The 72,089-nt window shown below is 36.2% G+C and overlaps 1 protein-coding gene across 1 annotated transcript; it reads right to left on the minus strand.

Annotated features, from left to right (window-relative positions):
* Nucleotides 1-48,710: 48,710 nt before the first annotated feature.
* Nucleotides 48,711-56,188, minus strand: LOC145129017 (phospholipid-transporting ATPase 3-like). Its single transcript, XM_079063773.1, has 26 exons — nt 55,715-56,188; nt 54,577-54,642; nt 54,377-54,438; nt 54,174-54,255; nt 53,955-54,065; nt 53,771-53,848; nt 53,574-53,670; nt 53,374-53,480; nt 53,186-53,251; nt 52,975-53,096; nt 52,805-52,892; nt 52,634-52,711; nt 52,430-52,546; nt 52,193-52,342; nt 52,012-52,116; nt 51,717-51,859; nt 51,547-51,648; nt 51,408-51,471; nt 51,098-51,310; nt 50,853-51,018; nt 50,711-50,790; nt 50,387-50,626; nt 49,915-50,304; nt 49,453-49,806; nt 49,261-49,364; nt 48,711-49,185 (listed from the first exon to the last, which is right to left on the minus strand). The coding sequence occupies exons 1-26, from the start codon at nt 55,901-55,903 to the stop codon at nt 48,879-48,881; spliced, it is 3,681 nt and encodes a 1,226-aa protein (XP_078919899.1). The 5' UTR covers nt 55,904-56,188; the 3' UTR covers nt 48,711-48,878.
* Nucleotides 56,189-72,089: the final 15,901 nt, after the last annotated feature.

Genomic DNA, 72,089 nt, shown 5'->3' on the forward strand with positions numbered 1-72,089 from the left:
TACATGGTTAAAAATGAAAAATAAAATAAAATAAAAAATACTTTGCTATAAAAACTGAAAAATATAAAGTACATTGTTATAAAAAAAGTGAACGAACAAGTGTTTATAACCTTCTTAATATGATAAAAGATTAGGTATCCAACTAATTTCAAGTAATTACCTTTTAAATTTTTAATTTCAAATATAATTACATACCATGTATTTAATATTGTTAGAAATTTGGGGTAATAAAGGCATTTGGATATTTTGAGAATTATGATTTCACTTTCAAAACAAAGTATTTGGGTGGTACTCTCTAATCTTTGATTGGATAAGACTCGGAAGATAAAAGAACAGAGAATGAGATGTATTAATTTCGTGAGTACCAGAAAACTGACCAAAAATTGGTTAAAAACCTCATTTGTCTGAAAACTATCAAAACTGTCATAAAACAGTTTTTTCAACAGTCAAAACTGTCATAAATCCGGGTTTTCTATAAGGATTAATGCAAAGCCAAAAACGGGTCAGCTCGACCCCAGCCAGGGGCTCTGCCCCTTGGACCCCGCTCCCAGGGGTGCTGCCCCCGGGCCCCCGTTCGTTCAGGGGCTTCGCCCCTAGATGACAGTCTACTTATCTTGAATAAACTTAAACAAGTGTGCACTCCGCACTTTCCTTACTTGTTTAATATTCATCAAGATTGATTTTTGGTCAACAAGTCAACCCATTACACTTAAATACAATTAGCGAACCAAATCACCAACAAATATTATATTATATTAAAAACATTTATTAATATTATTGGTTTGGTTCAGTTTTTAGTGGTTCGGTTTTGGATGAAAATCATAACTGAACCATATGTATTTGGTTAATCAAAAATAGAAACCACACCACCTTTTTTAGTAATGTTTCAGTTGAAATGGTTCGGTTATTTCGTTTAATGTGGTTTTGGTTCGATTTTTCGGTTAATATGTTCACCCCTAATTGTGAAGTTAAAATTCTTTGTGTCGAAGTTTCTACTTGATAAGGCTATATCGTGCTATATGGTAGGGGTGAACATGGTACGATTATTGGCCAAAACTGAACCACAAACCGCAAATGTTGTTATTATATTTTCATGTGTTGAGCGGTTATTTTTGCGGTACGGTTATACGGTTTTATGCGGTTCGATTTTTTGCGGTTATAATTCAGTTGTGAACCGCATGTATTTAACGGGAGTTTTCTATGTGATTTTTCCATGCGGTGTTTAACCGACTCAGTACAACTTAACATATAAAGGCGATGACTCAAATTGTTTTACTAAAAAACAACTTAAACTAAATTTAATGTAGAGTTTAAACCAAAAAAAAAAAAGTTAAACTTGAATAATAAATAAAATGAGCTTTATAAGCCAAATAAGGCTTTCACCCAAAAATATTTCCAAGACAAATAAGGCTTTCACCCAAAAATATTGCAAAAACTCATCGGCCCACAAAAAGAGAGCACCAAGCAATTATTAAAGTTTCCCCATCGCCTCTGAAACCCTTTAATAGAAGAGAGACTCGTCTATTTTCTTTTTACAAGTTGATGTGGGACAAATTACATATCAAACAATGAAGCAAATGACAAATTTTTATTTCTGTATAATATTTTGTGGAGGAGAGACTTCTTTTTGCGGTTTGTTAGTGAATATTTTCAAATAAATAATACGAATACCTAACATAACAATCATGTTTCCATAAAAACAAAAGTTAAACTATGAAAACTTTTGAGATATATATATATATATATATATATATATATATATATATATATATATATATATATATATATATATATATATATATATATATATATATATATAAAGGTTCAAGAACCACAAAAGATTAAGAACTAATTAAGAACCATTTCATTAAAAGTATTTTTGTCAACATACATTCATAACATTACATTCATTAAACACTAGATCTGATACATTCAAACTTCAAAAAGACTTTCAAACTCTCTCAAACTTTTTTAAGACTCTCTCATGAATTTTCAAGAAATCATGAACTCCAACACCACCTCTACCACCGACTGCCACCACCTACCTCCGCCACACACCACCGCAACCGTCTAGAACCGTCACCTCCTTCAAATGTTGCCGCTCTACCACCACCTCAGATCGTCGACCAAACTCACCACCACCACCTCCAAGCTCTCAAATATGAAGCTAGACGTCATCCGCTACCTACCACCGTCGTCGTCTTCTCTTTCTGATGACTTCTCCGACTGAACAGTAGCGCCGCTACAAACAACCTCCGATCGTCGCCTCCAGAACCTTACACAATCGGCGCTGCTCATCGTCAACCACCAGATCTGACATTCCATCCTCCAGATTTGCAATCTTCGTTTCAGATCTATGAATTCTGCCACCACCGACCTTCAGATCTGAGAGCTCTAGTACAAATCTATGATCTCTGTAACACCAGCAAAATTTAGGTCAAAAATAAATTGTGCAATAACCTTGATTGGGATAAATAAAGTGATAGAGATTGTAACTAGGTTTCCAAAAATATAAAGAACACTACAATCGAGTTATAACGAAGAAGTTATGACCGATCGAAGATACGCGACGATACCGGTAAAACACTGTTAAGCACAAAACGAGAAATTTCAATAAAATACTTTTCAACCTTAGGTGTCTAAATGAAAGTTGTAGATATCCCAAAACCGTAAACATACATAAAAAGAACGCCCAAATCTGACTTCATATGAGGAAGTTATGATTTTTCGAAGTTTCGGACATAGCAGTAGACAGCTAAAAACTCGAAATCGAGATCGAGCGACTTTTTGCCAACATGACCTAAACGAGAATAGAAGATCTCATCAATGGTATTTCAACGGTAAAAAGTCTGACGAAAACGAACATCGGATGAAGAAGTTATGGATTTTTAACGGACTTTTCCTGTCCCGGCCTGTTAAAAATGTAATATTAAAAATAAACTCAAATTTAGCCAACGAAGTCTAAACGAGATTTGTAGAGAATAATCTCACCTACGCGTGGATATAAAAAACGTCGAAAACGGAGCTCGTATGCGAAAGATATGAATTTCTGAAGTTCGAGGCACGAGTTTCGACGCTGTGTCAGAATTGTCAGAGTTCACGACGTGAACACTAAAGTTCACGACGTGAACAGTATGACTGGCCATTTCAGAGCCACTTGACAGATGACGCATCCCATGAGCGAATCGGGACAAACTCACGACGTGAATTGGTAAAACTCACGACGTGAACTTCGATTTTTAGCCTATATATAGAAATTGAAGCCTTTCGAGTTTGGCTGCTCATTCCTATCCTCTCTCCCACTTCTACTCTGTGTTAAGCATCCCGAGACCACCCCGAAGCCCTGATAACAACCCTAGCACACGACGCAAGGCTCGAAGTCCCGAAGTTCCCGAGGAACTTGCTTTTTTCCAGTCGAAGTATTGCCCGAGTTTAGTCTCGCCTTCTTCAACTCACCACTTCTATCAGGTGAGTTCATATCCCTACACTTTTCTAAACTTTGTATATGTTTTATAGGGGAGTACAAGTAAACACCCGGTTAATCCCGAGTGAAAACATCAATCTTTTGCTATACCTTTCATGTCGTTTTTATAACTATTTTATAAAATTGTTAACATGCAAAACACCTCCCAATACAACTTTACCCTTATGGGATACAATATGTTTTATAAATGAAATAAATTTTATTTATACGTTTGCATACCACATTATATCAAGGCTAACCATTTCAACTATAACACCATGTAGTTACAAGTAAATATAACTCATCATTATGTTGTTATTAACACCGTCGAAAGGATAATCTTTTCATACAAAATCATATAAATTATATTGATTATACTTTACAAATCAATCCATTTTTTCTATCGTACAAGGTTATAAATAAAAATCATTATTTTTATTTACTAAAAGGTTTATCATATATTTCTCATGAACTTATTGTTAGCGAATCATTTGTGAGACAGCGACTTTGTTTAGTATTAAACGAGAGTGTTTCCTTTATAACCAGAGTCTCCCGTTCGGAGAGCGTGAGTTTGTGTATAGATCTATACGGGACAGACAATCCCATGCCCTGACTGCTAGCTACAGTTGGAACGAAAGTTCAAGGGTTACAAATGTCATTTACAGTAAGGATATCTGTCATATTAGCAAGGTTATAGGAACTCGCAACGCGGAAACAATGACTCATTTACATAGTAATACTCAACTCAATCAAGCTAGGGGGATAATAACTATATGATCACTTAGTATTTACATCAGGGTTATATATGGTTTTCATTCGATAAACAGTGGGATGTATGATTTCAGCTTCATTTCCTGTTCCTTGTTTGGTTGTGGATTTAGGGCAGAATCACCCAATCGACTGTTGGTTCCAGTCTTAGTCATATATAACTTGTAGGGACTAAGTAATCATGATAGGGTATTATCAGCACATTCAGAATTCAGTAAATGCAACTTTAACTAGTTTTACTTAATAATAAAACTACCAAGTTATAAAGCTAAGTATGTCATAGTTACTTACATATCACGGTCTTGGTCATTTAAGACTGCCTCTCATCTATTAGGGAAAATATGGGATTTTCTGGATCTAATACATTCATTTTCAACACAACGAATCATAATTCTTTTCATTTGAAAATATCGGATTTTCTGGAGACATATACAAGTATCTTCATATTGATGTGATCACTTAGTGGGTATGTTTGGGTTATATAAAATGAAGATTCGATAGATAGTGGAATGTGTGGTTTCCGCCTCATTTCCTGTTCCTTGTTTGGTTGTGGGCTTAGGGCAGATCTACTTATCCGACTGTCAGTTCGATCCTTGATTTTATATAACTTATATGCACTAAGTAATCATTGTAGGAACCAACATTGGTCACTTTTCATATACAAATTCAAAGTATCATATATCACTCTTTAAACATAAGAATCAAATATATTTTGTCATCAATGCTAAGGGCTACACTTCAAGCTATTAAGAAAATATAGGATTTTCTGTAATATCATACGAACATTTTCAAGAAACAATAAACTTACCTTCTAAATCAAATACTTATGAACTCACCAACTTAAATGTTGATACACTTTCCAAATCACTTGTATTCTCAGGAAACTAATAAGCAGGTACTCGTAAAAGTGTCAAGAAGATGGAGCATAGTAGCTTCAAGTCTTTGTTTTGGTCATCTACTTTTGGAATCACACTATCTACTTTATGTATTCAATGTAAACACTTTATTATCAATACAATGGTTGTTGTTGCTTTGATTACTATTTTACATTTGTTATGATACTGTACATGACGTCCTCCGCCCCCGAATGTTTCCGCCGTTTAACACCGTCGAAAGGATAATCTTTTCATAAAAAATCATATAAATTATATTGATTATACTTTACAAATCAATCCACTTTTTCTATCGTACAAGGTTATAAATAAAAATCCTTATTTTTATTTACTAAAAGGTTTATCATATATTTCTCATGAACTTATTGTTAGCGAATCATTTGTGAGACAGCGGCTTTGTTTAGTATTAAACGAGAGTCTTTCCCTTATAACCAGAGTCTCCCGTTCGGAGAGCGTGAGTTTGTGTATAGATCTATACGAGACAGATAATCCCATGCCCTGACTGCTAGCTACAGTTGGAACGAAAGTTCAGGGGTTACAAATGTCATTTACAGTAAGGATATCTGTCATATTAGCATGGTTATAGGAACTCGCAACGCGGAAACAATGACTCATTTACGTAGTAATACTCAACTCAATCAAGCTAAGGGGATAATAACTATATGATCACTTAGTATTTACATCAGGGTTATATATGGTTTTCATTCGATAAACAGTGGGATGTATGATTTCAGCTTCATTTCCTGTTCCTTGTTTGGTTGTGGATTTAGGGCAGAATCACCCAATGTTCTGTTGGTTCCAGTCTTAGTCATATATAACTTGTAGGGACTAAGTAATCATGATAGGGTATTATCAGCACATTCAGAATTCAGTAAACGCAACTTTAACTAGTTTTACTTAATAATAAAACTACCAAGTTATCAAGCTAAGTATGTCATAGTTACTTACATATCACGGTCTTGATCATTTAAGACTGCCTCTCGTCTATTAGAGAAAATATGGGATTTTCTGGATCTAATACATTCATTTTCAACACAACGAATCATAACTCTTTTCATTTGAAAATATCGGATTTTCTGGAGACATATACAAGTATCTTCATATTGATGTGATCACTTAGTGGGTATGTTTGGGTTATATAAAATGAAGATTCGATAGATAGTGGAATGTGTGGTTTCCTCCTCATTTCCTATTCCTTATTTGGTTGTGGGCTTATGACAGATCTACTCATCCGACTGTCAGTTCGATCCTTGATTTTATATAACTTTTATACACTAAGTTATCATGGTAGGAACCAACATTGGTCACTTTTCATATACAAATTCAAAGTATCATATATCACTCTTTAAACGTAAGAATCAAATATATTTTGTCATCAATGCTAAGGGCTACACTTCAAGCTATTAAGAAAATATAGGATTTTCTGTAATATCATACGAACATTTTCAAGAAACAATAAACTTACCTTCTAAATCAAATACTTATGAACTCACCAACTTAAATGTTGATACACTTTCCAAATCACTTGTATTCTCAGGAAACTAATAAGCAGGTACTCGTAAAAGTGTCAAGAAGATGGAGCATAGTAGCTTCAAGTCTTTGTTTTGGTCATCAACTTTTGGAATCACACTATCTACTTTATGTATTCAATGTAAACACTTTATTATCAATACAATGGTTGTTGTTGCTTTGATTACTATTTTACATTTGTTATGATACTGTACATGACGTCCTCCGCCCCCGAATGTTTCCGCCGTTTAACACCGTCGAAAGGATAATCTTTTCATAAAAAATCATATAAATTATATTGATTATACTTTACAAATCAATCCACTTTTTCTATCGTACAAGGTTATAAATAAAAATCGTTATTTTTATTTACTAAAAGGTTTATCATATATTTCTCATGAACTTATTGTTAGCGAATCATTTGAACAACAGCGGCTTTGTTTAGTATTAAACGAGAGTCTCTCCCTTATAACCAGAGTCTCCCGTTCGGAGAGCGTGAGTTTGTGTATAGATCTATACGGGACAGACAATCCCATGCCCTGACTGCTAGCTACAGTTGGAACGAAAGTTCAGGGGTTACAAATGTCATTTACAGTAAGGATATCCGTCATATTAGCATGGTTATAGGAACTCGCAACGCGGAAACAATGACTCATTTACGTAGTAATACTCAACTCAATCAAGCTAGGGGGGATAATAACTATATGATCACTTAGTATTTACATCAGGGTTATATATGGGATTGTCAATCTCGTATAGATCTATACACACAATGCCCGCTCTCCCTCCAGGAGACTCTGGTTACAAGAATGTAACCTAGCAAGTATTGCTATGTCCTGAATACGTACCATCACATTTTAGTTTGAGTAAAGATCGAATTATATCCTTTTCTTGACAAAGTAGTTTAGACCTCGTATACTTATCTAGAAAATAGATTTCGCGTTTCTTTCATAAATTATACCTATTATAATTTATACGTTCTATCTGTTTAGCATGATCCATCCTGAAAGTACCCCTTTACTCAACATGATACAAAGGTGATGATACCGACTGAAGTAACCTTTTATATTCCCATATGTATAATGTATATAATTAAGAAGGAAACGGCCTTCGGACAAATAATCCCACTTTAAGCCCACATCCAAACAAGGAAAAGGAAATAAGGCAACTCATTAGTCCTAAGCCCTTTAAGTCTTATTTATATACATATACATATATGAACATGATTTTTGACAATTATAAGATAAGAGAGTTTATAAAACCTTTTTCAAAGAGTTTAACAGTATAAAAAGAGTTTTAACAATGTTTTAAAAAAAAGAGTTCTCATGACTCTAAGTCATTATGGAAGTATTGGGTAATCCTTTATTGTAAAAATAAAGATTCAAAGTGTCACACCCCCGAACCGGGACGGCGGAAACGTCCGGGGGCGGATGAGTTCATGTACAGTATCATAACAATTGAATATGAATGAAACATAGCAACCAAACATCATACATTGGAAATACACACTTACATAGTTTACATATTGAACTTGTTCATCAGTTACACAAAAGTAAGAAAAGTAAAATTTCTTGAAGTCGCACCACTTGATCTCCTAGTCGAGCTTATTACCTGCTACTGGATCCCTGAGAATACAAGTCGTTTTGAAAAGCGTCAACTAAAAAGTTGGTGAGTTCATAAGCATTTTGGTATAGAAGTGGTTTTGCACTTGTTTAGAATAGTTCTCTTAGTTCTTTTAGAAAATCTGATATTTCTTATGAAAAATGATTTGTAAGTCTCGTTCCAAAACTGTGAATATATGCATGCATGTCCTTTGTTATCTTTTGTTTGTAAAAGTAAAGCGAACGTTCCAGAAAATCTGATATTTTCTAAAAAGAAATGGTTTAAATTGTTTGTGTCCGATCTCATATTAATACATATGTGTTAATGTTTGCGAAAATAAAAAGAGGATGATCCCAGACAACCCGATGTTGTCTGCGTAAGAGAATGCTGGAATCTCAACCCCCGTGGTTGAGTACCAGCGCGTATATGTTATCGTTTTATCCAAAAAGAAGGTTTCCCCGTAAATTTTATAACGTTAATTCCTCTCAATGAGCCGCTATAACCATACTTGATAATGACAATTTCGCCTGTCATGAAGTCTTTGTGACGCCGACAGAATAAAGTACGGTTTGTCACCCTAGACTGGCATAGTCTAACTGTAGCGAACAGCTCAGGTGTGGGCGTCACCCCCGTATAGATCTATACACAAACTCACGCTCTCCCTCCAAGAGACTCTGGTTATAACTACAAGCTACGATCGTACATTCAATAGGTGTCAACCGACACGTCTCACTAGATCCTTAATCGAATTTACGCGAAAAGAAACATATAAAGTATATTTCAGGCCCAATAAACATGTAAGTGTACAACTAAGGCCCACTAAGCATGTAAAGTATTTCTAGGCTCAAAAGGAATGAGATTATATATATCCCGGGCCCAATATACATGAAAAATGACAACTAAGGCCCACTAAACACGTAAAAGGACGTTAAGGCCCACTAAACGTGTAAAAGGACAATAAGACCCACTAAACATGCAAAAGGACACTAAGGCCCACTAAGCATGTAAAAGGACAATAAAGCCAACTAAACATGTATATTATTTCCAGACCCAATAAGGACGTAAATATATATATATATATATATATATATATATATATATATATATATATATATATATATATATATATATATATATATATATATATATATATATATATATAGGGTTAGGTTATATTGTTTCTAGTAACTATTGTGTGCCAGAATGCACAGATCTGGACCACCAGATGAATAGAATCAACAATCATGATCTGGGGATCTATGATATTACAATAGGGTAGCATGTATCATATAATCACACAAATTTCAGCAAAAGGGTATTTTGGTCAATTAACCTATTTTAAAAAAGGAAATTTTCGGATTTTAAGGAATCATTAATTCCTTTATTTTTAAAAAATCTGAATTTTTTAAATTAATTCTATTTAAATTTTAATATTATTTTTAATAATAACCGATTTTATTCTGTCAGAATGACAAAAAAGTCAACAATAAACTAGTCAATATATTTGCGGTTTTATCCTTGCAGAATATTGTTTCATTCAAGATATTTTTTATATTAAACATGCTTAAAGAATTATACAACATATTACCAAGAATAACATTTTCTAAAGAATACAAATTTTATTCTTTAAGAATCACTATTTACATTCATCGGTAAAGAAAAAGACTATAAACAATTATTACAATCATTCTAAACAAATTATGACTAATAATGGTTTAACGATTACATTTACTCTTAAAGATTAAAACTAAAAATGGTTAAAAAAGAAAAAAAAAACATCAAAATCTAACAAAAACACTACTCTATTCCGAAAGAATATTCTTGTTAAGAAACAATTTATAAATTCTGACAGAATACATTCTGTTAGAATACAAATATCGTTCTCCATGTTTTCTTCATTTTCCACATTAATGGCAACTTCTTCAAAACCTAAATTCACAAGTAAAACATAATCAACTTTCAAAATATTAAAAATTTTAGTGCATTAAATAGAATAAAACAATTAATTCTAATAGAATGTGATATACATTCAAATATAATATAACTATAATTTCTACAAACCAACATTAACAATCATCCGTAAACTTGCAATGTATATTATTCTGAAAGAATATAATGTTTCATTATTTAGGATGTCATTCTGTAAGAATCAAGACCAATAACAAGAATATAAACCAATTTTATTCTGACAGAATTGGTTACGGTAATTCACTGCTTAAGGTGATCGACATTAAGATGCATTAAGAAAACCTAACAATCTAAATAGAAAAAAAAACTATGAAATTGAAATAGCAGGATACATAGAATGATCAACATATATACTTATTTGTTGGTTAAAAAACTGATGATTGTGTTCCAAAATCAAAATCAAAAAGCAATTGGATTAAAATTTCATAGATGAGGGTTCATTTTAATTAATAAAGTTTGCAAAGTAAATGAGTTACACGGGAGGGTATACCTCCTGTGTTCGGTTTCTAATAGAATAAAAAACTATAAAAAATATTCATATTCCATTCCAACATAATTGGAATTCGTGATTCCATTCTGATAGAATTGGAATTCAAGATTCAGTTACCGTATGCATTCTATTGGAAAAATATCCAAGTAAAAAATGCATAAATCAGTAGAACAATGGAGATGATATGCAAAATCGATAAACATTCGATAAAAATTCCATCACTAACCATGAATACAATTTGAGGCCATGACATCTTGAGCGATCAATACGGTAATATTTCTCTTTGGCATTTCATCAAACACTTTTAGGGCGCTCCCTAAATCACCACATTTTGTATAAATCGTGAATGAATAAAATTCCAATTCAGAACCATAAACATAAAATTCATATGAACATCAACATAAAATTCATATGAACAATCAATACGGTAATTTACTCTATTTACTTATCACGAAAACAAATGTTATTATGTCGACGGGATTTGGGAAAAAGGAAAAGTAAATTGAGTTTCACACTTAACCAGAAAAATCCACAAAAAAATAGTTGGTGGCACACTAACAGCAAAAAGACATTGTTTCCCATTAACGCCACCCACCTGCTTGTCTAAATCCTTCATAAATTCTCAATATTCATTATATTAAATCCAAGTATTATTAAATTAAACCATTTATCGACTCTTTTTTCTCAATGTTGAATGAAAAAAAGTTTAATGGGAAAAATCGAGCAAACAAATGCCCTGGATAGATGAAAAAGAATCGTAAATAGTAGCATCCATTGGAAGAATCGCTAGCAAACAAGAAGTAAAAGAAATGAAAATCAAATATTTACAGGGGAAAAATCACAAACCTTTCGAACGGGAAAATAGAGACGTAGTAGATGAATGAATCGGTGAATATGAATTGATCGATGAATTGGTATCAATCCGCTACCGACGGTGTTGCACAGTGGCGAAATCGAAGAAACGCCGGTGTGGAGGCGAGATAATTTTGTGAGCGACGACTGATTGATAAAATGGATGTTGGTTTTCTAGGGTTTAACTAATTAAGGAGAGATTAATTGAATGATTTTTTTTACCATAATTAGATATACTAAGTTTACTATTATACCCTTTTTTAATTTAATTAATGATTTATTGTTTCCTGAATTCTCATTGGTGCATTTAGGCACACACTATTTGCTAGAAACATTTGAACCTAGCTCTCTCTCTCTCTCTCTCTCTCTATATATATATATATATATATATATATATATATATATATATATATATATATATATATATATATATATATATGTTAAGTACATATAAGTTAACATGTCTAGATGTTTTAAAAGTATATATAAGTTATACAAACTTGCATCTAAAACATGTAATAGAGCTTTTAGCATGATAACAATAATTTCTTGTTTTTGACCTTTCTGTCCTTGTTTTTAGAAAAATTATAGAAATATCATCGTAAGTCGAAATTCGGATCCGTAAACTCTGAGGGTTTGGAAAATGAGTCTACTTTACTCATAATTTTTATTAAGATTTTTAATAGCCTCAAACCAGTGTGAAAATGTTCATCTTCACAGACGTGTCCGAAATCATTCCTGAAATGATAGGCAGTTTTGTAAAAATCGCCAAAAATTGTGGAAAAATCGTACGAATGCGTGAGAGTAGTCATTTTAAAAGTATAAACCTAAACGTTTTTCATGTAAAACAGTTTTGAAAAATATTATCATCAAGGTGGCCAAAACAGTCCGTAATTAGACCAAAACATTCCTGTTAAAAGCTGGTTTTTGAGTTTAGGTTATAGATGTTTGAACACGACACTTGTTTTTGCTATTTAGAGTGTATAATCTCAGATTTACAAGTTTTCATGTAATATATAAGACAAATCATACTTTTCTCATGGTTTTTATGAAGATCTAAGTGATAAACTTCATGTTCAAGTAAAGATCCAAAAGTTAAACACTTAACACAATGGTACATGCAAATATCCAACGGTTAAACGAGAGTTGACTTGTATTCTCCCCCGAAAACATGAAAAATACGAAAGATATGGAGGTATGAAGCTCACCTTGGGGTTTTCAAGATGTAGATGAAGAAGGAGAAGGATCTTTGAACCTAGCTTGAGTTATTGATGAGATTTGTGTTGTTTTAGTGTTCTAAGAGCATAAACTCGAAAATAAGGTGGTTTTAAGGAAAGATCTTAGCATAAATATGAAGTTAGACAACTTAAGTGTGAAGTATCTTACCTAGTATGTGAGTTTGAAGAACCTTCTTGAATACACACATACACTCACGAAAATTGAAGAAATAAGATGAGAGAATCCTTGAGTGTTGAGAGGAAAATGTGTTGAAGATAAGGTTGTGAATGAAGGTGGGGTGAGAGAGATGGGACGAGAGGTAGAGAAGGAGAGAGGAGAGTGTAGGAGTTGACTTTCTAAAGATGATGTGAAGTGTATTGATACATGGGGGTAAAGGGCTTGGAGATATGGTGGTTAATTATGTGGTGGCAACTCTATTATCACTTACTCCCTTTTTTTTTAATAATAACCCAACCGGCCCAAGAGGGGTTCTTGGCCCAAGGTTGGTCCAACATGGTGGGTTTCGATTTGGCTTGGCCCATTGATACTTAATAAGGGGTTTTCGGCCCAATATAATGTCCAATAGAAGTTTTCGGAATTTAAATGAGAACTTTTGGTTTCACAAGACCCATTGAAGAGGTATCGGCCCAATAAGGAAGTATTGGTCCAATAAGGGTTTTGGGTCGAAAATTCTTGGGCTAAGTCCCAAAAATGATTGGTTTTGGCTTATTGGATCGAGTTTTGGGCTTATACAATGAGATTATATTGTTCAGGAATTCACATCTTAACCTAATTTTGCCAGTTGTGACACAAAGCATAAGGAAATCCTTTATGTGATTAATATCACATGTATTTACTAACACAATTAGATTGTGTTCAACTTGTATTCCCCCCTTAAAAAGCATTTAAAATCATTTAAAAGGTAGATTATAGGGGTATGAACTCACCTTATGTTGGAGATTTGATTGAAGATATGATATAGGATGATTGATATTCCAAGTGAAGTCCCGAGCACAAATAGATCCTATTTAGCATATTATTACACAAATATGTGTAAAGTTAATGAATATAACTACAAAGGTGTTTAGGAAACAACCTAGGATGCAAGAGTAACTCACCAAAAGAGTGTTAGAAGCAAGTTATGAGGTTGAAATGGAGTTCACGACCAAGAGTGAAGGGTTCACAGCCCTATGAGTGGTTCACGGACCAAGAACATGAAGAACACTTGAAGTGTTCATGGCCAAGATGATGTGTTCACGACTCTGGGATGGTTCACGGCCCAAGAACACCTGATAATCTTGAAGAAAAGGTGATATATCAAAGATGGAATCAAAGGGTTTCACGTGAACAACAAAAAAAGGGAAGTGTTTCTTACACTTTTGAGGAGAAAGGAGGGTTCATGGTTGATGATACTTGAGAGAGAATAGGGTGGTTCACGGCTGGAAGATGAGAAAATGAAGAGAGAATGGCAACACCCTATTATATGTACGAGGGTTCACGGCCGTTAACCTCGTTTACGGTCCGAAGGCGGTGCTGGCCGAGAAGCATTCACAGTCCGAGGTGTTCACGGTCCGAAGGTTTTGGCCTCGCATGGGTTTCTCGGTCCAACTTGTTTCACTTCATTAAGCATACAACACCTTGAATACAAGGTGTAAACACTTATATAAAACATTAATCTAACCCCTCCAAGACAAAATAAGATTTAAGTTGATTTTAGTTGACCCAAGTTTGACTTTGACTGACTCGGGTTGACTTTTCAAGAAGAAAAACGGGTTGTTACAGATTCACACTATGAATCTAAACTGTATATATTTCAATTTGTAACATTCACAATGTGAATTTGATTTACTATTTCAACTATTTGATCATTCGCAAATTAACTTAGTGAAATTTACATATGAATCGAAATATATTCCATGTAGTTTTATAATTTTTTTAACGTTTTCATTACTCATAAATTAATTTTATAAAATCAACAAATTGATTTATTCACATTGTGAATCTGAGCAGGTTCACAATGTGAATCTGAACAGGTTCACAATGTGAATTTGAACTTAAATTTCGATTTTTTTTAAACATCAATATGAATCTATGTTTAAAGAGTACCAAAAAATATGAATTTTGATATATTTATTAATTTTTTTCTACAAAAAAATAGACTTTAACTTTTCAACAAACAAATAAAATTGAAGTGGGTTTTTTGAAAGAAAAAAAAGTTCATTTTTTATATATCAATATAGATCTCTATGGAAAGAGGACAAAAAATCACGAACAATGGTATATTCGGTTTTTTTTCGATAAAAAACATGGACTAAAAAAAATTAAACTAAAAAAGGAAGTGGATTTTGTTATAATCCGGTGCATGTGTGTCTATTGTACAACCCTTCATTTTGTCATTGATCGCTTTAAATTCCGACGCTTTGGATTGGTTCCTTGGTTCCTTGATTAATAATGGTTCTCTATTGAACTTTTCCATATATATATATATATATATATATATATATATATATATATATATATATATATATATATATATAGAGAGAGAGAGAGAGAGAGAGAGAGAGCTAAGTTAAAATGTTTCTAGCAACTATTGTGTTCCTAAATGCACCAATGAGAATTCAAGAAATAATAAATAATTAAATAAATTATTTAAGGGTATTTTGGACATTTTGTACTTTTAATTAAGGGATCATTTAATTGATTTTCTGCAATTAAGGAAATAAAATAAATATATTTGACCTAGTCTCTCTTATATCCTCACTTATATTATTCTTTTTCACCTACAGGTAGATCGACAAAAGGACTCACGTCGCCTGCCTTCTTATTCTCTCTGTCGGTTATCGTTGTTATTGATCTAGGGCGGCTGAACATGGAGGATTTTCAGCCAAAGAACGCTAGGGTTTATCAATCATTGATTTTCAGTTGGCGGCTGCTATTAGGGTTTATCAATCATCGATTTTCACCATCATCATCACCAATCTCCATCTTTAGCCTCCTGTCACCGCAAACGCCTTATCATCGAATTCAAACTTAATTGTTGTTGGTGATATTTTTTATTAGCGATTCAATGTATAAGAAAACCTAACGGGGGATGAATACAATCATACACGCATAACAGATAATTAATGAATCTCGTTTATATTTTTTTTGCTCGTTACATCTCTATTATTCATCTTCCTATCTTCATCACCATTTTCTGCCACTATTCTATTTGATCAGGTAAACATATTCTTAAAGCATCATACACTCATCCTCTCTACTTCTAATCATAGGAATGCATATTCTTATATCCTTTTTAGCGAAATTTTGATATGTAATTAGGTAATGGTGTTCAAGGCATCTTTATTTTTAAATATATTTGATGTTGGTGCATTTAGTTGTTCATTTCATTAGTAATATTCTACAAAGCATGATGATTTGTGTGCGCCCTAAAGGTGTTTGACGAAATGTTTAGTAGAAAAGATGTGGGTGAATTTCATTTTTTGTTACAATATTTTTGGTTTAAAAAAGATGTAATGACATAGAAATCTTGATATAAATGGTTGGTTAATATTTTTTTCTTAGGAAATACATTCATTATTCCTTTTTTATTACGTGATGCATCTTTAGTGGTAATACAGAAATGCAATATAAAATAGCAAATTCAAAAGGTTTTTAAATGACGCCATGAATACCTTATGCTTGAAGATCTTTTCATGCTTAGAATATTTTTGATGTCTTTCTAACACCTTCCAGGTTGGTGATAATGTTTATATAACTAAAATAGAGAAGAGGATGATTAAAACATTGATATTTCATCCCTTGTGAGAAATACTCAAATTGCTCCTGGATCTTCACACACAAATATACTCATCTAGGTAATTTTATTTATTTTATTAATTTATGCTGCAACTTGATTATAGATGATAAGTTGTCATGGTTTCATTACATATACTACTAAGAAGAAACTATTATACAATGTATTCTAACAGAATACTGGTTTTTTAGGAAAATCAAATACACAATATAGTAGATTCTGTAAGAATACATTATGCTTTGTATAGTGTATTATGTTAGAATACACTCGGTTAGAATTTAAAATGATAATTACACTTTAGGTTTAATGATTCTTTAAGAATGTTTGTTAAAAAATTTATAATATATTTTGGTTACACAATAGTAATGGGTAATTGTATGATGCTATGAATGGTAATTGCATATATATTCTATCAGAATTAAATGGCAACTACACTTTATTCTTTTTTAATAGATGTTTCTCTTGGATGGCCTATTATTCTTTTTTTTTGTAATAGATATTTCTCTTGGATTGCCTATTATTCTTTTTTTCTGTAATAGATATTTCTCTTGGATTGCCTATTATTCTTTTTCTATGTATTCTATCATATTCTATGTATTCTACCAGAATATATAAAGTGATAGTTAATTGCAAGTAACATGTTTTTAACCATTATTATTTTTTGTTGTATTTGTGATAGGAATGGCTGGAAGAATGCGTTGAAGACCTAATAGGAATAACTTGAAGAATGAATAAAGTTTGATCATACTCACAATTTTGGAATGTTGTTATTTTTTAAGCATTTTATTCATTTTTGTTGATATTCTTTTAGAATATGTATAATTATATTAAAATGTATAAGGCTTTTAATCTGTAAGAATATGTAAGAATTTGTATTTATGTTCGGATGTATAAGAATATATTAGAATGTTGTTATTTTTCAACCTCGGATTCAAGAATGTTGTTATTCTTCAATAATATTCTAATAGAATAAAATTCTGAATGAACATCATTCTAACAAAAAAAATATTCTGACAAAATAAAATCGGTTATGTATACAAATTACGTTAGAATTAAAATTAAATTAATTAAAAACAATTCAGATTTTTAAAATTAGGAGAATTAAGTATCCCTAAAAATCCGAAAATTTCCTTTTATAAATGTAGTTAATTGTCCAAAATACCTTTTTGCTAAAATTTGTGTGATTATATGGTACATGTTATTGTTGGATTAGTGTCTAAGCCTGCAACTATATGTGGTAAGTACTTGACCTGGTTGTGCATGGTCTTTTTGGGTTGCCTTCACCAGAGCATCTTGACAGGGTGATTTATGAAGAGAGAGGTTATTATGGTTTATTAATATATTATATGAATAATATATTAAAGGAGAAATCATATAGTTTAATTAATATTAGACAAGAAGTAATTAAGAATTAATTCTGTGGCTAAAAGAAATTAATTAAATATCGGGGACTTAAACTGTCAAATGTGTGATAGTTGAATATTGGGCTGAGAAACCTTATGGACTAGGCATGGAAGAAATTAGGGATGTGCCCATCCTAATTTCGGCCATAAGGGCCATATTCCAGAAGCTTCCTTGGATTGCTTAAGGCCTAAGCTGTCCATTAGGGTTTTGACTAAAACCCTAGCAGCACCAGTATAAGTAAGACCCCAGGGCATCCAATTTTCGGCCACTTGAACCCTAAGAGTCTTCATAGCCGAAATTGTGCCTCTCCCCTCTCTCCAATATCATCCTCTTGCTTGTGTGGTGTTTGTAAGCCATTAGAGGAGTGACATTTGTGACTCTAAGCTTCAAGACAAGAAGATCCAAGCCATTGTTGAAGAGGTAATCATCTAGATCTATTTTTCTTATGATAATTTCGAAATATGTATGCTAGATCTAGGGTTTATAAGTCTTGGATGAATTGCATGTACAATAGAGAAACCTAGATCCAAGCTTTAGCGTTTGCATGTGCACATAAGATGTTCTTTTGTGTAAAACCCATCAGTGGTATCAGAACCTTGATTGGTTTCTATTGTATTGATGCCTTGTATGTTCATCTTGCTGAAAATCATTTTTTTGCCCTCTGCCCGACCTAACCCGGCGAGTCACTTGTTGAACTCTGCGAGTCGGCCCAACTCGGCGAGTCCAGTGAGTGACTCGGCGATTCGGGGAGTCAGACAGAGGGATTTTCGGGATTTCTTGCTGTTTTGCTGAAGGATAATTACCAAAATCGTTTTTGACTAATAAAATCCTAATTTTATTGTTATTATATGATTATCCTTACCAAAACAAAAGATAATTACCAATTATTTGAATAATAAATTCCTTATATGATAATATTTGATTATTTAAATTATTTGATGAATTATCTTGTGAATAAAATGGAATAGGTCAAATTTAGATAATCATTAAATTAAATGTTTAAATTTAAATTATTTGCTATTTGATCCTATGTGTTTTGAAAAGTTCAAAACTTGCCCTCAAGTTTTGAAATTTAAATTTTTGATTAAAAGTTTAATTTGAATTATTAAATTTCAAACCCTAGAATTTTACAAGTTTAAAATTCAACCTTATACTTTATTTATTATAAGATTAATATATATGTATAACTTAAACTGCTAGTCTTACCGTTAGTAGGCCTCATTTACGAAGCCGATCTATAAGGGGGGTATAAGGTTATGGCCTATAAAATGGTCGTTTAATGGGTGTCCACTCTCACCCACCGCTTCCTTGATTGGTGGAGGGTCGTTATCCGAACGGGTAGGATAGGGCAAACTCTTTCCTCATTAAAAGTATAATGAATTTATAAAGTAACTGAATGTTTTTACAAAATTCCCAATCTTAGTTACTTTAGGCAAAAGTGAATTGATGCAATTCCATGAAATTACACTTTGCACCCTTGCTAAGATGTTAGTGGAGCGTGTGTGGTTAACCGGCATACTAATTGGGCTCTAAGCAAAGGTGGCAAAGGGTGACTCAATGTTTGTCATAGTTTGATGGAGCGTGTGTGGTTAACCGGCACGTCGAATAGGTGACTGTAACAATGAGGGCACCATGTACATTTGCATGGTTATTCACACCTGCTTTGTGATCCTCGGCATCCCAGTCACAAACTTGAGGGGCATATCAAGATTTAAACATGCCATTGAAAAGTTCAATGAATCTCAAAAGATCTAGAAATTTTCAATACATTCAAAACTTAGCTTTAATTTGTTTTTCATGGTGGAAATTAGTGAATCGTCATTCACTTACCTTCAAATTATTTGCTTGTTAGATTACGGCATCCCTCTTCTAATTTGTAAATAATGTTGTTAGATCCTAGCCTTAATTTCTCATTTGGGTGTTTAATTGGGGATTCATTTCTAATCAAACATGTCTTTATTCTATTTCAGATGTCGAACGTCAACAAAAACGCTTCAGGCTCAAATTCCTCTGGCTCGTTCTTACTCATGAACTTGTGTGGGAGAGTGATCTTTGACGGGTCCAATTTCAATGATTGGATCTGCAACATCTGAATGGTCACTCGTTACGAGGACAAAGAGTATGTCCTCGATGAGAAGCTGAAGGAAATCAACATCAACACTGCCTCTGCTGAAGAGATCGCGGCCTTTGAGGCCCATGAGCGTGATGCTACGAAAGTCCATTGCATCATGCTGGCGACTATGACTGCAGAACTCCAGAAGTCCTATGAGGACATGTACCCCTATGAGATGCATCAAGATCTGCTGGACCGGTACCACCAAAGCGCTAGGCAAGAAAGGTACGAGATCATCACTTCGATGATCACTGCCAAAATGGGTAATGGAGAGTCCCTTACTGCTCATCTGCAAAAGATGCAGAGATATGTCGATCGCCTGCTAAAGTTGAATGTGAACTTTGATGAAGAGCTGGCAATTGACATCATCCTTCACTCCTTGCCTCCCTGCTACAACCAGTTCCGCATGACCTACCACATGAACAAGGAGGAGGTCACTTTGAGCAAGCTTCAAGGCTTGCTGAGGACTGCTGAGAGCAACCTCAAAGACAAATCTGTTGCATCAACTCCTACTCCTACTACTGCCCCAGTCTTGGCAATTGGGCAGGGGAAGGGTAAGAAGAGGAAGGCTCCCTCAAAGAGCCACCATAAGGGAAAGTCCCATGATGGTACCTCTTCTAGTGGAACCAAGGTTGGTTCTGCTAAACCCAACTCCAACCCCAAGGAGGCAGAGTGTCACCACTGCCACAAGATAGGGCATTGGAAACGAAGCTGCCCAGAGTATCTGCAAGCAATCAAGGATGGGAAGATCAAGCCATCTTACGCAGGTATATACACTATTAAATCTAATGATTCATCACATGCATATTTCTTGGGTACTTGATACAGGATGTGGTTTTCACATTTGTTCTGATTTTCAGGGCCTAAGAAGAAATAGGGATGTGGAGCATGGGAAGATAAACTTGATCATGGGAAACAGAAGATTGTCGCCCGTCACCAAGATTGGAGTTTACTCTTTAGTGCTTAGTAATGGATTAGGATTAGATTTAAATAATTGTTTCTATTCACCAGATATGGCAAGAAACATCATTTCTTTTCATGGTTTGTATAGACAAGGGTTTAGATATTCATTTGATAATGAAAAGGGTTCTATTAATGCTTATATTAATGGTGTTTTCTATTTTGAAGCATTGCCTTGTAATGGAATATATGAAACTGTGATGGTTGTAGATAACTTAGGAAATGATGTGTTGTGTATCGATTCTTCAAATAGTTTGGACAAAGCATGCTTGTGGCATTGTCGTCTTGGACATGTCAACAAGAAGCGCATAGCCCAACTCCAAAAGGATGGAGTATTGGAGTCATTCGACCTTAGGGACGATGACGTGTGCGAGTCTTGTTTGCTTGGAAAGATGACCAAGTCACCCTTCACTGGTTCTTGTGAAAGGGGAGAGGGTTTATTGGATCTCATACATACAGATGTATGTGGACCTTTTAGATCCACCACAAGGGATGCGTGCCGCTTCTACGTGACTTTTACCGATGACTATAGCAGATATGGCTATATCTACTTAATAGTCATAAGTCAGAAACCTTTGAAAAGTTCAAAGAGTTCAAACAAGAAGTGGAGAATCAATTGGGCAGGAAAATCAAAATGCTTCGATCCGATCGAGGTGGAGAGTACCTAAGTCTTGAATTCCACGACTACCTCACAGAATGCGGAATTGTTTCGCAATTGACACCTCCCAGGACACCGCAATTGAATGGTGTGGCTGAGAGGCGTAATCGAACCTTGCTGGACATGGTTCGTTCCATGATGAGTCGTACTTCGCTACCTATATCATTCTGGGGGTATGCCTTAGAGACTGTCGCCCATATCCTTAACTTAGTCCCTACGAAGAAAGTTGCCAAAACACCTCACGAGATGTGGACAGGGAAAGCTCCCTCGTTGGCACACATCAAGGTTTGGGGCTGCGAAGCTTTCGTAAGACGAGAGACTCACGACAAGCTCGAACCTCGTAGTGAGCGGTGTATTTTCATCGGCTACCCGCAGAAGTCTTTTGGATATCTCTTCTATACACCGAGTGACAATGTTGTCTTCATTGCAAGGAGAAGGGTTTTCCGAGAGCGAGAACTCATAAGCCAAGGAGACAGTGGGAGGCAAATCGATCTTGAAGAGCTTCAAGAGTCGAACAATGAAGGAACCTCTAACGCTGGCGCTCAACCCGAGGAGGAAACTCCGGTTGAACCAATTGACGAGTCATTACCTCTTAGACGTTCCAAGAGAGTTAGGATTCAACCCCAGTTTAATGGTTTTCATATTACTACAGAAGGGGATACGTTCATTAGTGATAGTACACTAGTGAATTTGGACGAACCTAACAGCTATAAGGAAGCCATGGCAGGCCCAGAGTCTGTGAAGTGGAAAGAGGCGATGGACAGCGAGATTCAGTCCATGTATAACAACCAAGTTTGGAATTTGGTTGACAATGTACCAGGTCGTAAGACGGTCGGGTGCAAGTGGATCTTTAAGAAAAAGACCGACATGGATGGGAATGTGCGCACTTATAAAGCACGATTGGTCGCGAAGAGCTTTACTCAAACTCCCGGAGTTGACTATGATGAGACCTTCTCACCATTTGCGAAGATAAAGTCTATCAGGGTGATGCTAGCCATTGCTACATTTCATGACTATGAAATATGGCAGATGGATGTCAAAACCGCTTTCCTTAACGGAAGTTGGCTGAGGATGTTTACATGAGCCAGCCAGAGGGTTTTGTCAATGCGAAGCATCCCAATAGAGTGTGTAAGCTTGAGAAGTCCATTTATGGACTAAAGAAAGCATCTTGCAGATGGAATCTTTGTTTCGACGAGAAATTCAAAGAGTTTGGTTTTCTCCGAAGCGAAGATGAATCATGTGTATATGTCAAAGCCAGTGGGAGTATAGTTAGCTTCCTCGTATTGTATGTCGATGACATATTACTCATAGGAAACGACATCCCAACCCTGCAGGAAGTCAAGTCCTGGCTTGGGAAGTGCTTCGCTATGAAGGACCTCGGAGAGGCTGCCTATATTCTGGGAATAAGGATAGGGAGAAACAGAAGTAAAAGACTAATAGGACTTAGTCAGAATACTTACTTGGACAAAGTACTAAAGCGTTTTAGTATGGAGAATTCCAAGAAGGGGGAGTTACTGATCCAAATTAATGCCAAGTTGAGTAAGACTCAAAGTCCGAGTACCGAAGTCAAGATAGCAGAAATGAGCCGAGTACTATACGCTTCCGCAGTTGGCTCGATTATGTATGCTATGACTTGTACTCGTCCTGATGTGGCCTTCGCCTTGAGCATGGTCAGTAGATATCATGGGAACCCTGGCAAATCACATTGGACCGCAGTCAAGAATATTCTTAAGTACCTTCGGAGGACCAAGGAATGGTTTCTAGTCCTCGGTGGGAGTGATGACTTAAGGGTGTGAGGGTATAGTGACGCCAGTTTTCAAACCGACAGTACCGTTCGCAGTCGGGCTGGGTCTTTACCCTAAATGGAGGAGCAGTGACTTGGGAAAGTTCCAAGCAGGAGACCGTAGCTGATTCAACATGCGAATCAGAGTATATAGCGGCGAGCGAAGCGTCAAAGGAGGCGATATGGTTGAAGAACTTCATCGGAGACCTTGGAGTTGTGTCAGCCATAAAGGAGCCTATGGAAATTTTCTATGATAATGAAGGAGCGGTTGCCTTGACCAAGGAACCAAGGGATCATGGTAAATCTCGACATATCGACAGAAAATATCACTTTATTTGACATCGGGTAGAAGCAGGACTCCTCGTAGTGAAGAGGGTATCGTCGGAAGATAACCCAGTAGATCCCCTTACGAAGGGACTGGGTAGGGTTAAGCACTTGCAGCACGCTAGGAGCATCGGGCTGAAGGACGATATTAGTTTAGATTAGATAGTTTAGAAACATGTAATAGATAAATGTAATTGACATTTGATGATTAAATAAAAGAGTATTATTTATGAGTAAAGTTACTGTCTTATGTTAATTATTTACCTATTGTTTCATTTTGCATGTTTTGACTTCCTGAATAATAAGATTATTCGAACAATCCACAGTCGTTCATATATTGGAAGTAGGTATGAAAGAAGACTGTCATGAATTGGTGTGTAGATTGTCTAAAGTGTATTAGACATAGCAAAAGTTTGCTAAAACGTTCATGATTGCTTATGAATAAGATTTTAGCATTGGAATAAACCCACGCTTGCTGGAATCACTTCATGGAATTTATCAAGAGTGATCACAAGACGATAATATCATATGGTCTTAAAACCTAGATATATGGTTTATTGTTTGCTAATTGGTTATGCATTGATAATGCGTAAACGCATCAGTAACTTGATGTTATAAAACGCATTGTTGTGTATGATTTGATTAATGAATAGTAAATGCATATAAGTCAAAGTTTATCTGTTCCTTTTATCCTAAGAGGGTAAAAGCGATATCAGGGCCCCTCGATGATTTGGTTTGACTTATGTGTCGGTCCCGGTCAGGACTGAATTGATGTGTTCAATTAAGTTCTATGTCAGACGAATCAGAGATCGAGAAACAAACTACTGGACAATAAGTATGACTATGTTCCATGTAATTGTCCGCACAATATCTAGAACGGAGGACTATACGATCCCTTATCTGAAGGACAGGTTATTGATGAGATCAGAGTTCGACAGCGTCTTTGAGAGCTACGGTTGCTAATAGGATTGTATTTACATTTGTAGTTACTAGACTTATCCAAGTGGGAGACTCTTGGATTAGTGTCTAAGCCCGTAACTATATTTGGTAAGTACTTGACCCGGTTGTGCATGGTCCTTTTGGGTTGCCTTCACCAGAGCATCTTGACAGGGTGATTTATGAAGAGAGAGGTTATTATGGTTTATTAATATATTATATGAATAATATATTAAAGGAGAAATCATATAGTTTAATTAATATTAGACAAGATTTAATTAAGAATTAATTTTGTGGCTAAAAGACATTAATTAAATATCGGGGACTTAAACTGTCAAATGTGTGATAGTTGAATATTGGGCTGAGAAGCCTTATGAACTAGGCATGGACGAAATTAGGGATGTGTCCATCCTAATTTTGGCCATAAGGGCCCTATTCCAGAAGCTTCCGTGGATTGCTTAAGGCCTAAGCTGTCCATTAGGGTTTTGACTAAAACCCTAGCAGCACCAGTATAAATAAGACCCCAGGGCATCCAATTTTCGGCCACTTGAACCCTAAGAGTCTTCATAGCCGAAATTGTGCCTCTCCCCTCTCTCCAATATCATCCTCTTGCTTGTGTGGTGTTTGTAAGCCATTAGAGGAGTGACATTTGTGACTCTAAGCTTCAAGACAAGAAGATTCAAGCCATTGTTGAAGAGGTAATCATCTAGATCTGTTTTTCTTATGATAATTTCGAAATATGTATGCTAGATCTAGGGTTTATAAGTCTTGGATGAATTGCATGTACAATAGAGAAACCTAGATCCAAGCTTTAGGGTTTGCATGTGCACATAGGATGTTCTTTTGTATAAAACCCATCAGTTATCCCATTGTAATATCATATACCCTCAAATCATGTTCATTGATGAATTCCATCCGTTGGTCCAGATCTGTGCATTCTGGCACACAATAGTTAGTAAAAACAAAATAACCTAAGTATATATATATATATATATATATATATATATATATGGTCGGTTCAAGAAGAGTTCAAATTTTGTCTATGAATACGGCCCACTAAAATCTAGGGTGTAATTTTTTTTATCTTATTTTTTTTTGCATTATGTATTATTTTTTTTTTGGCCCAAATCATATTATGTTAGGAATGTATTAGACATCAGGTTAGATTTTTAGACTAATTAGGAACGACTCAAGATGATAAGAAGCGATGGAAAGAAGGAATAATAATTTTTTCGGGAGAAGTAAGCATCACTTTGGTTCCTACATTCTCGTTGATTATTGATGGATAGTAAATGGTCTAAACTCCATGGCAACAATGGTCTCCTTACTTGCTTCTTCATAAGATTTGAGTTCTTACTTTTTTTTCTTACCCCCTTCTTCATCAATCCTCAAAAATAGTGAATGACAAATATATCGGGAAGTCTTGTTACTTCAAAAATCGAAAATCAAAACTTCACAAGCAAATTAACATTTACTTCAAAAATCAGTAAACCATAATTCAAAGATCAGAAGATATTCTTATTCCTCATAATTTCTTTATAAGAAGTAAATAATTTTGTTCTGTCATTCCTTCTCGAATTCAGAAGCTTTAAGATTTCAAAAATCAGAGTCAATCAAAATTTCAGAAGAAAGAAATCCTCTTGAGTTGTCGAAAATATGAAGGTATATTCATAATTTTTCATAAGAACTTTTTTATTATAAGAAAATCGGAGTATTTCTTTTCTGAGAATGTAATATAACACTTATTATTTAAAAAAAATTCAAAAGCAAATCAGTGTATTTCTTTTCTAAGAATGTAATATAAATTCTTATTTCTAATTTTTTATTTGTAATCTGATTTTTTACTTTATGATTTATGAGAATGTAATATTGACATAATGTTATTATTTACTACTTGAGTTTCAGAATCTAGAACCAAGAAGGAAATCTACAAATTAATTGTTATGGTTGAAAGCAACATTTTGGATAAAGTTATTTATGAAGATGTTATTAAAAAGTTTATTTCAACCGATATAAGAAGGAATGTTTTCAAGTAGAAATAATTTTTTTTATATTATTTTGTATGAAAATTTTAATTTATCTATTTTGCAAATTGTTATGCAAATTGTCCGGCAGACCAGCCATGGGGTGACAAATGTCACATATTCAGTTTCGACACCAGTAGGTCGTCGTGTTCATTCTAGTCCAGCATGGTTACAACTTTATCACATTTTAAACCCTAATTAACCAGGTTAATATTAGGGTAGATACTCTTCAGTAGTTTATTTTTAAGAAATACTACTGTATTAGTTACTATTCAGAACGGTTTTATGGGGATTTAAAACTACTACTCAGAACGGTTTTATAGGGATTTAAAACTACTATTCAGAACGGTTTTATGGGGATTTAAAACCACTCTTCACCATTAAAATGGAAAACATTCTTCTCATAATTTTATGGATAGTTAAAATTATGTTAAACTTTATTATAAGTACAGTAATACTTAAATGGAACGGTTTAATGGAATTAAAACTACTTATCAGCTGTAAAGCAGAAAATATAAGATTTTCTGGAACGTAATCAGTTGTATTCTTTAAACTAGTATAACATAAAGGACTTTTAATGGTTAATTCTACAATTCCTTAATTTATACATCAGAGATATATATAAGTAATGTCTGATAGGCAGTGGAATGTGTGACTTCCGCCTTACTTGCTGTTCCTTGTTTGGTTGTGGGCTTAGGGCAGATACACACATTCAACTGTCTGTTCTGTTAGAACAAAGTTCTAGTAGGATCGATTGATTCTAAGCAGAAAACCAATAAATTACGTAATAAAGAACACATGGATGGTTTAACTGATGTCGAATGATTAAGCTTTAACACATCAGAAGAGCTCGATTAAGAACTTCGACTGTAGAGGTGTTTAGGGTTACAAAGCAATAATGATAATAATCACGACCGTATCTAAGGCATACATGCATGCACTATTTACAGCTTAACCCTAATCAATAATCACGGATGGACAGGCCCGATCCGGATATACATAACAAAGCCCATGACGCAACACAAAATACCCAACAATCTCCCCCTTTGCGTCAATGGAGCCGAGAGCTCAGTTCGGTTGAGCTATAGAAGACTTCTTGACAGTCTTGAACACCTTCGGTATAATGGCCAGTAGAGTATGACGAAAAGTGATATACCACCGAAGCATGTCAGTGAATTTCTTCTTGTCTGACTCAGTGTTATGCTTGCATCGATGAATAATATTGATTATATGCTCCAAGCAGTCCGTTGAGAACAGATTCTTATCAACAAGAGCGAAAAGAAATCTGTTAGCTTCGCCTTTTGTGAACATCACTGTGAGATGTGTAGAATCAATACGACCCATCTCCATCTTGTTTACATCTCCAGGCTTTCCAGTTGGCTTCACAGTTCGTTTCTTCTTCAAAACTTTAGCAATTTCCTGATCCATTGTAGCAACTTCATGGACATAGGAAGCCAACGTCCTCTTCAGATGATCTAGGATCGGCTCATACTCCTTCGCATTAGTGAGCAAAATGTTGAACAATAAGATCCAATCATGAGGATTCAAGTTAGGAAGATCTGCCAGGGAAATCACAGAAACCGAGTTGTCTGAACCTAGAGTTATTTTGAAATTAACATTAACAAACTTCCCTGTAGGTGAAGGTTTCAGCACCTTGACTGTTGTAATCTTCTGTGCACTCCAAGTCAGGTACTGAGGCTGACCGAACTTGAGATAAAAATCGATAAGTTCACGATCAACCTGAGGGTGAGGTGAGGGAACTTGAACTATTGAATCAAAGCAGTGAAAAGTAAATGCCTTTCGTGTTATAGGCATATCAAACTGTGAGTCCTTCGAATTCTCACAATCAAACGAAGCTACAGGTTCCAGCCAGTACACGCTTGGAAACTCTATCGCTTCTTTGATGAGCGTTTCCCTAGTCCAAGGAGGAAACAAAGCCTTTTTGCAAATTAAGGCATCTTGCTCTTCCTTGTTCTTTCGTTCCCTCTCTTCTGCTTCCTTTGCAACCCGAAGGTTTTCATCTAACTCCTTATCCCTTTTATTCCATTTCAGGGCATCATCAATAGTTTCTTCTTCATCACTATCATCAGCAAGTCCTTTCTTCTTTTCTTGATTCCCAGAACCCGAAGCTTCATTACCCTTCAGTTCTGTTTTGACAGTGACCTTCGGTTGAGTTTTCTGAGCACCTTCTCCCCCTTGTTTTGGAGGTACGAATCGCTCCGAAACACCCTTCATTTCATGTAGAAGTTCAAGGGCAGGAAGAAGCTTGGAGGTCAGGTGATTCCGGATGGTCAGTGTAAGAATCGGATCATGAGCATTAAGAACATTGTGCAGTATATTCTGAACATCACCAGCACAACTCCAGAAAACAGCACGCTCAGTTTTCAACAATGAAATCTCCCGCTCAGCTTGAGCCAATTGAACCTTCTGGACTTCAATGGTAGAGGTTTGACGAGCAAGATCCTCCCTTAATGCGCTCTCTTTTGCTAAATCAGCATGGAGTGTTTCAAGACGAGAATTCACTGAGCTAAGAAGAGAAGTGTTCTCAGCTTGAATTGCAGAACGAACATTCTAGAATTTGGCTTGCTCCTCTTGAAATGACTTTGATAGAGAGTCAACTGAAGCATTCACTTTAGCTGCATTCGAATCAGCATGACCTTTAAGGGATTCAAGAAAAATCTTGGAACTGTGAATGAGTTCAGCAATATCTGTAGTAGCCTTCTGACATGAAGATGTGGATGCTTCAACCGCCTTCGTTGATTTGTCAATTGCCCCTGTATACTACTCAAAAGCGGTGTCCAGCAAAGCCTTGAGCACAACATCGTTTTACGTCTTAGTAGAGGCGAGCAATTGATCAAGCTTTTCATCAAGACTCTGCACTTGTTGTCTGGTTACAGGAGCCTCTTCATCTTCATCAGTGGGAAGTCTATAAGGACTGTAATAAGTCGAGTCAAACTCAAGATTGTCACCTCCGAGAGTATCACCATAATCAGTTGAGGGTGAGGGTGAAAGAGGTTTGGATGTAACAGGAGGTTCGGTTTCAGTATTAGCCCCCGTATCAGATACGTTGACGTTTACTGTAGGTTCGGTTGTAGTAGTGGAGATAGGAGTAGTTGTGATAGTTGCTTGTGAAAAGATGGGAGGTGGTAAAGGAGTTGTAGAGATTGGTACGGTACTAACTGGTGGTGGTACAGAAGTGGTGGTTTGAGATGTAGGAGGTGGTGGAATTGGAGCAATCGAAACTGGAACAGTAGTTTTCGGTGGAGATGGAGGAGGAGTTGGAATCTTGTCATGAAGTTGTTCAGTAGGAGTTGGAGAATGAGGAGGTGTATTACCTCTTGGTGAACCATGATGCTGAACTTCTTCTTCCTCATCTGCCGATCGCTCCTCATAATGTTCTGAGCTTGAAGGAGAAGGACTTTTTGATTTCCTTGCCATCTTCTTAACTTTCTTTGGAGCCGAAGAATCAGCCTTTTCAGCCTTTCGCTTTTTTGACTTGACAGGCTTAGAAGAAGGACCTTCGGTTGCCACCTTCTTGGTATCTGCCCTTTTCCCTCGCTTGGCTGGCTTCTCCACAGCATCTAAGGCAGCGTGCTGTTCAGGAGTCAGTTCTCTTGGTCCCTTGGGAGTAAGCTTTTGGTAGTCAGCCATCACTTTACTTTCGCTTGTCACACACCTGTACATTGTTTCAGGTATCGAACCATTGTGAGAGAACCTGGTGGCATATGAGAAGATAATCTTCTTCATATGAAAAGTAGCCACAGAGGAGACCAATGCATCTTTCATAACTGGAATCTATAAAGTGTCAATGGCCCGTCGGGTGACGATGGTCCAGAAACGACCACAAGAAATCCATGAATGTCTCGTTGAGGTGTTGAGACTTTGCACCAGTTGCGACCAAATAATTGAGCCATAATCGAGGTTAATACCATTGTAGAGACCATAGAGAATGGTCAAAAAGCCCTTACTCGTACCATCTGACCCAGCAACCCTTTCCGCCAAACCCTTATTGATAAGAGTAAGTAACCCATTCCATTGCGGCCGCAAACACGACTTCTTAAACTTCGTCACTGTGGTAAGAACGTCTGTATACCCCATCTCATAAAGCATCGTAAACAGCTGGGTTGTGGTGATGAAATCAGGAGAGATGACAGAAGCATCGACGACAAGTCTTAACAGGGAACATAATCGCCCTTTCGAAATTGATGCCTTGTGAGTGAAGATTTGAAAATAGATCCTCTCCTTGTTCTTGTTGTAGGACGCAGTAGAGTACACTTGGGATAGCAGAGACATTGGAACAGATTCCACCTGCGTGAGAGCGATAACCAGAGGAGAGTACTTTAGACATTCGACAACTTGGAGCATGTATGAATCATACAAAAAGGGGTTTAGTTAAATGATCATGTTCTGATTAGGTTTGATCACAAGCAATGACGATGAAGCAGTTTGATCTTGAACAGATGATGATTCCTCCATTGTTGATGTAAGGAAGAAGATGAACAGTTGCAGATCGCCTTGTGTATTTGAGAGAGTTTGAAGAAGGTAAGAAGGTACAATTGGTGCTAGAAACCCTTTATATACCGTTGCCAAGAGAGAGAAAGAATATTTATGATGATGATACGATCACTGAAACGTCGCCTGAAAAAGCGCGATGTGACAGGTTGGTTACCCCAGATAGACGTCATCAAGCGTGGGTTTAGGAACCGTTCAAATTCACGCGCCCAAAATCTTATCCACATATTGTCTTTTCAAATTCACTTTCGCTCCAGATGTTAAAATAACCTTTTCGCGCCAAAAATAAACTTTAAATGAGCCATAAGGAACATCAACCAGAATTTTGGAAAATCACAAAGTATTTTCGTGTAAGAGTGTGCGAAAAATAAAGAAATAAAGCAAAATGTGTATAGGATGTGAGTGATGTCTTTAATAAGACATAAAGCAGATGATTCCGGGCAAGAATCTCTTCCTTCAACGTCAAGAGAGACTTGAAGTGCTTGTGTGGTTCCCCGAGAAAATACGATCGAGTGTTTGTAAAGAAACATCGAAAGGCTTCTTTTAAATAATAGTCTAAAGGGTGACTTATCTTCAACCGAACATCGATTCTTAACATAAGACCGAACGTTGGATGAAGTACTTGTGAGACCAATGTGGTCTGTTGAACAAGTAGGTTGGAGATAATTTGTTGTGACTAATGATGTTAAAAAAATCTCAAAAACAAAAACCAAATTGGATCTTTTTGGGAAGAAATGCCTTGGTGTTAGACAATTTCATAAAAGACCACTCAAAAATAAAATGAGATTTCGTTAGGTAACAAGTGAGATCTTGAATATAAATATTCACCGTCAATTCATTATTGGTGTTGGATTATGGGTCTCACTTAGCACGTGGTGTACGCATCTAAGATCATAGACACAGATTTTGTGTAACCATAAACCTCAGTGGTAATATCTGAGAGTCTCAAGGGTTACCTTGTTCAAACGAAAGTTGATGGAGAATATAAAGGAGGTGGTTTAGGAACCGAAAGTACCTCTGCTATATAAATGTGACAAAGCAGAAAACTCTTAACTCATTTGAGAAAAGTAAGGTAGCTCATGACTTGAGTGAATGTATCAGCCTGATTGGGAAGAAACGATAGGTATAGATCGAATCATTAAGGCCTTGCTCCTAGTCTTAGAGGCTTCGGTCTACATGCAGCAGCATGCTTCTAGGGACACTTGACTAGTTCAAATTAAAATGGTCGTACCTGCCCTAGCTCCAATTTATGTAGTAACGATGTACTTGGTACCTAGTAAAGAGAATAAGCAAACAAACAAACCACACAAACAAAACAAACAAAAAAAAGATAATTAAGAGAAAAATAAAAGATAAAATCTTTTGAAATTTTGAATTTTCTGAAAAATAAATAAATAATAAAAAAAAACAAAATATTTTTGGATTTTTGAAGTTTCTGAAAAATAATAAAAACAGAAAATATTTTTGGATTTTTGAAGTTTCTGAAAAATAATAAAAACAGAAAAATGTTTTAGGATTTTTGAAGTTTCCGAAAAATAATAAAAACAAAACAAATGAACAAAATGAAATTAATACTAAACACTCTTGGAATAAAAATAAAAGAGAAAATAGAGCATGAAAAAGATTTAAAAGAGAGTATACATATTATACAGCCGAAATCAAACATTTAAGGAATGAAGCGAAATAAGCCGAGCGTTCGGTTTATTTCGGTTCCCTAAAATTCCGGAGCCGAAATAGACCGAGCGTTCGGTTCATTTCGGTTCCCGAAAATTATGGAGCCGAAATAGACCGAGCGTTCGGTTCATTTCGGTTCCCGATAAATCCGGAACCGAAATAGACCGAGCGTTCACTCTATTTCGCTTGTCTAATTTTTAGAGAGAGGTTTGAGGGTTCGGCACCGACTCTGCTTCCATCATTCCCAAACCTTGTAAAATTTTATTGAATCTTGCTTCTGGTAAGGCTTTAGTGAAGATGTCAGCCAGTTTATTAGAGGACCGAACAAAATGTACTTCCACGTTTCCATCTTCAACATGGTCCTTGATGAAATGGTATCTCAGTGCAATATGCTTTGTCTTTGAGTGTTGCACTGGATTGTGACATATTCTTATCGCGCTTTCTGAGTCACAATAGAAAGGTATTTTCTTCATACTCAGTTTGTAGTCTCTTAGTTGGCTTTGTATCCATATCACTTGTGAGGTACAGGATGCTGCAGCTATGTACTCAGCTTCGGCTGTTGAAAGAGACACACAGGTTTGCTTCTTGGACTGCCAGCTAACAAGTTTACCGTCAACGAATTGGCATCCTTCAGTTGTGCTCTTTCGGTCCAGACCGCATCCTCCAAGATCGGCGTCAGAAAAAGCTTGAACAAAGAATCCGGATCTAGCAGGGTACCAAAGACCGAGAGAAGAGGTTCGCTTCAGATAACGGAAAATATTTTTCACTGCCACCATGTGAGGTTCTCTTGGATTTGCTTGAAACCTGGCACAATAACAAACAGAGAACATAATGTCTGGTCTACTAGCTGTTAGATACATAAGAGACCCTATCATTTGACGATAGAGTGTTACGTCAACAGCAGGTTTTTCCAGAGATGGTTTAACTTTGTGCCAAACGCCATGGGAACCTTCACCTTCGAATCTCCCGCCATACCGAACTTTGCCAGCAAGTTCTTCGTGTAGGCCTCCTGGTTGATAAAAATGCCTTCTGGTCCCTGTCTTATATTCAATCCAAGAAAAACGTTAATTGGACCCATTGCGCTCATTTCAAATTTAGTCTCCATCAACTTCCTGAATTTAGCCGTTAAGCTAGGATTCGTAGAGCCGAAGATGATGTCATCGACATAAATCTGAACTATCATTAGATGTTCGCCTTCTTTCTTTCGGAAGAAGGTTGGGTCAACCGAACCTTGCTTGAATTTCGACATTTTAAGAAAGCGAGTTAATGTTTCATACCAGGCCCTTGGTGCTTGCTTCAGACCATATACAACTTTATCCAACACGTAGCAGTGATCAGGGTATTTCTCGTTCACGAACCCAGGTGGTTGCTCAACATACATCGTTTCTTCTAGTTCTCCATTTAAGAAAGCACATTTCACATCCATCTGGAAAACTTCGAAGTTTTTATGAGCAGCATATGCCAGAAAGATTCTAACCGATTCCAACCTTGCTACAGGAGCGAAGGTTTCCTCATAGTCCATCCCTTCTTCTTGGCAATATCCCTTCACCACCAACCGAGCCTTATTGCGTATGGCGTTGCCCTCTTTATCCAACTTATTCCTGAAGACCCATTTTAAGCCGACCACTGATGCATCCTTTGGAGTGGGAATCAGCCTCCAAACTCGATTACGTTCAAACTCATGGAGTTCATCTTGCATAGCTTGTACCCAATCAGCGTGATCAAGTGCATCATTAACCGTCTTCGGTTCGATTTTGGAGGCAAACGAATTAAACATACAGAATTCAACATGAGAGAATAATGCAGTTTGTTTCGCTTTCAATTGAGAACGTGTGAGAACTCGCTTAGATGATTCACCAATAATTTGTGCTTTGGGATGATCCTTAGTCCATTTCGTTAGAGGAGGGTAATTAGGGTCATAGGCAGGATCCAACTCTGCATTTACCTCTTCTTCAAATTCTGATTGATCACCTTCATCATTTGTATTCTCATTCTCCCCCTCAAATGGTGAAGCGTATCCCATGTCAGGTTCAGGATTCTCCCCCTCGGTTGGAGTTGGATTCTCCCCCTTGACTGGACTATTATGGGTTGGGGATGGAGTTGGATTCTCCCCCTCGATTGGACTATCATGGGTTTTTTTTGGTGCAGATGAACCCTCCCCCTTGAACGTTGAGCTGTTGTTTGGAGGGTCAGTTGAGGGTTGACCACCAGTCGGTTTAGGAGGTTCATTTTCCATATCTTTTGCAGCTTCATCGATGATCTTTTTCAGATTGTCGATTTTGTTGTCTGCTGCTTTCGCCTCTGAGTGTACATCCTTTTCTGGTTCATCAAATAGCCTTATGTACTCTTCAAACAAGTTGGAAATGGGAACCGAGACTTGTCCTGATTCAGGAAATATTTCCCCCAAGGTACTTTCGCTTCTTTGAACTTTCTTCATGTAGTTGTCATCAAAGGTTACATAGTAGGTTTCTTCAATATGTTTGGAGCGTTTATTCAAAACCCTATATGCCTTTGAAGTAAGTGAATAACCAAGAAAAATTCCTTTATCGGCTTTAACATCGAACTTGTTTCGGTTCTCTTTGGAGTTGAAAATGAAGCACCTTGAACCGAACACGTGGAAATACTTAACGTTGGGCTTTCGATTGTTCTGAATCTCATATGGAGTGATGGAGAATCGTTTGTTAAGTAAGGATCGGTTCTGAGTATAGCACGCGGTTGCAACTGCATCGGCCCAGAAGTATAGCGGAAGAGAAGCAAAGCTTAGCATGGTTCGGGCTGCCTCACACAAGGAACGGTTTCGTCTTTCAACAATTCCATTCTGTTGTGGTGTATAGGGGGCCGAGAAGTTGTGAGATATCCCCTTTTCAGCCAGAAAATCCTCAAAATCTTTATTCTTGAATTCAAGCCCATTGTCGCTTCTAATATTCCTCACCAGCTTTCGCAGCTGCAGTTCCACTTGCTTGATAAACGCCTTCAACTTGGGAGTCGCGTCTGATTTCTGTTTAAGAAAGAAAACCCAGGTGAAGCGTGAAAAATCATCTACTATGACAAGAATGAACTTACTACCACCGAAGCTTTTGATAGCCGAAGGTCCACATAAGTCAATATGCAGAAGTTCAAGAGCTTCAACAATCTTTGTATTGATACGTGTAGGATGGCTCTTTCTGCTTTGTTTGCCCATCTCACACGTTGCACATAGGTGTTCCTTATCAAACTTGAGAAGAGGATGGCCTCGAACATGATCACCAAGCACCAACTTATTAATGTCTTTGAAGTTCAGGTGCGATAGGCGTCGATGCCATAACCAGCTTTCATCAGAGTTCGCCTTTGACAGCAGGCATATTGCTGGTTTTCCTCGAATTGGGTTGAGATTTAAAGGATACATCTCTCCCTTGTGTTCAGACTTCAACATAACTCTTTTGGATTGCTTCTTAATTATTTCTGATCCCTCATCATCGAATGAAACTTTCAAACTGGTTCCCACAACCAATTGAGATACACTGATGAGGTTGTGCTGCAACCCTTCCACATAAGCCACTTTTCGAATCGTGAATTCTCCGTTGGTTATCATTCCATATCCTTTGATTGTGCCAAAAGAATTATTTCCATACTTCACACATCCACCATCGTTAAGGGACCGAAACTCCCTCAGATCTTCCCTCCTTCCTGTCATGTGACGCGAACAGCCACTGTCTATGTACCATTCGTCATCGAACTGCTCGTCACTTATAACCTGCAAATTCAAGCAGATTTAGGAACCCAAAGTCTCTTGGGCCCTGGTGAGTCTTTTACAGAAAAAGGAATAGCAGCAGAAATATCAACCAAATAAGTTCTTTTTATTAGAGGGGTTTTGTCTTTTCTTTTGATGGTATACACCTTGATTTTGTTTTTATCTTGTTTAAATTGTGGTGTATTAGATGGTGTGTTGTTAGATGGTTTTGGAATATATTTTTGAATCCTAGGGTTAGCTGACTTTTTCTTATTGTTGATATCAGAATTCGAATCAAGCTTTCCCTTTCCTTTGATGTCCTTCACTGAATTCGGTTTTCTTTGGTAGTAGGAAGGACCGAAGCTAGACTTTCGGTTGTTAGCCTTGACGTTGTGACCGAAACTTGATGTTCGGTTCTGAGCTCTGGTGTTGGAACCGAAACTGGATGTTCGGTTCTAAGCTTTGGAATAATACGATTTTGGACTAAAGCTTTCCTTTCGGTTTGGCTTGTCATTTTCTTTGACATTTGACTCTTTCTTGGAAGGAACGTAATTAGGATTTTGAGACTGCCAAAACCGTTTTCGCTCATTCAGATTCTTCATGTACCTCTGATTTCTTTGGCGTTTCTGTTCAGCCAGCTGCTTTTGAGATTTATGAATATTGAAGCTTGATTTTGGCTTCTCCTTTTGAGTTTCGGTTTTCTTGGAAGGTACATTGGATGCTTTCTTTGGTTCTTCTGGTATCTCTTTTGTTCCACTCGTGCTTGGTTTATCAAAACTTGAGGGTTTGTTGATGGGTTCAGCAACGTATCTACCTCTTACCCTCCACGAGGTTCGCTCCGATAAGCCGATGGTTTCGTCTGCATTATCAATTGGGGCTGACCAGAAATAATCGTCGCACCCTTCAGCATTGTCTGTGTCGACCAAGATTTTCAATTCTGCTGTTTGTTTTTCAGTGACCCCTGTAACAGCATATACTTGATTTGGCACTGTTTGAACTTTCTGATAGACCATTGCTTTCTCTTTGAGTTTCTGCGGCTTGTCCTTTGACAGGCGAGCATATTCAACCGAGTTCTCATATATGAGTGGTTTTTCATTCTCGGTTTCGCTCTTTATAAATTCAGAGCAATCAACCACATCTTCCACCGAGATTTCGCTCATCTCACTTTCCTCATCAAATTCAGACGTGTTTTCTATATTCATTTTATGTTCTGAAATTAATTTGGCGTTAAATGAGTCAAATGTTTGAATGGTCTCGGACTTAATTTTCAACCTATCATTTTCATCTAATAGATTTTTGAGCATACATTTATGTTCCTTAGAGTCAATAAAGGTCTCTATCTTGTCTATTCCGATTTTATAAGTGATGGAAGTCTCTTCTGAGGACATTATGGATTCACACTCAGCGATGACCTCATCCTCCTTAGATTCAAGGAAGGGTAAGATCATCTTATGAATCTTTTTCCCTATTTCACAATTTAAGTGCAACTGAGTAATATTCGTATATAAGCGTTTAGCAATCAAGCAAAAAACATTTCGTTGTTTTAAAAACTTTAAATTGTCTCGTTGCAAATAAATAATCTCATCCCTAGCCCTATTTAACTCCGTCTCTTTCAGCTCAATCCACATCCTTCTCTCCTCACTCTTCGAAGACACCCTGCTGAGTTGGTCAGTTAGGTTAGAGTTCGCTAAGTGAGTTTGCATGAGACTACCACTTAAGTTAGAAAATTTAAATTTTAGTTCATTTAATTCTTCTTCATAATTTGTTACAGGAACTTTAAGTGATTCAAGGATGGATTATACCTTTTTGATCAGCCGATCACAGTCGTTGATCTTCTCACTCACGGGCTTGTCTGCAAAGCACTTGTCCTCAGTCAGGTTCGGCTCCTTAAGCGCACCTTCGGTTCGTCTTCCAGCAGTAACCATCAAACATTTTCCAGCCGAACCAGTATCTCTGGCCACGTAAGCTCTTCCATGTGTGGGTTTTCTCACTTCTTCATCCTCATAATCGGTTGACCAGACTTCAACGCCACCGAACTCATCTTCATCCACATTTTCCTACACAATCAAGGCATTCATTGAACTATTAGTTGCCTTCTTTTTCTTTATTTCTTCCAACTTTCGCATGTAATACGCCTCATCATCTTCACCGTCCTTTTTCTCAGCTATCTTCCCCAACATGCAATCTTTGGCAAAGTGGTTTTTGCCATGACAGTAATTGCAGTCGAATCCAGAGTCTCCTGCAAGCTTGCTTTCTTTCTTGTCGTCATCCTTTTGAGAGGTGTTCTTCGTTTCTTCTTTCACCTTCTCAAAGCTGTAACTTCCTTGCCAGTTTCTGTTCTTATTGACAGGGAACTTCTTTCGTGCAAACTTCTTTGGGTTGGTGACCATCATTGCATATTCTTCGCCTGTAAGGTCACACTCAGACATATCTGAATCCTCCTCTTCTTCTGCAACACTTTTGCCTTTTGAGACAAGGGCCAGCGATCCCACACCCGAAACTATCTTCGCCTCCTTGGTTACCACGTTTTCATGGGATTTAAGAATACCCACCAGTTTCGCTAGCGAGTATGATTTATGTTCATGAGCTTTCATTATTGAAACCACTTCCATCCATTCTGGTCTTAAACCATTCATGAAGGTCACCTTTTGCTCAATCAATTTTCTTTCAATACCATGCTTGATCATCTTGCTAAGGAGATGATTAAAGCGATCGAAGGTTTGTATCAGTTTCTCTTCAGGTTTCTGTTTGAAAACTCCAAATTCTGAGAGCAACAAGGTTTGGATCGAGTGTTCTAGATCCTCATCGGTTGAGTACATTTCTTTTAACCTATCCCAGATTTCTTTAGCCGTCGTGCATGAACCGACTAAACGAAAAGTGTCAGATTGCAATGTGAATCTGATCATTCTCATGGCTTTCACATTACATAGCACCTTGTCCTTTTCATCCTGTGGCATCTTATCTACGTCCACCAGGAGCTGATTATATTCTTTTTGAGTCTTCACTGTCCTGTTCGTTCCAGAGTGAACAAACGGCCCAAGCGTGATAGCTTCCCAGATGAGATAACCATTATCTTCAGATCCAACTACGTAATCTTCAAAGTGATGCGCCCACACTTCATAGTCTTGAGTGTAAAGAATGGGAACCCTTATAGTGGATCCAATGTTGTTGGAGATGTTGATGGAATTAGTTTGAGAATCGTCGTGAGTCATGATGAGCCTTTCCTTAGAACTGCTAGAATCAGACCTGTAAACTTGAGATTAGGGTTTTATCAAACACAAGAGTTACCGTCGACAAAAAGAAGACGGCTTCTTTATATTCGATAAAAGCGGAAACCCTAAAGAATTCTTCAAACAGAAGGAATGTGTATTGATCACACAGTCTCCTGCTCTGATACCAATTGTTAGAACGAAGTTCTAGTAGGATCGATTGATTCTAAGCAGAAAACCAATAAATTACGTAATAAAGAACACAGGGATGGTTTAACTGATGTCGCATGATTAAGCTTTAACACCTCAGAAGAGCTCGATTAAGAACTTCGACTGTAGAGGTGTTTAGGGTTACAAAGCAATAATGATAATAATCATGACCGTATCTAAGGCATACATGCATGCACTATTTATAGCTTAACCCTAATCAATAATCACAGATGGACAGGCCCGATCCGGATATACATAACAAAGCCCATGACGCAACACAAAATACCCAACATGTTCGATATTAGGTTATATATAACTAGTATAAACTAAGTAATTACAGAGAGAACTATTTTAGTTATCATCTTATCACATCAGAAAATATAGGATTTTCTGGAGGAATCAGAGAACTTTTCCAAGAACTTAGAGTATACTTCATATAACTAAAATACTTATGAACTCACTAGCTTAAATGTTGATCTACTCTTTCAAAATAACTTGTATTCTCAGGAATCTAGTAGACAGGTACATTCCCAGAGCTTTTGAGAAGACAACCTAGTACCGTGCTGCGTCTTTTGTCTTCTACCGTATCTACTTTGATGTTTGAATATGTAATGTTTAAACACTTATGTAAAACTTATACTTATTAATGCAATGGTTGTTTGTACTTTGAATACTATAATGCATGTGTTGTGATACTTGACATGACGTCCTCCGCCCCCGAACGTTTCCGTCGTTCTGGTTTGGGGGTGTGACATTGAGTGACTTGGATTAATTTGATTTGGTTATTTTCTTGTTAAGCTTGTTAAAGATCCTTACGTGTTAATGATAATTGTTTTCTGTTAATAATCAAGTTTATTGAGTTGTGTGAACATCTTCTTAATTGCTTGAATCATATAGTTTTGTGAAAACAAGATTGTATGCCTAGTATTAGTGAACATGAACCTAGGGTTAACTAGAAAATAAGTAAGTTAATGTGTGAGCATGTGTGATGAACAACCACATATGAGTTGACTGAATTGACAAATTTAATTAACTAATATTACAAGTATTACTTGATTCGAACTGAACACTAGGAAACTTGTTAGTTTAATCACTTGATCACTGTTTCAATTAACTTGTTTGCTAAAGGATTAGTAATAGTCAACATGAACCTAATCATATTAGAAATCGGTAACCACTGATATATTAATCCATTGCACTTGCCACAAAATCAACCATAGGAATAAGTGAATCGAATCTAAACGGAGGTCTCTTTAATTTGATTGAATCTAGTTGTCTTTTGTTACTCTTTTAGTTGTTAATTGCCTTTTTTCTAAGTGTTAAGGAAGTTAATTAAGTTTCTAGTCTTGCAAAACTAGAGAAACCCCCCATTTTAATTAATTGTTTTATTTAGATAATATTAGTATTAATTTTAGATGTTACTGTTCCCTGTGTTCGATATCCTACTTGCTTAAACTTATTGTTAATTGATAGGTACACTGCCTTTCGGGTGTTTATTTTCGTGTCTAAGATAGTAGGATTAAAACTAGTATATTTCACACGTATCAATGTACTGAAAGATTACGATTGCGAGATCTTATACCATCCAGGGAAGGACAACGTGGTGGACGATGCTTTGAGTCGCAAGGCGGCAAGTGCTCCGATCGGGAACATTTGTTTGAGGATGACGGTGATCTCTCCATTTTTGGATATGATCAAGGAGGCTTAGGTAGAGGGTTTGAAGAAAGAGAACTGGAAGATAGAGCGGATTCGGGGTCAAATTCCCTTGTTTGTTCGGGATAGTCGAGGTCTTCTGACACAGTGTGGCCGGGTGTGGGTGCCGGTATCTGGGGGTGTGAGGCAGAAGATCTTGGAAGAAGCGCACAAGTCCAAGTTCTCTATTCATCTGGGGGCCACAAAGATGTGTAAAGACCTGAGATTGAGTTATTGGTGGCCTTGCATGAAGCGGGAAGTCGCGTGGTTTGTGGAGCGGTGCTTAACCTGCAGAAAGGTCAAGGCCAAACATCAGAGGCCTCATGACAAGATTCAGCCGCTACCTATTCCCATGTGGAAGTGGGAAGAGATCACCATGGACTTCATCACGAAGTTACCGAGGACGGCGAGGGGTGTGAATTCCATTTGGGTAATCGTGGACAGACTGACGAAGAGTGCCTATTTTATTCCGATCCCCGAGAGTATTTCTGCTGAGAAATTGGCAGATATTTATGTGCAAGAGGTGGTGGTTAGGCACGAGGTGCCAGTGTCGGTGGTCTCTAAACAGGGATGTCCGTTTTACATCCAGGTTTTGGAAGAAGTTCCACGAAGAGTTGGGCACTCGGTTACATTTCAGCACTGCTTACCACCCCCAGACAGATGGCCAAAGCGAGAGGATGATCCAGACACTTGAGGATATGCTTCGGGCATGCGTGTTGGATTTCGGAAGGAGTTGGGATACGTACCTCCCACTAGCGGAGTTTTCATATAACAATAGGTACCATGCTAGTATTGACTGACCCATGTTTGAGATGTTGTATGGTCGGAGGTGCAGGACTCCTGTATGTTGGGGCGAGGTAGGGCATCGAGTCATGGGAAGCACCGAGGTGGTGCTCAAGACTACCGAGTTGATTCAGCAGGTGCGCGACAGACTGCGAGTCGCACAAAGCCGTCAGAAAAGCTATGCTGACCGACGACGATCGGATCTCGAGTTCCAGATGGGAGACTTCGTTTTGCTGAAAGTGTCACCATGTAAGGGTGTCATTAGGTTTCATAAGAGGGGCAAATTAGGGCCCCGATATATTGGTTCGTTTAGAATTTCGGCCCGGCTGGGCAAGATGGCTTACCGTTTGGATATGCCGGATGAGCTTAGCCAGATTCACAACACCTTCCATGTGTCTCAGCTTCGGAAGTGTGTCACTGACGAGGCTGAGGTGATTTCTTTGGATGACATTCAGGTGGATAAAAGCCTGAACTACATTGAGAAACCCTTTGCAGTTTTGGATATGAAGACTAAGGTTCTTCGTAACAAGGAGGTGAAGCTAGTGAAGGTGCAATGGCAGCACCGAAAATGCTCCGAATAGACATGGGAGCCGGAGGATGAGATGCGGGAGCATTACCCGGATTTGTTTGTGTCTGCGGACTTCGAGGAACAAGTCTAGTTCAAGTGGGGGAGAGTTATAACACTCCAAATCAGGTAATTACCATTTGAACCCTTGAAATGAGAAATATAGCATAATGGCCCCTTAGTACGCGGGGCGTACTCCAGGAGTACGCTTAGCGTACTAAGGATGAATGATCGCGGAGGGTGGCCGCGTACGCGGGGCGTACGCGACAGAAGAGCAAAACCCTAATTCTCGGACTTGACACCTATTTAAACATCCTTATGCCTCTTGGACCAAACCCTAATCAGCCTCCATAGCCTCATTTCGCCCTTTTACCCTAGAGTTTCCTTGTGAGAGTGTTCTTGAGCTTAAAGAGTGTATTTGTGACCATTTTAGAGCTTATTCAAGAAGAAGAAGTTAGTGAGCAAGCTTGGTGTGGCATTGGGCTTCAAGATCCTGCATCTAGTTCACCTTGAGGAGGTTCTGGAGGTATAAAGTCTTAATCTTTCCATATTAGTCATTAGATTGAGCTAGGGTTTGCTATATTGTCCCCTTTTGTGTTTATGAATCACCTATTGGGAGTTTGAGCAACTCCAGAGCTTAGGAAGAGTAGATATGAGGTCCCTTAGTTCATTCATACCATAAAAATGAAGTCTTGATGAGTGTTTTGACCTCATGCATGAGTTAAGACCCTTGGAAAGGTCTTAATGGGTTATAAGGGGGTTGTTGAGAACATATGGAGCATGCAAGGGCTTAAAGTTGCCAACTTTATGCCTTAGAACGTCTTAATGGACTCAGATCTAAAGTTTGACGTTAATATCCCAAGCATTAAGAGCTTAATGGTCATTTGTGCATACCTGACTTGTACGTCGCGCGTAGTAGCATGTACGCAGCGCGTACGGCTTGAGGAGCTAGTACGCTGAGCATACTGGAGTGGTACACAAGGCGTACGCACCTCAGCGGGTTTTGGGCTTCGTGTGGGCTTGTAGACACTTTGGGCCTTATTCAGTTTTGCGTCTGGTCATATTTTGGGTTGGTGGTCCGATAAATCTGTTTTGGGTGATGGTTGTTTCAGTTGGGCCTTATTGGGCCATGTGGCCCATTAATAGTTTTGGACATGGACTTTGGGCCCATTAGCAAAGGAAGACTCGTGGGCCATTATGAAAGGACTTGGGCTTGGGTACTTGGGTTCTTTAATTAGATTATAGTTAATCCTAATTTTGGGTTAATGGTATTATTGTTCAGCGCGGGTAGTTTCGGACTATTATGCGAGCAGTTTTTATGTTCAGCAGACTAAGGTGAGTCTCCTCACCATACCAATGGGTCTAAGGCACCAAGGACGTCCCATTCAATTAGTTGTAGTGTTTATTGTGGATTCACTACTGATATGTCTGGTATGCATGTATATTGGAATGCGTTAGTACTTTATTGACTAGATATGTGAAGACCCCGGGGGAGCCCGTGGCAGTTGGATACAAGACCATGTGGGGGAGTCCATGGCATTCCAGGTAAAGACCATGGGGGGAGCCCATGGCAAGTAGTTAAGACCATGTGGAGGAGCCAATGGCACATAGGTATAAGACCATGGGGGAGCCCACGGCCTCCTGGAGTAAGACCCTGGAGGGAGTCCACAGCATCCCTATATGTTTATATATGTGTTATGTAGTATGATAGTTATTTCTATGATATATTGTATGCTAGTTGACTTTGTGCTATTTGCATGGAAGACCCGCGGGGCCCGTGACAGTCGGATATCAGACCATGGGGGAAGCCCATGTAATTCTAGGTAAAGAACATGGGGGGAGCCCATGGAATGTAGGTATAAGACCCTGGGGGGAGCCCACAACATCCTGGAGTAAGACCCTGGCATGAGTCCACGGCATCCCTATATGTTTGTATGCATGGCTTATGTGATTTATGTAGCTGTTATAGCTAATATAGATTATGTGATTATGTGGATTGTGTGGGGTATGCTCTGGGGAACTCACTAAGCATTAACTTACAGTTTGTTGGTTGTTTCAGGTACTTCAGAGCCTAAGGGCAAGGTCACGGCTTGATGGCGCGGCATGCACTCTTCGGCGATTTTATTTGGGGACACTCTGATAATATAAATAAAATGTTTGATGTTGTGGATTTTGAAAACAATTGTGATTGGTACTTCATGTTTATTGGAAATGATTTTGTTATTTAAAAATGAAAACTTTTCTTGGAAATTTGGGCTGTTACATATAACACTTATTATTAAAATCAAAATTCAAAAGCAAATCAGAGTATTTCTTTTCTGAGAATGTAATATAAATTCTGATTTTTGGTTTTTTATTTGTAATCTGATTTTTTACTTTCTGATTTATTAGAATGTAATAATGACATAATGTTATGTTTTACTACTTGAGTTTCAGAATCTAGAACCAAGAAGGAAATTTACAAATTAATCGCTATTGTTGAAAGCAACATTTTGGATAAAGTTATTTATGAAGGTGTTATTAAAAAGTTTATTTCAACTGATATAAGAATGAATGTTTTCAAGTAAAAATATTTTTTTTTATATTATTTTGTATGAAAATTTTAATTTATGTATTTTACCAATTGTTTTGCTTAAATTTTTAGATCTACTTTTAGATCTTTCAAGTTTTAAGGCCTATTTTTTGTTATATTGTATAGGGCATCCGAAATCTTGGAGTCGACTATATATATATATATATATATATATATATATATATATATATATATATATATATATATAATTAAAATCAAAACATTTCATTAAAACTAAAAATTTAAAGGTTACATAAAAATAGTTATTACATTAATTATAGTTGGTACGATACACGGTTTTAGTAAAAATTAATTGGTACATTACCATCTTTAGCCCTACATACCACATAGCCTAATGAGAATCAATGTCTGCAAACAATTAAGACTTTAGCATCTCTCTCTCTCTCTCTCTCTCTCTCTCTCTCTATATATATATATATATATATATATATATATATATATGGAAATTTTTTGTAGGAATGTAAGAAGTTTTTCTTCTGCATATTTTTTTGGCAAATAAAACAAATTAATTAGTAGATTAATCAAAAATAGCATGATTCATAAAAATAAAATCCCAAAAAAACATGTCAACGATTCATTTTTATGATGATTTTATTGTTATTCTCTAAAATTGTCATAAAAGTAGATTGTTCTTGATTTACTTAAAAATGAATCATGAAGGTGTTTTTTTGAGAATTTTTTCTTGTGAATTATCTTACTTTCGATTCATCTAATGATTCATTTTGTTGGTTCGCTAAAAAAAATATGTATATAAAAATTTTCTTACCTTCCTACTAAAATTTTATTTCTTATTTGATCTTTGTTATATATATATATATATATATATATATATATATATATATATATATATATATATATATATATATATGTCATGAAAGGGGTTTGTGGCTTTATACATTCTAGTCTATTCTTATCGAGCATATGACTCTTGGAGAAGTGTTACTATCTCACATTAGTTAGACACACTCTCATATTTCTTCATATTTTGTTAGGGATAATGACTTAAAAGGGTAATATATTTTTCGATTTGTACACATTTGGTCACTGAGTTTTTTTTCGTCCACATTTACCCCCTTCAACTTGTTAAACTGTACGCATTCAGTCCTTATGACCGGTTACTCCAGGTTAGCCGAGAAAAATGACTTAATAGGGTAATATATTTCTCATTTTGTACACATTTAGTCATTAATATTTTTGTACACATTTAGTCTTTTATATTTTTTTGTTTCAAAATGAGTTATTTTTGTTTTTTTACTCATTCAGTACTTATAAATGATTTCTATAAGTTTCTCACGACATCTTACGTGAGACAATCATTGATGAAGTGTGTGAGACTGTTGATGTTTATGTGGAACGTCTCATTTTCACAACAAAAAATTTTCATTTTTAAATAAGGCAAAACTCTCTAATTATAAATCCATTATTAAGAAAAAACGTTTATTCCAAAATACATTTATAAAAAATCAGAGTAATATAAGAAACGCGAAATCCTCAATACTGCTGATGAATGTGTACAGTCCTGTCTTCGTCTTCCCACGATCAAACGATAGAACCTGAAAACATAAACAATTGGGTAAGCACAAATGTTAGTGAGTTTCCCCCAAAATACCTCATACAACAAACGAATTATCATGCATAACGGGCTCACACTCATCAGAATGGAATACCTTGGCCCAATCAGTCATCGGACTAGAATACCCAGGATTTGTTGGTCTGTCGCCTCAACCTAACTGTTCTTCTCGAGCCTTCGTGCCTACGGCTCACAACCGGCCCGCACCAGGTATCTTGGCCTACAGCACATAGGCGGACCACTTTCACCTATCCCACCACCATATGACTATCCTACGTAAGATGTCGTGAGAAAAACTTAAAGAAATCATTCATAAGTACTGAATGCGTACAAAAACGAAAATGACTTATTTTGCAACAAAAAAATATATTAATGACTAAATGTGTACAACGTGAGAAATACATTACCTTATTAAGTCATTTTTACCGGCTAACCTGCAGTAACCGATCATAAGGACTAAATGTGTACAGTTTAACAAGTTGAAGAGGTAAATGTGGACGGAAAAAAAAAAACTCAGTGACCAAATCTGTACAAATCGAAAAATATATTACCTTTTTAAGTCATTATCCCATTTTGTTACATTCTTATAGGTTGTTATTTAGTTAAAACTTGTGATACTCGTCAAAGAATTCCTTTGATAGTGGCTTTATTTGCTCTTTCAGCCCTAAGCTTCATTCAGGTTTTCGGTATCTTAGCATTAATCACTCATATGTCTTGTGTTTTAGTATGTTATCGTATGTCCTTTATTTTATGTTTTGGTATTTATCCAATTCTTATGTATCTAACATTTTAACGTCCTAGGGTATATCACTAGCATCTGATGTTCGATTTGACCATCACCTCCATCTGCACAAAAATTAGTAAATACACTATGAAACAAAATTAAAAAATCTATTAATCTTTTTGTCCCATCTAGACGTCCGATAAAATTGGAACGATATAGAAGAAATTAACATGTCCCCATACATGAATAACAACAAAAAAAAAATTAAAAATCTAGAAGGTAAAGAGACTCATTTATTCGTTATCTCTTTTTATTTGGTCTCATATTCTTCAATAGAATTAGGGCATTACTTTAGTGAAAAGATGTCACGTCTAGAGTTAGTGGTCACAACATTCCATTCTAGTTAGCACTAGGGTCCTTGCATCAACAAATTGTTTATTAAACGTATTTTTTATTTTGGTTAAATGTAATTTGATTCCAAAACATAACAAGCAAAATATTATTTTTTATCCATGTGTTTTAGTTTTTTTATCGATGTGTTTTAGTGTGCTTTTTATTATCCTCAACAAATTGTTTTCATAAATAAAATAATATATACAATAAAAGCACACACAACAACAATAAACATGTATACATAAAATATCAGAATATGTTTTAGCGTAGGTTCTACAACCAACTTACAAATCAAAAAAGTAGTAAAAAGATGAATAAAAGAATCAAGACTATTAATATCACTCTAATAAGGTTCTACTCCCATCAAATTATACATCTGTTCAAACTTACAAAAATATCCCAAAAAAAAAACAAACCTCAAAAAAGTACATAATAATCCCCTAATTTTTTGTTCTTTTTTTTTTTTTTTTTGGTGTACAAATTCTAAGAGCGACTATCTCGAGTTGATCTCTTAGGTTTCATGCTGGCACGTCTGATGACATCCCATGCCTTTTGAGGAACAGTTACTCCTTGTTGTGTAGCGAAAAAGGACTCGTATCCCGGTGAGTCAAACGCAAAACCTGTGTGCTTTGACTTTTCTCTTGGAAGTAGAGCAAACGCGTATCGCCTTTCTTCTTCTGGAGTTAACTGGTTCCCGACTTCTAATAATCCCGCCCCGATTGACTCCGGCTCGTGTCTGTGGATTTCTTGAACGATTTGGTAATCGTACGGGTAGAACCATCTTTGTACCCTACATCACAAAAAAAAAAAGAATCATCAAGTACTATGTATTGTGTACTGTCGATCTGTGAAAAAGCTTACTTACCCTTGGTACAAAAAGTCACCCAAAAGAGCAACAATGGGGACAAGAATGGTTAACAGGTAGAAGTAGGGAGTGCTCATGAGCACATAAATGGTGAAATACGTCCCCTAAAGTTAAATATGAAAAACATCCATCATTAGATATATATATGTGATACAAGAAAATTAATTAGAAAAAGATGTGTGGTAGTGGTACCTTATTTACAAAGACAATGGAGTATATGAAGATGAAGGCGAACCATGCAAGAATGCTGGCTCCAATACTTATAGTGTGCCACCTTGTGACAGTGTTGCACATCATAAGAAGACGTAAATTGACAGTTATGACAAGGCATGTGAATGCGGTTGAGCTGATATCCCACAGCCCTAACATCTTTCCAGCTGAGGTTAAACCGGTTGTACTTGAAAACACAGCAAAGTTGTAGACAACTACTGATTGGTAAACTGAAAAGCAAGCTAAAGTCCCCACAACTTTCCAATTGAAGTATGCATCTTGTATTCCTTCTTTGTATAGCTGTGGGTACTTTTTCGACAGTAATGCACTCACATCCTGCCAATTTTTTACATATGTTAAACTGATTATCATCAACAGATGATATGAACATTGGAACAATCCGTTTATATTTTGAAGTAACATTGAAAGAGGGGGTAGGGGTACCTTATCAAGGAGTCCAACAATGATGACAGGTAAGGCAGTAAAAAAAACATTATAGAGCGACTGGAACCAATCATCATAGAATCTTTGACCAGAGTAGCCAGTTTGGAAGGTGTACCAAAACTGAGTCAAAGTGAAAGTAAGATTTTTGTAAAAGAAGTAGGAAACAACCTTGCATAATCTAAGATAAGACCATCGGCCATGGACAAGAAGTAAATCTGTTAAAAAGCGAAACTGAGCAATAGCAAAATCACTAGCCATCACTGCCTGCATTCCTTCCAAACCACTTATCCCAACACCAACATGAGCTGCTTGAATCATCCCAACATCATTAGCTCCATCACCAATACTTAGTGTTATTTTATTTGCACCTTTTCTCACCAGTCTTGTCACCTGTAAATTGTAAAATATAATCCACTAAACATATACTTTCTGCTTGAAATTGTCAGGCTCAGGGGTAAAAGAGTCATTTTACCTGTGCCTTTTGTAGAGGAGAAACACGGCAGCAGACTACAGAATTGCAACTTAAGCTCAAACTAAGCAAAGTTGAGCGCAAACTTGGATCTAAAGCATACATCAAACACTTTCCATCTATCAAAAGGGACAACTTCTGTCCAGTTGAACCATGAATGATACTTTGTGCTTCTTCATGGCACTTGTGAAGCTCATTTTTCACTGTTTCTCTTATAAATTGAGCAATTTCCACTTGATCACCCTACAACAAGAGTTTGACATCAAATTGAATTTTCTTCTTTTTTCTTTTTTAAAAAAAAAATATTTATTTAAAAGAACTTCTTACTCTGTTCTCAACGTCCCTGATCGCATCAGTTTCTGAACTGATCACAAACTGTTTCATGTCATTGTTAATTAACTTGCAAGCTGCAAAAATTCAAAACATTAGTGATTAATTTATTATTTATTAATTAACAAGTAATGATTACCATATGCTATATTTATTGCAGTTTCCAGTTTGTCTCCTGTAAGCACCCAGATCTTAATTCCAGCTTTAGCAAGAGTTTCTATGCAGGCTGGTACCCCTTCTTGAAGTTTGTCTTCTATAGCCGTGCATCCAATTAAAGTAAGATCATTTTCTATTAATTCCGCCACCTGTCACATGTTTTTTAAATATAAATATAAATATTGTTTTGTTTGTGAATTTTTAAGGAAATGGAATCTCAATTATTACCTCATCCAATTTTCTTTCACGATCTCGTAAGGCAGATTTTGACTGGATAAATTTCTCATTCCAAGTTTCATACATGTCTGGACTTAAATCCTTATAGGCCAAACAAAGAGTTCGCAATCCAGCTTCTCCATATTGCTCCAAATGTTCACGTGAAACTTTCTTTAATTCATCATTTCCACTTGCTAATCTCTCAAAAATAACATTATCAGCTCCCTATCAAAGGGCAGATTCTGTATTAGAGTCAGTTTTACAAATTTAACAGTTGGCTTTTTAGTTACAAGACATGTTTTTTTTTTACTAGAGGAATTACCTTGCAGTATAATACAAGCCTTCCATCTTCATAACGACAAACAACAGATTGACGTTTCCTTGTACTATTAAAAAAAATAATAAACAGTTTTGGTAAATTAGTAAAATGATTTAAATAAAAAATAGAAAATGTTATATACCTGTTAAACTCAAGGACATTCAAGATTTCATATTTGCAATCTTGAACGGATCCCATTTTTTGAACATGTGATTCACGAACATAAATCTGAGTAGGTGTACGCCTGAAGAATTCATGTTTTTGCATTAGTAAAATGATATAAAATAAAAAATAGAAAATGATATAAAAAACCTGTAGAAAAAGAAGCCAAAATTTTTTGCTGCAGTGACTAAAGCAGCTTCATCTGGAGATGCAGCTTGATATCGAAGTTTTTCTGGGGATTCCTCACCTTCAGGGAGTACAGTATGGCATATAGCAAGGCATCTGAAAAATTCCTGAATAAAAGAACAACATTGTTTTATATAAAAAAAAAATGACCACATAACAGAAGTTGTGTAATATTCATATTAACCTAAAAGCTTGTACATAATTCCAAACGCAACATTTTGATAACAGATAAAATAAAATTTGTTACATTTTTCTATACCTTGCACATTTCAGGATTAGGTTCATTTCTCCAAGAACCAAGCATGAGTCTACTATCATCAAAATTGAAACCCTTTTCACGTGCTGTATTAGATGTTTTTTGTACCTGTTAAATTTGCAAGGGCATAGATGTCATTTAACAAATCAAATTCCATTTTTATATGACAGATCATCATACATACCTCCTTAACATTTACACCATTCCTCCTTGCTGCTCCCATTTCTATTTCAGTAACACCAGATCCATAAGTCCCTCCAGCAATTGAACATTTAAAAAACTCCATCAAGTTTCTTGTCAAAGTTCCCGTTTTATCAGAAAAAATATACTCCACCTGTCACATTCATTCAAGCATCTCAGTAAATACATTTACAAAATGAGGGCAAAATAGTAATTTTAACATAACTAAAAAAATTATTACCTGTCCAAGTTCCTCATTTAGATTTGATGTGCGTGCTAACGCAGGGGTATTTGTTTCACTATGATACATCCTCAAGTCGTTGTTTATAAACTTAGTTGACTGGATAAATTTGATCATCTAAAAAAAAAAAAAAAAAAAAAACTATTTAAAACAAATCATTTTGACATCACAATGCAAAACCAGGATATAACTTTATAAACCTACCTCGATAGAAACATAAAGAGAAATTGGAATAATTGGCGAATACAGTGTAATAAGGGTAAAGATACTTAAAATAAAAACCTGGAAGAAAAATAACCAAAATTAGTAACAGTAAATACAAAAAAAAGAAACATAAAAACATAATTCCTCTCACATCAGCAAGCAAAACAATACCACAAATCTGTTGCTTGGATTGAACTGTTGAGAATCACCATTAACCCAAAGCATTAAGTAGTGATACTTGTTATTTACAAATACAGCACTGCAATGTTTTGTGGAATAAAATTATTACAAACAAGAAAAAAAAATAATAATAATAATAATAATAATAATTAGTCACTTACCTGCCTATGGCACCAATTAAACACAAGGAGAGAAGAACACCAAAAAGTGTGGCTATTACTTTGTCAAGTTTCCTCTCAAGTGTACTCCTCTTGGAAGGAACATTCATGGAATTCATCATTACCTGACATTAAAAATAAATTTTTAATATGAAAGAGAAGGGGGAGGGGTAATAATGGAAATTTGAACCTAGAGAAAGATTCAATTCAAAACCTTTGTCTCGTGTCCAGTAAAGATTACAGTCCCAACAATGTACTCTGTGTTACGTAGACTGCATCCCTGAAATGCAATAAAGAAAAATAAGAATAATTGGAAAAGTAAATCACTTGAGACATGAAGGGCAGAAAGGGAAAAATGTGAGTTATCTGAAATATACAAAAAGGTAACTATTTATATCTTACTCGCAACAGAATATGATTTGGACCAATGGGTAAAGTTTGCTTTTGAAGTAGCAAATTTCCAGTGAAGGTATAGAGCGAATTGTTTGGTTGTTCACAATGTATTTCACCTGAAAATAAATGGATCAATATACATAAATATTCAATATTTAAACAGATGAAACAAAATACATAAATATTCAATCTCAAAAAAAGATTCAAACCTTTAAATTCTGAGGCTTTCTCAGGAGTCAAATAATCCCATGTCTTCTCCAAAGCTTTCCTGATCTTAAGATTTGTTTCACCATCTAGATTTGCAGTCTGATACATAAAAGAATAAAAAAGATAAAGCTAATCTATATGGTTTCATGTATCATGTATCATGTATCATGTAACATAAACATGACATTAAAAGAGAGACCTCAGTATAACAGACACCATCAGTATTTGTACTTGCAAGGAGTAGCAAATCAGCTGGAAAGAAAGTGTCCTGCTTCACCTGTAACAACGTAAACATTTAAATTTGCATGAATGCCAATAAGAAATGTGAGAAAAATATGACTTCTCAGTGTCATAAAGAAGAGAAATTGTGGAAGCATACTTACTCTGACAACATCTCCAACCTGTAACTTCTTCCAGGGAATGGATTCCCACCTTTGATCTTGAAGCACATCAACAGCTGTATTATTTATTGTCATATCATTTTGAAGACGTTTCTGTTAAAAGTAGAGTTTTGTTGAGATAAAAGTTATATAACCAACTTTTAAAACCATTGTCAATGAATAAAATTAAACACAATAAGTCTAGAATTTAATATTGCTCACCCAGTCTTCAAATGCCTCCTTGACAAGAGATACAAAAAGCACAAGACTAAGTGGAATAACATTTGTGATTGGACTAACAGGACTGCATATCAAAAAAAAATTGAACACATTTAACATTTATCAAAAAGAGAAAGTGAGTTTTGATGCATAATAACATGGCAAATAACATGTTTATCTTTAGGGTTATTTTTCAGAAGACATACCTGACAGGTGTAAATGATAAACAAGAGATTGTAAGAAAGTACAGGTTAGCCACCCTCCTAAACTGTCAATTATGAACAAGAAACTATTTCAGTAACATATAAAGATACAAGGCTCAAATGAACAATTAACTTCAACAATGTTTAGTAAAATGGATCACTTTATACTTTATTAACTTCAGTAAATGTTTGAAATGAATTACCTGTTCGTAGAGCCCCTTTGGTAAAAAGGTAGCAACATTGTACTTTGTTGTTGATACAGAATTTCCCTGAAAGGTTTGTTTCACATCAGTTAGATTATAGTCAATGCAAGCTATTATTCTCTTCATCCATAGATCAATGAACTTTTTCTTCTCTTTGTTTTTGTTTATGGGCATAAGGGTAAACGATTGTTAGTAGTTATTATGTTTTTAACTTTATTTAGTGGTTTGATTTTGCTTTCAATAGTTCATAAGTTTTTAATGTTGCTTGATATCTTAGATGTAAAGCAGATGTTATGTTAATGGCTAACTAATGTTTGTGGATAGTGGATACTTGGTGCTAATATTAACATCAAATAGTTAATTGATGCTTATTTGATTGAATGTGAGTGATTCATTATAGATATATAGTTAATTGATGTTGCTATTATAATTTTATTTTTAATACCATAAGAAGAACCAATCCCTCTTATGTAGGTTCTAGCCTCTAGCTTCATAACTACCTCACAAGTTCATTATGGGGAGTTAACAAATTCAAGAGTATAACAACTGTTTGTGTAACAAATGTTATCTTGTTAGCAGAAATTCAGTAAAAAATGCAAATAACATGTACTAAAATTGGCATGCCTTAGTTGATTGATCTTACTAATACCATTGTGACAACATGCTAACTGAACCACAAACTTATAATTTCCAACATAACAAACACGATGTTGAAAGGAAAATAACACTGTTAGCTGCTGGTTTATATTTCATCCTTTCTTTGTTCTCGTTATTCCTTCTACAATCTTCAAAATACTGTTTTCTGTAGATCTTGATACCTTCAAAAGCTAAGTCAAGTTAAGCTATAGCAGATAATTACTCTACTCTTCTACCCAGGCTCGACCTAAAGGTTATTAATCTTGAATGATCCATACTCCATTGAACTCAAATTCTATATGGCATCCAGTTAAAGTTTTGTTAATAGTCATCAGATTACCATTAGAACCACCAAATATTATTAGTTAGTATACCAATTCATATCTCTTCGAGTGCCAAATCTATAGGGTATAATAAGATGAAGCGAAAAAAAAGATCATCATTTCAATCAATCACACAATTTAACACAATTTGCTTGTATCTGTGATGTAAAGACACACACCTTGTATTTCGCGAGTTGGTTGGCTTCGCGATCGTTGCAGAAAACAGTGCGGTGACCTGGCGCCTGGGGTTGAACTCGACCAAGTCGGATGGTGTTCGACGAGAGGTTCCTGTCAATACCCAGCGGCGTACCAGCGGATGCACTGTCGCTGCTTTGTCTTGATCCGGATGCCTCTCTCCACCCCTTCATTACTTTACTCCGATCGCAACCGGATAAATCACCCAATACCCCCGACGAAAAGCCAAATCTAACACATAATCATACAAACACAGTATGTTGTTACAAAAATTTGTCAGAGTTATCTGAGCGGAGGATTTATGAAACCAAATCGCCCCCAATTCGTCGTCTTCGTTGTAGAGGGTTCCAACACACGAATTGGATCGTAGAGCGTGAGGTACAGACAGCGATTAACTTAGTACGGCTTGGCCACGCGCTAAGAGAGCGCGTGAATATCAAGTTCCGTGGCTGTAACGGTGACGTTTCTCCTGGAACATTTCCGCATCGGAGGCGTTGCTAAAATGCGCCATAACGCGTACAATTAAAGAGTTGACGCTATTTAAGATTAACGGGTGTGGCAGTTAACGACTTTGATCATAGTGGTTAACGACTTTGAGCCAACTCGGTGCATTATGATAATCATATACATCTTGGGCCAATAGGTAATGACTTATTTGTGTCACTCGAATAGATGTGCATATGGGTCGGATAAAATTTGATCCTTTTTTTTTCTTTTTTTTTTGATTCAGAAGGGTAGATTGGTTTTACAAAAAATAAGGATTGCATTTATCCGATTTTGGTTTTAAAATGTTTAGATCTAATATAATCAGCTTCATAATGAATAGTAACAACTTTTTTTGTAACATTCGGCAAAATTTCACCTTTGTGGCCCATACTGAGGCAAGCAGGCAAATTAAAGAGGCAAATCAAAGTGACAAACATAATCATATGCATGGCTTGAAAACAAGGTTAGGGGAAGCAACATGATGATGATGGGTAGAAGAGTTATCCAATGTTTTATAGGCATTTCGGACAACACTAAGGACGACAATACAAGATACACCATTCAACTTAGTTTATGGATCGGAAGCAATGATACCGACAAAGGTATTCATGCCTAATAGGCGAATTCAGGATCAGAATACGCATAACAATGATGAGGAATCCGAACAAACCTCATCTTTTATGCAAGCAAATTACACGCCTACAAGAAACACTATAATGATGCAACAAAAGTTGCTTGCATCATGGTGGCCACAATGACTCCAGAATTGCAGAGACATTATGAGGATTATTGGCCGTACGAGATGAACAAGGACCTTATGGAGAAATACCATAAGCGAGCTCGTCAAGAAAAGTACGCGGTAGTAAAGTCCCTGATTGCTAGCAAGATGAAGGAGGGAGAGTTTGTTAGCAGTCATGTTCAGAGAATGCAATGATATGTGGACAGGCTTATCACGCTCAATGTGAATTTTGATGAAGTGTTGAACTCTCTGCCTAGTTGTTATGATCAGTTTATATTGACCTATCATTTGAACAACAATGAAACTACTTTGTCTCAGTTGCACAACCTCCTGCGAACAACTAACTGAAGCATGAATGAAGGGAAAAAGTATTGCCTCCACTCCTGCTAGTGCTCCTATTCTGGCCATTGGTCAAGGGAAGGGGAAAAAGAGGAAAGGTCCTCTTAAGCAAAACTGGAAGGGAAAGTCCCAAGCTGGGTCGTCAAGCATAGGACCCAAAGGAAAATCCAGTTCTGATGCTCCCTCTGTCTCTGATCCCAAAAAGGTCATTTGCTTCTACTGCAATGACAAGGGGCATTGGAAACGAAGTTGCCCGAAATACTTGCAGGATATCAAGGATGGCAATGTGAAGCCAACCTCGGCAGGTATTTACACTATCTTATCTAATAACTCATCATATTCTTGTTCTTGGGTCCTTGATACAGGATGTGGATTTCATATTTGTCTGATTGACATGGGCTAAAAAGAAGTGGGGATGTGGAACATAGAAGGATGAACTTAATCATGGGGAATATGCGATCTTCACCTGTCACCAAGATTGAAGTTTATGGTTTAGTGCTTAGTAGTGGGTTAGGATTAGATTTAATAAATTGTTGCTACTCGTCAGAAATGACACGAAACATTATTTCCTTTCATGCATTGTTTAAACAAGGTTTTAGATATTCTTTTAATGATGAGAGTGGTTCTATTTCTGCTTATAAAAATGGTGCTTTTTATTTTGAAGCTTTACCTTGTGATGGTGTGTCTGAAACTGTAATGATTGTAGACAATTTAGGTGATAGTGTTTTTCAAATTGATTCGTCTAATGATATAGACAAAGCATGCTTGTGGCATTGTCGTCTTGGACACGTTAACAAGAAATGCATCGCCCAACTCCAAAAGGATGAAGTGTTGGAATCATTTGACTTAAGGTCAAATGATACATGAGAATCTTGTCTTTTAGGTAAGATGACAAAATCACCTTTTAGTGGTTCTTGTGAAAGAGATGAAGGATTGTTAGATCTCATACACACTGATGTGTGGGGACCCTTCAGATCCACCACAAGGGATGATAATCAATTCTATGTGACTTTTACTGATGATTATAGCAGATATGAATATATCTACTTAATCAAGCATAAGTCAGAAAACTTTGAAAAGTTCAAAGAGTTTAAGAAAGAAGTTGAGAATTGGGCAGGAAGATAAAGATGCTTATATCTAATAGAGGCGGTGAGTATCGAGTTCCACGACGACCTCAAGGAATGTGGAATAGTTTCACAACCGACACCTCCTAGGACACCACAACTTAATGGTGTGGCTGAGAGGCGCAATCGAACCTTGTTGGACATGGTTCGTTCCATGATGAGTCGAGCTTCTCTTCCAATTTCATTATGGGGGTATGCCTTAGAGACTATCGCCCACATTCTTAATCTTGTCCCAACTAAGAAGGTTGCCAAAACACCTCATGAGATGTGGACAGGGAAGGTTCCCTCATTAGCACATATCAAGGTTTAGGGTTGTGAAGCTTTCGTTAGACGAGAGATTCACAACAATCTTGAACCTCGCAGTGAGAGATGTATTTTCATCGGCTATCCACAAAAGTCCTTTGGATATTTGTTCTACAGACCTAATGAGAACGTGGTCTTTGTAGCACGAATGGGAGTCTTTCGCGAGAGAGAGCTCATATGCAAAGAGGATAGTGGGAGTATAACTGATCTTGAAGAGATTTAGGAATCAAACGATGAAGGAACCTCTAAAGACACTAGGGCTCAACCTGAGAAAGAAATTTCAGTTGAACCAATTGATGAATCATTACCTCTTAGGCGTTCCAGTAGAGTTAGAATGCCACCTGAGTTCTATGGTTTCCATATTACTACAGATGGTGATACGTTTATCAGTGATAGTACACTGGTAAATTTGGATGAACCTTCTAACTACAAGGAAGCAATGGCAGGCCCTGAGGTTGCCAAATGGCAAGAGGCAATGGACAGCGAGATCAAGTCCATGTATGACAACCAATTTTGGAATTTGGTTGATAATGTATCAGGTCGTAAGACAGTTGGATGCAAATGGATCTTCAAGAAGAAGACAAACATGAATGGAAAGCTACACACTTTCAAGGCTCGATTGGTTGCGAAGGGCTTTACTCAAACCCCAGGGGTTGACTATGATGAGACATTCTCACCAGTGGCTAAGATAAAATCTATTAGGGTAATACTAGTCGTAGCTGCGTTTCATGACTATGAAATTTGGCAGATGGATGTCAAACCCGCTTTCCTTAATGGGAAGTTGGCTAAGGATGTTTACATGAGTCAGCCAGAGGGTTTTGTGGATGCAAAGTATCCGAATAGAGTGTGTAAGCTTGAGAAATCAATATATGGATTGAAATAAGCTTCTGGCATATGGAATCTTTGCTTTGACGAAAATGTCAAGAGTTTGGCTTCTCTAGTAGTGAAGACGAATCTTGTGTATATGTCAAAGCTAGTGGGAGTATAGTAACCTTCCTGGTATTGTATGTTGATGACATACTTCTTATAGGAAACGACATTCCAACTTTGCAAGATGTTAAGTCTTGGCTTGGAAAGTGTTTCACTATGAAGGATCTGGGAGAGTTTGCTTATATTTTGGGGATAAGAATTTTGAGAGACAAGAGTAAAAGTTTGATTGGACTTAGTCAAAGTACATACTTGGAAAAGGTACTAACACGTTTTAGTATGGAAAATTCCAAGAAAGGAGAACTACCTATACAGAGTAATACCAAACTGAGTAAGACCCAGAGCCCGAGTACTGATGCACAGATAGCATAAATGAGTAGAGTTCCATATGCTTCTACTGTTGGATCTATCATGTATGCTATGATATGTACTCGGCCTTATATTGCTTTTGCTTTGAGCATGGTCAGTCGTTATCAGGGAAATCCAGGTAGAGCTCATTGGATAGCAGTTAAGAACATTCTCAAGTATCTGCGAAGAACTAAGGACTGGGTCCTTGTGCTTGGTGGCGGTGATACGTTGAGAATAATTGGGTATAGTGACGCCAACTTTCAAACAGACAAAGACAACTTCCGTTCTCAGTCAGGCTGGGTGTTTACCCTAAATGGAGGAGCGATAACCTGGAAAAGTTCCAAACAGGAGACGGTGGCTGATTCTACCTATGAATCAGAGTACATAGCGGCGAGCGAAGCATCGAAGGAGGCTATTTGGTTGAAGAACTTCATCGGAGACCTTGGAGTTGTTCCAACCGTCAAGGAGCCAATGGAGATTTTCTGTGATAATGAAGGGGTGGTTGCCTTAAAAAAGAAACCAAGAGATCATGTCAGATCAAGACATATCGACAGAAAATACAATTTCATCAGGCATAGAGTAGAAGAAGGCCACCTCTTCGTGAAGAGGGTATCAACATAAGAGAATCTCGCAGATCCCCTGACAAAGGGTCTGAGTAGGGTCAAGCACGTTCAGCATGCCAGGAGCATTGGTCTGAAAGATGATATTAGTTTTAGTAGTTAGATTATTTTGAAACTTGTAACAAAATAAATGTAATTGACTTTTGGTGATTAAATAATAGAGATTTATTTATAATTTGGATTACTACCTTCTGTCTGTTGTTTACTTTGTGTTTCATTTTGCATGTTTTACTTCCAGAATAAATGGATTATTCAAACGTCCACGGTCAATCATACTTTTGGAAGTAAGTAGTGAATTAAAACTGTCATGAATTGAGTTGTAGATTGTCTAATGAGTTTTAGACATGGCAATGGTATTGCTGCAATATTCATGAGTACTTAGAAAATGGAGATTTAAGTATTGGATTAACTCACGCTCAGAGAATTACTTCATGGAATTCATCACGAGTAATTCTGGGACGATAATATCTTATAATCTTTAAATGGAGATATATGAGTTATAGTTTACAAATTGGTTGTGCATTGATGATATGTAAACGCGTCAGTAACTTGATGTTATAAAATGTATTATTATGCATGATTTGATGAGTAAGTGGTGCAAGCATATAAGTCAAAGTTTATATGTTCCTTTTGCCTCAATGGGAAAAGAGATATTTTTGGGCCCCTCGATGATTTGGTGTTGACTTATAGTGTCGGGCCCCACCATGACTTAATTGATGTTCGATTAGAAGTTCTATGTCATTACAAATCAGAAATCGGGAAACAAAGTATTGGAAAATGAGATTGATTATGTTCCATGTCTCATATCTGATTGATATCTTGCAGAACAGGGGATTATATGATCACTTATCTTAGGACATATTACTGACTAGGTCAGAGTTCGACAACGACTTTTGGTAGCTACAATTTGCTGATCAATTTGGAAGATTATAATGGCAGTTATAGTTACAGACTTATCCAAGTGGGAGACTGTTGGATTAGGTGTCTAAGCTCATAACAATAATTGGTATAAACTTGAATTGATGGTAGCATAGTCATTTTGGGTTGCCCTCAAACCTAGCAATTAGAGAGGATTATTTTGGAGAGAAAGATTAATTTATTTTTTGAATAATAAATTAAAATGATTGATTTATTAATATGTTATGAAAATAATATATTAATTAGAAATCATATTATTTAATTAATACTTAATCAAAAATTAATTAGAATTAATTTGGTGATTAAAAGAATTAATTGAAAGTGCAGGGACTAAAGTGAAATTGTTCAATAGTTGAGCAAGAGGCATTCTAGAACCCTCCATGAGGCTTGGACGGTTTTAGGAGCCTTAGGGTTTCTAGAATTATCCATGGTGGATCATTAGGAAGCTGGATAATTACCCGGTTCAAGATAATATTATTATATTGGGTTTGGGCTTATCTAGGGTTTCCTGACTGCACTATAAATAGGCCCCTAGGGCTATAAATTTCGACACTCATATACTTAGAAGAGATCTGGCCGAAATTCTCCTCCTCCCTCTCCATAATTCTTAGTTGCTAGTCTAAGGTGTGAACCATCAGAGGCACGATGCTTGTGGTGCTAGCTGCCAAAATATTTGAAGAAGGATTCAAGGTTGTTTACAATAACAATATTCAAAGTAAGTTTCTTAACCTATTGAATTAGTTTTTCATTAGAAAAGTTTTATAGGATGATAGTTCATAATATGTTGCCTATACGTGAAAGACATAGATCGTCAATATGTTGCATGTGCCCTAATCATTTGAATTGTTTGAATGTTTTCCGCTTAATGCATAGACATTTTGTAACCTACATTTTCCATCACTAACCAGTATCCTAACACACAATGATATACATATATAACATATAAGTACATCACATCAACATCCTATACACAAGTGTACATAGCAAAATCTAGTATGCCGACATTGGTGCCTTCGACCCACGGGTACAATGAAGAAACTCACCTGAATCGGAGAACCTAAAAACACCGCGACACGCTCCCTTTCTGCATTGATTGCTCCCATGATCCTACTAGTACCAACACATGGTATAACCTTAATCAACATCCTAAAACCTTCAAGTTTGACCCAATGTCCAACTAGTCAAATTCAACGGTCAACGGTCAACAAAAGTCAATAGTTAATGGCTCTTCACGATATGACACTCTCTTGGTCATGTTGTGATCGGATAAGGACAAAATAATCGCGATTCTTCAATCGTCATGATGTGACAGGAACCTCGTCATGTCGTGAGAATTGGCTGAAGGGCAACTTAATGAATTAAGCCCTTAATCCATTAAGCCATGAACTCATCTCCTCCAGAAGGCTTCCTTACACCCCAAAGGCCATAAAATTGATGTTTTAAGGTTTTGCATGCCTAATGCAAGTCTTGAGCTCAAATTAGATCACTTATGAAGAAAAAGGAGGTCAAAACCTCAAGCATGAGCTCAAACTCCACCAAACTTCAGATCTAACACAACTAACCACCAAGGGACTCTAAGGACCCATAAAGTTGCCAACTTTATGGAATCATAACACTCTAACTAATCTAATAATTGACAATAATGCATAAAACTCTAGATCTAGCAACAAGAAACCATAAAACTTGAAGCTTGAATACTCACAAAGGTCCAGAGGAGTTGCTAGAAGATGGTAATGAGGATTGCAAGCTGAATCTATGCTCCAAAGATGATCCCTTCACCTTCAAGTCACCAAGACACTACCAAAGGCTCAAGAACTCATAAATGGGGCTAGGGTTTTGTTTGAAATAGTGGAGACTAAAGAGGATACCCTAAGTCATGAGATAAGATCCTTAAATATGGAGACATGTAACAATTTCTTTATAATTGATTACATCAATGAATGTTTTGATGCATATTTGAAACTTGTAATTTGTTTTCATTTTTTGAACATGTGATTTCTTGATAAATCAGTTACCTTTAATTAATTGATTCTTCAAATAAATTTGAATAAAATTCTTTTTTGCGGATACCACCGCTTCCGATTTTGATTCTTTAATTTTCATAAGAATCAATTCCATGTAATCGATCCTTCAAATTACTTTTTAGTTGATTCTTCAAATTACTTTGTGGCAAAATTACTTTTTTCAATTATGTTTTTTTTATGATATTTAAGTGTATATGTTATTACTTATTTCAAGTAACTTTTAAGCAAATTACTTTTTCCTAGGAATGTCAACGAGGGCAAACGGAACGGGGAGTGCACCCCCCCCCCCAAATTCGGCAGTTCCCCCACCTCACCCCAGCCCCCGATTGATTTTGGGTTGTGTTTTCTTTTTGGGATAAAAAATGTTGTTTGAGCTAACAAATAGTGTTATTTATAGCAGAATTTTATATGGTAAAAACAAAAATGTTATGACATCTCAAAACCATTATATACCAACTTAAAAGCATGTTTTTTGTTGAATTTTGGGAGCTCAAAATGATGCTATTGTTTATTATTTTTATAAAATTAATAATAGTAAATATATAAAATTTATCAATGGGGCCCCCATGGGGGTTTCGGGACGGGACTACCCACCCCCGCCCCTGAAATTAAACGGGGTTAACCTTGCCCCCTCCCCCGCCTCCATCCCCTATTTTTTTTAACAAATACCCCCATAGGACGGGGCCCCCGTGGGAACAGGGTCCCACAAGACTTTTTGACATCCCTACTTTTTCCAATGATATTTCCATGTAACGTTTAACCAAATTACATTTTCATTATATGGCAGGTGAGTTATTATCTTAAAAGAATTCATAAAATGTGATTATATTTTATTGAAATGGTGGTATAACATCACAATACATTTAATGTAGGAATTTGTCACATAATGAAACCAAATATTTTATGAAAAACTATTAGAGGTCACAATCCATTATAAATCATTTCAATAGTATATAAAGCATTCATAAAATGTGATTATATTTTATTGATTTGGTTCGATTTTTTTCTTTCCTAAAATTGTTCTTCACCTCGTTCGCTCCTAGTTAAACAATCATGGAATAGCTTATAACTTTGAAATGATGAACTCCTAAACCAGAAAAGAACTCCATTGAATGCAGAATAAATACGTGACAAACGGAATGGAATTCTTGATTAGTTTCCAAAGTGAATCTAATAAGTTTTCATTTTATAATTCACTTGCTCAACCCGAATTTCACTAATACAACATTGAAGCAGATGGTGAAGTCATCTAACTTCAGGTACATAAAATATAGAATACTTTTAGATAGTTAAAACATATAAAAATGTACTTTATCATGTTCATATTGTATCTTGTAGCCTTTGAAATTTAAAAAGGAGATTGGTGAGAATGTTATCTCTCATCTTCCTCATGAACGTCAGGTACCAAAGGAAGAGTCTTGTAGTAATAGCAGTAGAAACATTGCATTAGTATCTAATAGCGGTGAGGATAATTCTGCCTGAATGGATTCTCAAATTCCAATTTTGTCGGAATGAAATCTCGAATTCCAATTCTACTTAAACATGAATTTTATATGAGCTATCATGTCTAAAATTTGTTACTTTTTTGTGCCCTTACTCATTGATTTATGCATTTTATTTATGAAACATCCCAAAAATACGATTCAAATTTTTCTTTTTAAAATCATTTAAGAAAGCCATAATGCATCAACATTATAATAAAATCACAAGTCATGTATCCAAAACATCATATCCAAACACTGTATCAAAATCATATATCAAAATATCAGAGTCTAAAACATCTCAGGCTATAAAATGTGGTGTGTGTCATGCAGTCATCCCGAGTTCTTCCCCTTGCTAGTGGAAGTACCTTAAACCAAAACTGAAAACTATAAGCACGAAGCTTAGTGAGTCTCCCCAATCTACCACATACCATACACATATAACATGCAACTAGGAGATACGGGCCCCACCCACACTCATGGAGATAAGAGCCCTGCCCACACTCCGTTAACTGGGAGATACGGGCCCCACCCACACTCCGTTGGCTATGAGATACGGGCCCCGCCCACACTCAGCTACTATAAGATACGGGCCCCGCCCACACTCAGCTACTAATCATACATACAAGTATAACACAGACAACAAGTATAGCTAACTCTATCAATCAATCATATATCCATACTCAAACTAAACTATGAGATATGGGCCCCGCCCACACTCGGCTACTATGAGATTCGGGCCCCGCCCACACTCAACTACTAACATATCACATATATGGGTTAGCCTTGGTGTCGTAGACCCGTTCCTACTGAAGGAAACTCACCTCGCAAAGCTGACTGCTGAAATCTCGAGTGAGGAATCTCTGACGGTTGCTCCCACGACTCCCCGACTATTATTATCACAATAACACTTAGTCAAAACCTGATAATTCTCCTTAGGGTAAAATGACCGTTTTACCCCTGTTCAAAGTCAACGCTTTGGTCAAAGTCAGCCTTCTAGTTGAACCAACTCGTCGAGTTACTCCATCAACTCGTCGAGTCCTAGAACCTGAAATCGCGATCTAACTCGTCGAGTCCCCCCCCCCCCCCGACTCGTTGAGTTCCCAAGTTACTCATCGTCGCGATCTACCGAATCAACTCGTTGAGTCCCTTCACCGACTCGCCGAGTTCTACCTTACGCTAAAACGGGATAACCCAACTTAACTCGTCGAGTCCCTCTATGGACTCGCCGAGTTCCTTTGTCTGATTGAGCCATCTCAATGGATTAAGCTTCTACCCTTCAGATCCAAACTCCACACTTCATCTACACCCTGGGAATACACTTTTAAGGGTAAAGTTTCCAACTTTACCCGCTATTAGTCCTTTTTAATGGGTTTAGCTCAAACCCTAACTCTCTAGAACATAGATCTTGGTCCACAAGCCATAATACTCTAAACCAAAGCACACTATAATAGATTTAGGCCTTGGACATCAGTTGGACACGTAAAGCTCCTAGCTTTCCTTCCATGCATGGCCTTTTAGGGCTAAAAAGGCCATAATAATGTTTTTAAGCTTGCATGGGGCTTCTATGGTCATAAAGTTTGCACCTTTATGCCATGGAACCCCTCCTAGATCCCAGATATGAAATGTAAGTCACTTGGGACATCCAAATCCCAAAGACCAAGGTTCTTTAACCAAAACCCTCATAAAAATGGAAGTAAGTAGATCTAATGAATGAATGATCAAGTTAGAGACTTGATTACCAGAAAGTGATGAGGATAGAAGAAAATCCTTGGATCTACTATCTTCTCCTTGAACCTTCTAGCTTCTTCTTCTTCTTCTAACTTCAAGAACACACAAAATCACTCAATAATGGCTCACACACTCACAAAATGCTGTAGGGTTTCGTGGATTAGGGTTTAGGACTTGGAGGATGGAAATGAGGCCAAAAGGTGGGGATTAAGATGCTTAAATAGGGTGTAAAACTCCAAAATTAGGGTTTCACTATGGCAGACCTACTCGCCGAGTCGAGGGCTCTCGACTCGTCGAGTAGATAGCTTAAACCCCGCGTCCAAGACTCGTTTCTACTCGACAAGTCTGGGGCTCCCAACTCGTCGAGTAGCTCTATAAAAATGAATAAATTATACATAAATGCGTACCAGGAACCAGACGTTACACTTTAATTTTTGTTTATGAGTTTTGTTGCAGTTCACAACTCCTCATATTTGTATAATGGACTTTAGTTTTTTCTTTTTTATTTGATAATGAAGTATTCGATTCTAAACTAAATTTGAATTTGGTTTCACAAAAGCAAACCCAACCCCAACCCCAACCCCAAAACCAAAATCAAAACCAAAACCGGTGTTGCGAGTGATGGGCTTAAAAGGTCTAGGAATTGTAATAATTTGAAGAGATATTTATTGGTAAAGTCTCATGATCTCCATCCACCCTAAAAAAAATTCAAGTTTGATTAGAATATAGAATTGAAAAATGATGTTTGACAAATTGAATGTTGAATTAAAACTGGTGCTTGAAGAATGGACTGCAAAGTTGAAAGTGTTTCTTAGTAATAATATTTTTTCCCTAACGTTCAGAGTTGTTCTGGTTTGAGAAAGGAGCATCGGCCGAACGCCCTGAATATTAGCGCTTTTGTTAGATGTTGTTGGTTTTTTTTCGATTTTAACCATTCTTAGTTTTATACTTTAAGAATAAATGTAATTTTTAACAATTATTACTCGTATTCTTTAAGAATTAATGTAATTTTTGTTTTTAATCATATTCTTTAAGAATGATTGTAATTCTTGATTTTTAAAGAACAAAATATGTTTCATCAATTCTAAATATCTTGTATCTAATTCTTCAAAAATGCAAAATAAAAATCTTTTCATCAATTCATTATACCAAGAATGAATTTTTTAAGAAGAAAAAAAATTGATAATCATTAATATCCCTTAAAATCCAGAATTTTATTTTTTTAAATTTTGCTTAATTGACTAAAATACCCCTACAAGAATATTAGTGTAAGTATATTATATATGTACTCTCATTGTATTATCATACACCCTAAATCACATCTTTTCATTGTTTTCTTCCATTAGTCAAGAATTGTTCCTACGTCCACACAATAATTCGTGTCCACATTTTAACCTAGTCCCATATATATGGATAGGTTATAGTGTGGATAGTATATATTGTGTGGATGTAGTGATGAATTTTGACCAATGATTTTAGTTATTTTATGAAAGTGATTTACCAATATTATTATATTAAAAAAATTGAATAATATCATTTAATTAAAAGAAATGTGTATGTGAGATTAAGATTGTACAATTGCGTTACCTTCAAATTAGAAAAAACAAGTTTAAAAAAATGAAATTTTCAGATTTTAAACGATATTTGATTCTCTTAATTTTAAACATCTGATTTTTTTTAAAATAAATTTAATTTCAATTCTAATGTAATTTTTAATCATTATCGGTTTTATTCTGTCAAAATGACATTCTGTTATAATGATATTTTATGACATTCTATACGAAAACAAGAATAAGTACATTAAGAAAGATTAAATAAAATTGATTAATGAACTAATAATATATCAAGTAATTACATTGTATGATTGTGATAAAAAAACATTCTTGGTTAATAACAACATTATGAAAGAATAACAAGTTGAATTCTTAAAGAATAACAACATTCTCAAACGGTAAGTATGATCAATCTTTGATTCCTTCTTCAAGTCATTCCTATCATGTCTGCTTAACATGCTTGAATCTTGATAAAACATATGAACCAATTCAGGAGATTGGTGAAGAATATGATAGTATTACTTAAAAACAAAGCTTCATTTTTGAAATAATACTCTATCATTGACCCGCAAACAAAATAAGATGTGAGAAATGTAGATTTCTTTTAATCTGTAATTAGAAAAAAGACAAATAACAAAATAATCAAACCATACATTCACCACGAGCATGCTAAATTTAATGCAATATAAAAGAATAAAACAATAAATTCTGATAGAATGCGGTAGCCATTAGAGAATTGTAATGTATTTTTAAATGCACAATGCAACCATTCTCATAGAATGTGGTATAGAAATTAAATAATTGGAATTTATTCTTAAATACACAATGCAACTATTCTGATAGAATATGGTAGAAAACGAATATCCAAATAAATAAGAACATACCAAAATAAGATAAATAAATTAAGATTTACCTGTCATAGAAACAACCTCAGTTAAAACAAATAAAAAAGAAAAAAACAAATAATACATAAGTCATAACCCTTCTCGATTTCATATACAAACCATTATTTGCAATTTACTTTGTAAAATCCACTCAATTTCATGAAAATAAGTTGGTATTGTATCAAAATTCAAATAATGATAACCAATTTTCATTTTGATTTTAGTTTGGAAAAGCGCATAGATATATTCTATGAACATTAAAGTGTTGAAAAGATGCAAACATTAAGTAATCAAACATATTGTTACACTAAACACTTTATAAAAAAATCTTGTTTTCCACCTCTAATTACAATTGATAGTACCATTTCAATCCCTTAAATATGATTTTGGCTGTAAAACTTTACATGATTGAAGGCGATATTTAATTGTGTCAAGTGGATATAGAGCAGGTTCCACCATAAACTCCAATAGCAGTTCCATTTACAACACCCTCTTAATCCCTAAAACAATTATATCAATTAGTCAATTATTCAAAAAAACTTTTAAATTCAGAAAATGAATCAATCAAATGAGAATGTAAAACAGGCACCACACAAACTATGATGGATAACATTAATTTGCATCTTGTATAAAATTAAGGCATGGTAGTGGAGGTTAGATAAAATGCAATGTATTAGATTCTAGTACCCTTTTTCGTGAAATACACATAGATACTTGAGCAAATTTGATGTTAAGAAAAACAAAAAATCTATAACCCTACTTAAATATGTGTAATTGGAAAAAATTTCTAAAATTGGAGCTTTGTAATTGTTAACGTTTCACGAACTTCCTTTAGACCAAATCAATTTAGGGTTGCACTCATGAAAAGTAACGTCAGTTCTGTAATGCCATTATGTCATCGATGTTGATAGTGGACATGGGGAAGAAGCTTAATCGCTTGAAGGATTGTCGAAAATTGGATAGTTGGTGGTGACGCTAGTGAAAATTTGAACACAAAGATGGGAGAGTGAAGAATCGATGAAGATATGATGTAACGTGTCACATCCCAAAAATTTCGACAATTTTTAAACTTTTCAAAACAACCCATTTCTTAACAGAGTTGTTTACAAAACATTGTCTCCCCAAAACATGATTTAAAATCAGAGTCCCCCAAGATATAATCTATTGTAAAACCAAGGATGTGTACGGTCACGCCTTCGCCTTGCCACGAATCAACTGAAGAACCTGAAACCATAAACAAAACTGTAAGCACAAAGCTTAGTGAGTTCCCCCAAAGTACCAACACACAAGCGGATAATATATATATAATAACATCATGTACTGGGTCCACAACTAAAATGATTGGACTACCCCTTGAGCCCACAGTATGAGTCTGGCTTGCCTATCAGGCCCACAACTCATATATGGCTTGCTCTCGAGCCCACAACATAAGTCTGGCTTGCCCTCGGGCCCACAACTTATGTCTGGCTTGCTCCCTCAGTCCTCAGACTGAAATACCAATGATTAGCCCTCAGTACGAGTCTGGCATGCCCTTCCCGACCCTCAGCTCATATTTGGTATGCTCCAGGGTTGTTGGCTACAGCACGGAGCAATACAACCTCAAACCAACCCACACAATATGTCGGCATATAACAGATAACAACATATATTCAGATAAACAGATAGTATCATAGGTAGTCCTACAGATCTACCAGACTAGCATATCAAAACTAGCATGCATATTTATTCCATATTCAGCATAACAACAATATCATGTTATCAAACCCATGGGCCGGCCTTGGTGCCGTCGACCCCTAAGTGTAGTGAGGAAAACTCACCTCACAAGTAGTGCAGAACCGATAAGATCTAACTCTGAATTTCAACTCCTGACTCAAATGCCTACAACCACCATGTGACCAATTCCATTAAAATCCCGAATTACCCAAAATGCCCAGAAAAGTCAAACTTGGTCAACCATGGTCAAAGTCAAGTCAACGGTCAAGGTCAACAGTCCATGCTGACCCAACTCGCCAAATTGTTCTTCAACTCGCCGTGTTTCTCCATAGATTCTGAATCGGGACAAAACAAAACCAACTCGCCGAGTTCGTCCGGATTCTAGCAGCTTAATACATTAATCCCCTTTTATTGAATCTAAGGCTTCAAAATGTAGATCTGATACCCTGGGGTTGGAAGACCACGTAAAGTTGCCAACTTTACGTTCATTCATGCCAAAAAGAGGCTCTAGGACTCAAGAAGAGCTTAATAAAGGACTTAATGAATGAATGAGAATTAGAACCTAATAAAGCTTGCAACTTTAAGCTAAATAAGGCCACAAAATGGCCAGATCTAATATAACAACCCATGAAATACTCAACTCCTTGCCCAAACCACCCATGAGTCCAATATTCACAATAAAACTTCAAAAGAAGAGATCTAAGCAATAATGAAGCAAGGTATAGACTTTATACCTCAAAGAGACTACAACAAGTGGGGAGATCCTGGATCTATCACTTTCCTTTCCAAACTTAACACTTCAAACTTCAAGGCTCCTTCAAAGAGTACCATAAATCAACACTCAAGGCTCTCCACAGGCTCACACACTCAACTATGGAAGAAAATGCTCGAAGTCAGGGTTTCTGGACAGAGGAGGCTGGTAATGAGGCCAATCAAGGGACTTAAGACCTTTAAATAGGGCACAACACCCTAAAAATTAGGGTTTCTTTCCCAACTGCCAACTCGCCGAGTTGAGGAACCTCAACTTGCCGAGTTGGTTCATTAATATCCGTGGCCAAAATCATCTCAACACGGTGAGTTTAAGCTTCCAACTCGTCGAGTTTCCAAGGAAAAACATGCTTTAAGAAATAAATCTCACATCTGGGGATCGGGATGTTACAACTCTACCC

Source organism: Lactuca virosa, chromosome 8 (genome assembly GCF_052849685.1).
Source record: "Lactuca virosa cultivar CGN04683 chromosome 8, Lactuca_virosa_CGN04683_v6, whole genome shotgun sequence".
In the NCBI taxonomy this organism is placed as follows: Eukaryota; Viridiplantae; Streptophyta; class Magnoliopsida; order Asterales; family Asteraceae; genus Lactuca; species Lactuca virosa.

Coding starts and splice junctions, on each gene's coding strand:
- LOC145129017 (XM_079063773.1), bottom strand. CDS start 55,903: ATGAAGGGGTGGAGAGAGGCATCCGGATCAAGACAAAGCAGCGACAGT. Junction 54,643..55,714: donor ACCAACTCGCGAAATACAAG/GTGTGTGTCTTT, acceptor CAAACCTTTCAG/GGAAATTCTGTATCAACAAC. Junction 49,186..49,260: donor GGTGACTTTTTGTACCAAGG/GTAAGTAAGCTT, acceptor TTTGTGATGTAG/GGTACAAAGATGGTTCTACC.